At 37.6% G+C, this 72,089-nt stretch overlaps 1 long non-coding RNA gene across 4 annotated transcripts; it reads right to left on the bottom strand.

Annotated features, from left to right (window-relative positions):
- Nucleotides 1-19,233: 19,233 nt before the first annotated feature.
- Nucleotides 19,234-51,153, bottom strand: LOC140199153 (uncharacterized). 4 transcript variants are annotated; one of them, XR_011886358.1, is made up of 3 exons: nucleotides 44,834-44,989; nucleotides 23,156-23,243; nucleotides 19,234-21,592 (listed from the first exon to the last, which is right to left on the bottom strand). It is a non-coding gene; the product is annotated as an uncharacterized lncRNA (long non-coding RNA). The 4 variants fall into 4 exon arrangements; XR_011886360.1 differs by lacking the exons at nucleotides 19,234-21,592; nucleotides 44,834-44,989 and adding exons at nucleotides 48,847-48,933; nucleotides 50,955-51,062 and having other exon boundaries at nucleotides 22,603-23,243; XR_011886359.1 differs by lacking the exons at nucleotides 19,234-21,592; nucleotides 44,834-44,989 and adding an exon at nucleotides 51,069-51,153 and having other exon boundaries at nucleotides 22,603-23,243.
- Nucleotides 51,154-72,089: the final 20,936 nt, after the last annotated feature.

Genomic DNA, 72,089 nt, shown 5'->3' with positions numbered 1-72,089 from the left:
CCCCCAAATTTTAACCAGGACATCAGCAGGGCAAAACCTAGAAGTGTTAGAAATTGGCAAATGGCAGCTTCAACAGCAAGAGTTCTACAAGAATTTCATTGGCGTGGAAGACGTAGAAGTGAAAATATTTCACGTTTGGCATCCCTGCCAATGTCTGCTGTATGGAAAGCAAACAAAATCATCATTTGGCTTTAATAATTAACAACAATTAGTACTTTAATGGGCTGTAATATTGTGAAGTTTGGCTTCAGCTGCAATTACAACTTACTCCAATGAATGAAGATGTGCAAATCACACAATATCTCTCACACCACGCAAAGAGAAATTACTCATTATTGAAGGTTCTGAATTACGTAAACTACGTAATTCAGTTTTACGCAGTGAATGCGTGTAATGTAGTTGTCATTGATTTTTACCAGGTCCAAGATTCACACATGTAAGTATCACAATCTATTTCCTTCGAGTGACCTTGATCGGTGCAAAAGATGGAGGAAGTTTAATGGCACGCCGCTGGATAGTTAAAGAAAATTAGATACAACTCTTCGAACCGCCGACAAACCATATTCCTAATCCACGGGACAATCCAATGACCAAGTAACCTACCCAGTGCGTCTTTGGAATGTGGGAGGAAATCCATGCATTTTCACGGGGAGGACGAACGAGTAGGCTCCTTGGAAAACAGTGCCAGAATTGAACTCCGAGCTGTAATAGTATCGCGTTGGTATTGTCTTAATCTGCTTTAAAATGTAGGGAACACAGGAACCTTGATGGTGCATTTGTTAGAGGTAAAAAGGAAAGAAAGATATAAAACAGATTTGGTAAATGCATTTAACTGTCATGTGATGGAAAAGTATAGTGATTATACTCACATTTATACGGATGGTGCGAGGGAACCTGAAACAGGAGTGACAGGGTTTGGGGTGGTAATACCAGCAAAAGAAATTGGAATCAGCTGAAGAACATCTAATAAGTTAGGGGTGTTTACAGTGGAGATGCTGGCAGTGTTGGTTGCGTTGCAATGGGTGCAGAAAGCCAGACAAGCCAAAGCATTGATATGTTCAGATTCATCCTCAGTTCTAGCAAGTTTAAGGTCTTTTCACACAAACAGTCGGCAAGATGTACTTTATGAAGTCCTTCAGTTAGTTACAAGAATTGCAAATCAGGGAGGTCAGGTAAAATTTCTATGGGTTCCAGCACATGTAGGGGTGAAGGGGAATGAGAGGGTGGATGAGTTGGCAAAGAGGGCGTTAAAGAAAGAAAATGTGGAAATGCACATTAGTATCAGTAAAGCAGAGGTTAAGTGTGTAATCTGGGAAAAAGTCAACCGAATGTGGCAAGAAAGATGGGACAGGGAGGGGAAAGGGAGGCATTTATATCAAATACAAAAGAGTGTTGCAGTTACTAGGGTAGGTAATGGAAACAGAAGAGAGGAAATTGTGTGGACTAGGTTAAGGCTGGGGCATTGTGCATTAAACAAAACAGTGAAAATAATAGGGAAACACCAGACAGGATTGTGTGAGGAATGTCAGGAAGAGGAGTCAGTAAAACATGTAGTTCTGAGTTGCAGGAAGTATGGGATATAGAGAGAGATGATGAGAAATAAATTAAGGGAGTTGGGGATGCAGGAATTCACATTAAAAGGGTTGCTGGGCATGGGTGAGAGAGCACAAGTCCGGGTATTTTTAGCGTTTTTAAGGGGTACAGGGTTTTTTTATAGAATATAATGAATAAACAGGAATAGGATACTAGGATGGTCAAAGATGGGAGGTGAAGTGTAGGTTTGTGTGTGTGTATGTATATGAGATTGGGTGAAGGGATTTAGAACATATGTCTAGTGCACATTCTGGAGCAGAGGGTGGCGGTAATGCACCATTAAACTGGATGCCAACCACTGTAAAACAAGATACAGACAGACAGAACCTTGATGGTGTTCACATCATTAAATGGAACCACCGAAAGAGACGGTCAAATTAACTGATGAAAACAGCACGGGATGGTGATGCGTGGTGGTGATGGGAGTACCTAATACACATGGAATACTTCAAGGGAAGACGTATCGAGCCAACACAGTATGGGTTGTCCGTGTATGCGGTGCAAGCTGTAACACAGGCAAAGAATGGAAGATGTGGGCTGAGATGCTTGCACTTTGTCAGGCATATAACAGGTCTTTTAAGTTTCACCACGCAAATTACTGTGTAGAGCAGATTGTACTGCTGTTACCAATGCTTCTAGACTCTCGGAAGACACAGTCTGCTCCTAGCCGAGATAGTAAGATTTTGGACGCCCTGAATGGAAACAGAAAGAATGCATATTCGGTTCTTAAAACGCTTAGTCTCATCCATGCTCTTTCACAGCGGTCGGTCAGGCAGGCCGTCAATGTGTCGTGCATTTCCAAGTGTATCTAAATTAGTAATTTATATTTCCCGATGTGCAGAACTCTTTGTCATAACTTCAGCTTTAATAATTCTACGAATAGCAAGTAATTGGTGCTTCCAAAGTTTAGTGTTTTAACCATAGGGGAGAAATGTTTTACTCTTTTCAGTCCAACGGTGAACTCGGGCTCTTAATTTGTTCTATTCAGAACGGTGCCCAGCTGTTAGTTTTAATTATACAATGTATTTTTCCCACCACCCACCCCACCCAATTCCCTCGCAAAGGTGCTCCTAGATGGCTGGGTAATGCGTGTGCGGAGGTACAGCGAGGAGCTGAAACATTGGGGTCGAATTTTTTTTTTTTTTTTGCAGTAATGTAGGCAGTACATTACTCCATCTTTGGTCCGTTGGAAATCGCTGGTGTGTTTGTATGAAAAGGAGCTCCATCAAAATAAGTGTCCTATCCTATCCTTTCGATGTGAAGGTTTATTAGTGCTCAGCTGAGGTGAATTGTTTGATTCTTGTTAACTATCCTAGTGATAGCCCTGTACAAATCTGCTAGAATTCAACTATAATGTGAATAACAGCGATAGAGTATGTACTATTTAGATCAAATGGAGTGGGTTGCGTTATTTATAACATTAACAGGAGGCTGGTCTGCCATCCAATAATATCAGGGCTGGGGTAGTCTTGGGCACACCACTATTCTCACGCACTTGCTCCATACCGTTTGAATGCCTTAAGATTCAAGATTCTAAGTGTAATGCCTTGGTTAAGATTTCTACTGCTATGCTGTGAGGTATCTTATTTTTAGCAATTTTCTGCAAAAGCAGCATATCCTGCTAGTAAGTGTTTTGGTTTTGGCTAAAGATAAGGAGCCACGTTGTCCAACTTAGGAGTAATGTGTCTGCCAATCAGGATTGTCTTGGTACATGTTGTAACTTTCAGCCCAGTGTGATAGGATGGCATGGAACATTCAAGAGAGCTGGGCAGGATCAGGTTTCTGAAGGAGAGTATTTTGGTTTGGGGTCTTTTCATGGGAGTGGTGGAGCTGAGCACAAGGGAAGATGCCTGGAGAATGCTGTCTGAATGAGAGACCACATTGTAAGGAGGGCTTTGTGCTGCTGAGTGGTTCCAAAGAGGAAGTGTCAATACTCCCGTGTTAGCCAGTGCCCAGCTGTTAGTTTTAATTAAATGGTCTTTGAGGTAAGTTTGAACTGTGGCTGGTGTCATTCACACAGACCCTGGGTTCAGTGTGTGAGTACAGTGATACACTTGACTACTTCAGAAATGAGCTCCAGTGTTTAAGTGCACATTGGACTGGTTTAACTATAATGGGCCCCTTTTCCTGTTAACTGATAACATTGAAAATTGGTAACTATGCTTTCTTTATAATTTCATGCTGATGTATATGTCATTTTTTGGCTACTGATATTGCATGAGCAGTATTTACAAAGTATTTGCTACACTCAATGTTCTTTAATCCGAACATCCCAACTGTCCCATTTAGTTTAAACCCCAAATCATACCCACCCTAGATGTATATTGCTTATGAAAGGTGGCCTTCTCACTGAGTCACATGGCTGTTAGCAGAGTTAGCTAATGAGCTAAGTTTGTATGAGAAACAATGAGAGGGTTAAATCATAAAAATACATGGTGTCTTTAATGAAATCATGATTTTTTTTCCTCCATGATTCCTAGGTGCAGGGTGAATCACTGCAGACGTTTCCTGGCACTTGTTACCGCAGTTACTTCTGAGGGAGGTGCTGAGTCACTAATTACTGGATTACACAAAACTAAATCCTGCATACGCATTTCCGTAGTGATCGAGTTAAATGCCTCGACAGACCTGAACCATGAATTGAATTTATGGCACAGCGAAGGTTTAGTAACTCTGTTTTGGAATGAGCTGTTGGACAGGCAATTCTTATATAAAAAAAACAAATAAGCCATAATTATTAAAGGAAATATTCAAATCAAATACAAGAGTTCTGTGGATCAGTTAGAAATAATATCTTCATTCACAATCTAGAAGCTGCCTTCTTCCAGTATTATCCCCAAAAAGTACAAAAGTGTGAGGCCCACAACTCAAATACACTCAAATATAAAGTCAAAAATAATGCATGCCCCTCTCATTCAGCTACCATCATTGGTACTGTACAACAGTCAATCAATTAATATGCAAACAATACAACCTCAAATTCAAAAGATGCATCAAATGGGTGCCCCTTAAAAACTTGAATAGGCACTGCTTTGAAATCTATATATGATCACAAAATTATTCATGTTATCTAAGTGTTTGGGAATAGTAGATCATAATTTTGCTCTGGTCATGAATGTGGCCATTCTCATTATACTCTGATTAGAATTAAGTGGATGGCTACTAAACGAGGTTAAATAGAGATTCTATTCTCTAAATGTGTACAATAAAGCCTTTTCAGATTGATTCACTAATTTAAATTTATAATGGCTGCATTCATGTAAATATCACGGGTTACCAGTAATTTGAATGAATTATGTGTTTTATCATTGTGAATATCTATCAACTTAGTGTCTTCAGAGACAGCATATCATCCATCCCTGGATCTGTCCAGTGAGCAAAGTATCCATGGGATCAGGTTTTTCACCGCTGTCCATTACAGGATTTTGGCAGGGATGCCTGTTTTACTGTGCTGCAGATATTCTGTGATTCTGCAACTAGAACTTTTCAAAACTAGACATTAGTTCTTCAAATGTTATTGTGATAACTAACCCACGATATTTTCATAACGTCTTAAGAATTATATTCTTATTTTCATAAAAATATTAAACTATTTGATCTTAGGTTTCAATTGTGTTCTGAATTTATTATCTAAAAGAGAATTCAGCAAGGTTACATTTAATCAAGAGGCTATAAATAAATGGACATATTGGAATTACAGTGACAGTGGAAAAAGTCAAAGTGAAACTGCGGAGACATTTTAAAAATGGTCAATCAATAATGTAAAGAATGTCAATAATGTAGAGAATCCAACATCTTGGACACTACGGTAGCATAGTGATGAGCGTGATGCTGTTACAGCTCAGAGTTCAATTCCGGCATTATCTGTAAGGAGTATGTATGGCCTTCCCATGGAATGCATGGGACTTCTCTGGGAGCTCCATTTTCCTTCCATGTTTCAAAGATCTTCCGGATAGTAGGCTAATTGGTAATCGTAAACTGTCCCGAGATTAAGCTAGGATGGAGGATGCTGGATGACGTGGCTCGAAGGGCCTATTCCGCACTATATTTCAATAAATAAATCAATCTTTAAGTTCAGACCAGAAAAGAAAACTATCTTTCCGTCTCAGTTATGAGGTGCATTGACATCTGTTTAGACTTTGGAGAATCGAAGTTAAGTCTAAACTGCTCAGATTAGTTGAGCGCAACATACAACTATTCCGGCCAACTCAAATTTAGAACATAGAGCAGTACAGATCCTTCAGCCCTCGATGTTGTGCCAATCTTTTAACCTATTCTAAGATCAATCTACCCATTCCCTCCTACATAGCCCCTCATTTTCTATCATCCATGTGCCTAATAGTTTTGTAAATATACCTAATGTATCTGCTTCTACTACCACCCCTGGCAGCATGTTCCACACACCTACCACTCTGTGTAAAAATTACTTCTTAACATTTCCCCCTATACTTTTCTCCAATCACCCTAAAGTTATGCCCCCTTGTATTAGCCACTTCTGCCCAGGGAAAATGTCTCTGGCTGTCCACTCGATTGATGCCTGTATAGACATGTTTACATACACCATTCATAATTAAAGTTCTCTCATTCCAAAATGATGTATGGGATGTGCAGAGTGCAAATGTGCCTAATACACATAAAGAACGTAAACCCAGAAAAGACAGTAACAACATTGGGAAAAGTAGTCTTAAAGACAGGCAATATTTTGAAAACGGTAGCCATGAACGAATGGAGGGAGAAAATACAAATCACTAAGAGATATAAACAAGTTTTAAAAGATTCTATATAGAATGTAGAGATTAATATATTAAATGGGGGTTTCAGGCAATGACAGGAAATTTATAAGGGGAAGAGAGAAATGGAAAACAGAAATCAAATACATAGTTTGCTTTCACCATCAATACAAGACAGACATCTTGGAAAGAATTGCATGTTTTTTAAAAAAGTATTAAGACCATAATGAATGGAATTAAAAGTCAATAGCCTCAGATTATACAACAAAAGACTGGAGGATAGCAAGAGTTTCTTATTCAAAATGGGCATTGAGGATAAACCAGGAAACTACAGGCTAGTGAACCTTATATTAGGAGTAGGTAAATTATTGGAAACAAAAAGCAGGGAACATATAGTATATTTGGACTCTAGCAATGCTTTTGACCAGGTCACACAGTTGGCTGGTCTAGAAGGTTAAAACACTGGAGATTTCAGGAGCTTCGACATAGTGAATGTAAAATTGGCTTGAAGGTAGCTGGCAGAGGGTAGTGTAAGGTTGCTTATCTGATTGGAGGTCTGTAACCAGTTGTTAACACAAGGATCAGTTCTGAGATTTTTGTGTTTGGCTAGATAACAACACAGGTATTTAGCAAATTTCAACAGAAAAATTGAAGACATTGTCAGCAAGGAGGCTGTTTTAGAGTTTGGATCAGCTGGAATATTGGACAGAAAAGTTGCAGATAGAATTTAATCCAGACAGGTACGAGACCTGTGCAATCTGTAGGGATGACCTGAGTTTCAGGTCACCTGCCTATGCCCCTGTCTCACTCCCACTGGGATCCTTCAGCATTTTGGGCCCTCTCCGCCATTCCAACAAAACTTGACTTGAGCTACAGAAACAGCACCTAATCTTCCTACACAATACATTGCAGCTCTGGAGACTCAAAACTGAATTTAATAAACCTCAGTTAATCAGCCATAACAGTTTTATAAATGAAAGCTAATGAACAATTGTGGATGCTTAAAATTTAGAATAAAACTAGAAAATGCTGGGAATACTTAGTAGGCCGAGACTAATCTATGGGGTGAAACAAACTTCTCTCTTCTTCCCAGCTCTGCTGAAGGGTCTCCGGCCTGAGATATGAACTCTCTTCTCACAGATGCTGTCTGACCTACTAGGCATTTTCATTTCAGTTTTGCACTTACACTTCTAGCAGTTAATTTCCATCTTGTAATATTCAAAATTTTATCTCCTCTATACCAACTGCTGTGTATGCTTAATTATTCACTGTCTATACCTGCCAGCAACAGCACCACTTGCATTTTAAAAGCTGCCCTGTCCTCTATTCCAACACAGACCTACTCTTTTTATCCCTTCTCCTCTCCTCCTTCCTCTGCAACTCAGTGAGGAGATAATTGATCAGAGTTACAGGGAAGTAGTCACCCCGAAGTTGCAGGAGGTGAGTAGCTGGGTGACTGTCAGGGAAATGGAAATGTAAATAGGCAGTTAACAGCAGAGTACACCTGTGGCCATTCCCCATAAAAATAAGTATACCGCTTTCAATACTTTTGTGGGGAATGACCTCCTGGGGGAATGCCATGGCGACCAGGGTACAGGCACGGAGCATGGGTCCGTGGTGCAGAAGGGAAAGAGACAGAAGAAGGGAGCAGTAGTGATAGGAGACTCAACAGTGAGGGGAACAGCAGGAGATTCTATGGATGTGAAAGGGATGTCCGGATGGTAGGTTGCCTCCCAGGTGCCAGGGTGCCAGGGTCAGGGATGTCTCAGATCGAGTCCACAACATTTGGAGAGGGAGGGAGAGCATATCTTGGTACATATTGGTACCAATGACATAGGAAGGAAAAGCAAAGAGGTCCTGAAAAGAGATTTTAAGAGAGCTAGGTAGAAAGCTGAGAAGCAGGACCTCCAGGGTAGTAATTTCTGGATTGCTGCTTGTGCCAAGTGCCAGTGAGGGTAGAAACAGGATGAATTAGCAGATAAATGTGTGGCTGAGAAGCTGGTGCAGGGGGCAGGGCTTCATATTCTTGGATCATTGGGAACTCATCTGGGGGAAGTATGACCTGTTCAAAAGTGACGGGTTGCACCTGAACCCAAGGGGTCCAATATTCTTGTGAGCAGGTTTGTTAGAGTTATTGGGGAGGGTTTAAACTAATTTGGCAGGGGGGTGGGAACCAGAGTGATAGGACTCAGGATGGGATGAACAATAAAAAAGTAAAGATAGTGTGCAATTGGACTGTCAGGAAGGGCAGGCAGATGATGGGACATAGTCACAGTCAACAGGGTGAGTATCAGTACATTAGGGATGCAAAATCAAAAAGGGTAGCAAATACGCTACTTAAGGTGTTGTATCTCAATGCGCAGAGTATAAGAAATAAGGTGGATGATCTTGTTGCACTATTACAGATTGCCAGGTATGATGTTGTGGCCATCACTGAATCGTGGCTGAAGGATGATTGTAGTTAGGAGCTGAATGTCCAAGGTTACACATTGTATTAGAGGGATAGGAAGGTAGCAGCGGGGTAGGTGTGGCTCTACTGGTAAAGAAAGGCATCAAATCAGTAGAAAGATGTGACATAGGATTGGAAGATGTTGAATCCTTGTGGGTTGAGTCAAGAAACTGCAAGGATAAAAGGACCCTGATGGCAGTTATATATAGGCCTTCCAACAGTGGCTGAGAGGTGGACCAAAGATTACAACAAGAAATAGAAAAGGCATGTCAAAAGGGCAATGTTAGGATAGTCATGTGAGATTTTAACATGCAGGTCAATTGGGAAAATCAGGTTGGTAATGGATCTCAAGAGTGAGTTTATTGAATGCCAAAGAGATAGCTTTTTAGAACAGTTTGTCATTGAGCCTACTAGGGGATCAGCTATACTGGATTGGGTGTTATGTAATGAACCAGAGGCAATTAGGCAGCTTAAGGTAAAAGAACCTTTAGGAACCAGTGATCATAATATGATTGAGTTCAACTTGAAATATGATAGGGAGAAAGTAAAGTCTGACGTAGCAGTACTTCAGTGGAGTAAGAGAAATTACAGTGGTATGAGAGAGGAATTGGCCAAAGTAAATTGGAAGGAACTGCTGGAGGGATGTCAGCAGAGCAGCAATGGCGTGCATTTCTGGGAAAAATGAGGAAGGTGCAGGACATGTGTATTCCAAAAATGAAGAAATACTCAAATGGCAAATAGTACAACTGTGGCTGACAAGGGAAGTCAAAGCTAATGTAAAAACAAAGAAAGAAGGCATACAACAAAGCAAAAATGAGTGGGAAGATAGAGGATTGGGAAGTTTTTAAAAACCTATGGAGAGCAACTAAAAGAATTAGAAGGGAAAAGGTGAAATATGAAAGCAAACTAGCAAATAAATTAAAGTGGATAGTAAAAGCTTTTTCCAAGTATGTAAAAAATAAGAGAGAGATGAAAGTTGATATAGGACCTCTAGAAAGTGAGGCGGGAGAAATAATGGGGACAGATTAACTGAATGAATATTTTGCATCAGTCTCCACTGTGGAAGACACTAGCAGTGTGCCAGATGTTACAGTGCATGAAGGAACAGAAGTGGGTGCAGTTACTATTACAAGGGAGAAGGTGCTCAAAAAACTGAAAGACCTAAAAGTAGATAAGTCACATAAGATGAACTGCACCCTAGGGTTTTGAAAGAGGTAGCATTAGAGATTATCTTTCAAAAATCATTTGACTCTGGCATGGTGCCAGAGGACTGGAAAATTGCAAATGTCACTTCACTCTTAAAAAAGGAAGGCAGCAGAAAGGGAATTATAGACCAGTTAGTCTGACCTCAGTGGTTGGGAAGATGTTAACAGTCTATTGTTAAGGATAAGGTGATAAGAGTACTTGGTGACACAGGACAAGATAGGACAAGGTCAGCATGGTTTCATTAAGCGAAAATCCTGCCTGGAATTCTTTGAGGAGATTATAAGTAGGATAAAGGGGATGCAGTGGATGTTGTATATTCGACTTTCAGAAGGCCTTTGACAAGATGTCGTATATATGGTTGCTTACCAAGTTAACAGCCCATGGTGTTACAGGAAGGTTACTAACATGGTTAGAGTATTGGCTGATTAGAAGAAGGCAGTGAGGGGGAAATAGAAGGATCCTTGTCTGGTTGGCTGCCAGTGACTAGTGGTGTACTGCAGGGGTCGGTGTTGGGACCACTTCTTTTTATGCTGTATATAAATGATTTAGATGATGGAATAAATGGCTTTGTTGCCAAGTTTGCAGATGATACGAAGGTTGGCGGAGGGGGCAGGTAGTGTTGAGGAAACAGGTAGGATGCAGAAGGAACACACATCAAAGTTGCTGGTGAACGCAGCAGGCCAGGCAGCACCTCTTCCTAGAGATGCTGCCTGGCCTGCTGCGTTCACCAGCAACTTTGATGTGTGTTGCTTGAATTTCCAGCATCTGCAGAATTCCTGTAGGATGCAGAAGGATTTAGATTAGAAGAATAGGCAAGAAAGTGGCAAATGAATATAATGTTGGAAAATGTACTGTCATGCACTTTGGTAGTAGAAATAGATGTGTGGACTATTTTCTAAATGGGGAAAAATCCAGAAATCTGAGATGCAAAGGGACTTGAGAGTCCTTGGGCATAACATGCTAAAGGTTAACTTGCAGGCTGAGTCTGTGGCGAGGAAGGCAAATGCAATGTTAGCACTCATTTCAAGAGGTCTAGAATACAAGAACAGGGATGTGATGCTGATGCTTTATGAGGCACTGGTGAGGCCTCACCTTGAGTATTGTGAACAGTTTTGGGTTCCTTATCTTAGAAGAGATGTGCTGGCATTGGAGAGGGTCCAGAGAAGGTTCACAAGAATGATTCCAGGAATGAAAGGGTTATCATATGAGGAACATTTTGATGGCTCTGGATCTGTACTCACTGGAATTTAGAAGGATTGGGGGTGGGGAAGATATCATTGAAGCCTTTCAAATATAGAAAGGCCTATGGAAAGGATGTTTTCCATGGGGGGAGAGTCTAGGACAAGAGGGCACAGCCTCAGGATAAAGGGACATCTATTCAAAACAGAGATGCAGAGAAATTTCTTTAGCCAAAGTGTGGTGTGTGAATTTGTGGAATTTGTTGCCACATGCAGCTGTGGAGGCCAGGTCGTTGGGTGTATTTAAGGCGGAGATTGATAGGTTCTTGATTGGACATGGCATCAATGGTTATGGGGAGAAGTCTGGGAAATGGGGTTCATGGGCCAAATGTCCTAATTCTGCTCTTGTCTTATATTCTTTACTGGTTCTGTTCAAGGATCATTGACCTAGATTGTGACCTTAATTTGTCTCTCCAAAGACGCTGCCTGATCTGCTGAGTTTTCCAGTTGAAATTTCTAATACCAGTATCAGCAAAATTTTGCTTTTATATTATTGAGAATATGGAACAGCGGAGTACACTACAGGCTCTTCAGCCAAACTTTTAACCTACTCTATGATCAACTTAACCCTTACTTGTTTCTCCGCGGCTTGGAATGCTCTCCTTGAAGCAGCTTTGGGTTCCTTTCCTTGATCTGTCAACCACCTTTACTCTTGTTGGTTTCTATTTCATAGTCATAGAAAGATAGTGCAGAAATAGACCCGTCCGTCCACCAAGCCCACACTGACAATCAACCTACATTAATTCTACATCCCAGTTTTAATTTTTTTTAAAATTTGCTTTCTCTGCTTTTGTTAAGGTGTTGACCAAAGCCTGGTTCTGCAGCCACATCTTTCCTCATGAATGTCTAGAACACTGATTAGTTTCTGTGGATTCAAACTGAAACCCTACCCTTCAGATAGATTCAAAGAGATACACAACAGAAACAGGCCCTTCAGCCCAGGGTCCATACCAACCACATTTCAGCTTGATGTATAATTAGATATGTTATAGTTCCCTCCAATCTCTCACAGTTGCTTTAAAATCCTCTTCAAGATCCATACGCAAGACTATTCTGAAATATCTTTCAATTGTTTCACCTTTTTTTTGTCCTGATGTAGGATCTTGCCTGAAATGCGACTATTTCTCTCCATAGATGCTGCCTGATCTGCTGAGTTTCTCCGTTTTGTGTATGTTACTCTTGTCCCAGGGAACATTATTCCATCTGCTTTTGTCCAGGCTTTCCCACTTACAGATATCTTCCCTTGTCATCCTCAGATTCACATGTAACACTATGCATTGCTGCATGCAGGATTTGAACATCTCACTCCAAAAGTGTTATCTCTCAAGGATGTCCTAGTTCACACTTCCACCACACTCTCCAGTGCAATTGTTGCTTTTGTAAAAGAGCTACTTATTTCCCTATAAACATCAAAATTAATAGATTTTAACAACCTCTGAATTCTAATAACTCTTTGACCCTTTCATTACTTATCAGCCCACTGGATTGATTCATGCTGGCTTCTGGGTGAGCAATCCCATAAGTCCCACTCCCCAACTTTATTTCTTTCCCGCAACTTGTTCTCATGGCCAAGTCTCCTTTGGTTATTTTGCAACTTACTTGTCTTGGTGGGCAGAAGGGTCTATTTCTGCACTATATAACTTTCAATGACTATGAAATGGAAACCAACAAAAAGTAAAAGTGAGTAGACTGAGTCTGCATCTCTGGGAACCTATATTTACATGCTGTCGTTCGTACTTAATATCGTTAAGTATTTCCAGGTTTCTTCCTCTTCCCATAAATTTTGAGCTTTTATTTATAGAGGAATTCTATCAATGACTTGCCTATGGGATAACAGAGGCAATAAAGCACACTCTTCACTCAAAGGCATCACATACAATTTTTGAAGATGTGTGCTTGATTCTCTTTTTGCTGAGTAACCTAGTGTAGGTTATTTTGCTGGGTATCATTCCTCATGCAAAAAAAACCCAGCAGCTTGTGTGTGGGCCAACTGGAGCAGTACTCTTCTAGGACTTCCCTGAGTGGGGTACCAGATGAATACTGATCACTTCCTTTTCCCAGCTTTGTGCAATATGTCTTGCCTGGTTGGTGAGCCAAATCACATGGCTGTATGCCTATGGAATTTCCCTTCACCATCTTCCTCTCATAGTAGATTTAGATTGCTTTGCAGTCCAACCAGAGTGTAAATGCTGTATCTACACAACAGTTCCCCCACCTTAATTCAAGAGTTTGAACAATTAATCCAGGAAAACAGAAGGGCATGATGGCATCTATTCCACTGGATTGAATAGCAAACCCAGAAGGTGGGGGCTCTGTTGACATTGCAGGCAGGCTTGCAGTGGCTGCTGGCAGCCAACCACCAAGATCGTAGAGTTCAAATTTTTGATTCACATTCACTTGGCTGTTGGATGCCTTTAGCAGATATTTTAATGATTTCTCCACTGCAACTTCAATTTTAGACATTTTATAAGTTTAAGGTCAAGGCATGGTGTTTCCCTTTAGGATGCTCGAAGCTCCTTGAACGGGTGTCTTCAATGTCCCTGCCAATGCCCTTCCAGGATCATGCATAAGTTGCCATCTTCAGCAGTTTCAGAGGAACCATTTCCTTCTTCGTAAAGTTAGGACATGGGACAATCACTGATTGCAAAGTTGTTGGTTATTAAAGATTGTTTAATGTAATTAAACACTAAAGAGTTGTTGCTTGTTCACATGCAATGGAAAGTTGAATAATTTTCATGCTGGACGTTAAATTATTTACTCCTGGTATATAGGTGGCTGGGTGGAGTATTGGAAGATTGTTTGAGGGAGGTAGGTATTTTTTTTTTAAAAACAGAGAATGGTTGCTGCTTGGAATGCAGTGCTGGGAGCAGTGGTTAAGCCTGATACATTATGGACAATCTTAAGATAGACACATAGATGAAAGAAAAATGGAAGGTTATAGGCTATGTTGGAGGGAAAGGTTAGATTAAGTGTGGAGTAGGTTTATACAGGTTGGCACAACATAGGCCAAAGGGCTTGTACCATTCCATAACATATTTTGGGATGTCGAATACTGCCAGAATACATTAGTTGATGGTAGGCACCTTAGGAGTGTTGATGAGACACTCCTAAGTTACAAGACACTTTGCTGAAAACCATGATGGAGAGAATACTCCAACACAAGAAAATTTGCAGATGCTAGAATTTCAAGCAACACACATAAAAGTTGCTGGTAAACACAGCAGGTCAGGCAGCATCTCAAGGAAGAGGTACAGTCAACGTTTCGGGCCGAGACCCTTCGTCAGGATGAAGGGTCTCGGCCCAAAACGTCAACTGTACCTCTTCCTAGAGATGCTGCCTGGCCTGCTGTGTTCACCAGCAACTTATATGCAGAGAATACTGTAGACATTCAGCATGCTTGCCTTCATAGGTGTGGCAATGAACATGAGAATTGCAATGTCATGTTGTGAACCTATTGGCAGCAATAGAAAGTGAAAGAAGAGATTCAGCAGGATGGGAATTGGAACAGAAGGCTTTAATTACTAAGGAGAGACTGGATACACTGGGTTTGTTCACACTGGAGGCTGAGATGATCTCATAAGGTTTATAAGATGTTTGAGGGGCATAATTCTTAAAATATTGCAAAATAATGAGCAAGGTTGTGGTTGGTACAAGTTTTTGAAAGCATTGTCATTTAACAAAGTATAAAAAAAAACTGTAGAATTATGGATTAGAAAGGGCTTGGCTTAAAAGAAACTGCTTATTTGGAAAAAATACTCCCGATTGTACAGTTGCCTCTCAACTGTCAAATACATTGTTCTCCATCTTATACTTTGAATCTTACAGGAAATTTCCCATAATTGTTTAAATTTAACTCAAAAATTATTACCGAGTAGGAAACATAACCTCAGAATTAGCAAGTTTATGACATAAAAGGCAGTTAATTGGTCAATGTCAGCTGGGTGAAAGAATGCTGCCCAGCCAATTCTTATTACTACTCCTTGCCTTTTAGGACTCAGTCTGCAGCACTGATCTTCAATTCCACATCAACATGTGGAACATCAAGTGTGTTTTGTCTCTGCCATCCTTTCAGGTCTACCACCCTCAGTGATGATATTCTCTCCTCCCCTCTAATCTTTTTATTAATTACTTGAGATTTATGTCATCTCTTCTTCCAGCACCACAGCCCCATCTACAACTTTTCCTGGTTTTGATCCAAGGCTAAAGGGAAATATATCCTTCTTAACTGCTCCATCTAGAAAGCTTTTAAATTTAGTATACCTCAACTTCCTCCTGTTTCAAAGAAAAAATTCACTTTAGTTTATCCAATCTTACAGCTATAAATTTTGTCACAACCTCAACTCCTTTGTAGTCTCTTCACTGTTTTGCTGCAATGTGACCAGAACTGGATGCATAGTCTCATTGTTAGTCATAGAATTATACACGACAAAAACAGGCCCATTGGCCAAACTCATCCATAGTAATCAAAATACCCAAGGTTAGTCCCATATGTCTGTATTTAGTCATATCCCTTTAAACATTTCCTATCCATGACATTGTCCAGATGTTCTTTATGTTGTAATTGTACCTGTCCCCACCACTTCCTCTGGCAGTACATTGAGCAAGTGAGTGTAATCCCCTTTAAATCTTTCCCCTTCACATGCTACTGCCCTCTACAGTGCCTATAAAAAGTATTCACCCTCCTTGGAAGTTTTCATGTTTTATTGTTTTACAACATTGAATCAGCGGATTTAACTTGGCTCCTTTTGACGCTGATCAACAGAAAAAGACTTGTGTCAAAGTAAAAGATCTCAACAAATTGGTCTGAATTAATTACAAAATAAAAAACACAAGATAATTGATTGCATAAGTATTCACACCCTTCAAGTCAGTATTTAGTAGATGCACCTTTGGCAGCAGTTACAGCCTTGAGTCTGTAAATAGGTTTCTATCAGCTTTGCACATCTGGACACTGCAATTTTCCCCATTCTTCTTTACAAGACTGCTCAAGCTCTGTCCGATTGCATGGGGATCATGAGTGAACAGTCCTTTTCAAATCCAGGCACTAATTATCAATTGGATTGCAATCTGAACTCTGACTTGGCCACTCCAAGACATTAACTTTGTTGTTTTTAAGCCATTCCTATGTAGCTTTGACTTTATGCTTGGGGTCATTGACTTGCTGGAAAACAAATCTTCTCCCAAGTAGCAATCTGCAAGAGAACTGCATCAAGTTTTCCCTGTATTTTGCTGCATTCACTTTACCTTCTACCTTCACAAGCCTTTCAGAGCCTGCTGCAGTGAAGCATCCCCATAGCATGATGCAACCACCACGTATCATGGTAGGGATGGTGTGTTTTTGATGATGTGCAGCGTTTGGCTTATGCCAAACAGTATCTAGTCTGATGGCCAAAAAGTCCAATTTCAGTTTCATCAGACCATAGACCTTATTCCAGCTGAATTCAGAGTCTCCCACATGCCTTCTGGTAAACTCTAGCCCAGATTTCATGAGTCGTCTTCCGCACCCCCCACCCCCACTCCTCGACAGTGGCTTTCTCTTTGCCACTCTCACATAAAGCTGCACCTGGTAAAGCATCTGGGCAACAGTTTCTGTATGCGCAGTCTCTTCCATCTCAGCCACTGAAGCTTGTAACTCACCCAGAGTTGCCATTGGTCTCTTTGTGGCCTCCCACACAAGTCCCCTTCTGGCATGGTCACTCAGTTTTTGAGGACTGCTTGCTCTAGGCAGGTTTACAGCTGTGCCATATTATTTCCATTTCTTGATGATTGACATAACTGTACCCCGAAGGATATTCAGTGACTTGGAAATTTCATCTCCTGACTTGTGCTTTTCAATAACCTTTTCATGGAGTTGCTTGGAGTGTTCTTTTGTCCTCATGACGTAGTTTTTGCCAGGATACTGACTCACCAGCAGTTGGATTTTCAATCAATTGAAACACCTTGACTGCACTTAGGTCTCCAAAATCAGATCTCCATTTAACTAATTTTTTGACTTCTAAAACCAATTGGCAGCACCAGTGATGATTTGGTGTGTCATATTAAAGGGGGATGAATACTTATGCAATCAATTATTTTGCATTTTATACTTTTAATTAATTTAGATCACTTTATAGAGATCTGTTTTCATTTTGACATGACAAGAGTTTTTCCTGTTGATCAAAGTCAAAAAAATCAAATTAAACACACTGTGATTCAATGTTGTAAAACAATAAAACAACAAAACTTCTGGGGGGGGGCGGGGAATACTTTATATAGCCACTGTAGTCTGGGAATTCACAAATATAAATATAAACCCTCCTGGAGGTCAAGGGAACACACACAGCTGAGTAAACAGAAAGATGAAAATCTTATTACAGTTGGCCCTCCTTATCCGCAAGGGATTGGTTCCGAGCCCCCTCACGGATACCAAAAAATGCGGATGCTCAAGTCCCTTATTCAACCTGTCTCAATACGGTGGACCTTAGGACCCAGCGGAACCCTGGACCTTATTTAACCTGTCCCAGTGCGGTGAACATTAGGACCCGGTGACGGAGCTCTGAATCAGAAGTGTTTCTGTTCACGAAAATAATCACGATTGAAAATAAATTGGAAATAATAAAGCGATCGGAAAGAGGTGAAACGCCATCGGTCATTGGAAAAGCATTAGGCTACAGTTGGTCAACGATCGGAACAACTTTAAAGGATAAAGTGAGAAAGGTCCTGCCCCGATGAAAGCTACAATTATTACTAAGCAATGCAGTGGTTTAATTATTGGGTTTTGGGTTTAAGATCCTCTACATCAACCCGGCACGGATGGAGAGCGCGCTCGGGAGTGGTCTGTCACTGGATCGGAGCCCGGCTCTGAAACATATGTTTCTTAAGTGTTTTATATGCATAGAAAGGTAAAATATATACTAAGACAAGCATTTGACTAACTGACGCTAAATAATACCGGATGTACCTGTTCCACTTACTTAGTAAGGGAACTTCCATTTTTTCCCCCCGATCCCATGATAACCTACGCACATCCTCCCGTATACTTTAAATCATCTCTACATTACTTATAATACCTAATACAATGTAAATACCACGTAAAATATTTGTTATACTGCATTGTTTAGGGAATAATGACAAGAAAAAAAGTCTGTACATGCTGGAACAACAAGTGCTGGAACAGCACTTCTGGGTTTTCTCGATTCGTGGTTGGTTGAATTCGCACTTGCGGATAAGGAGGGCCAACTGTATTCATCATTCCCAGTTTCTTTTATTTCTAAATTTTTTTTCAATGTCACAAATTTGGAACCAGTAGTTACAATTGACATTAACTTAAAGAACCAAAAGTCATAAATAAAAAAGCAAACAAACCAAAAATGCCCCTCTACCTCCTGTCAACTTGTGGTCTGGGACAACAGACAAACTGCCATTTAGTCTTGAAGGTTTGGGTATCCCAATTACGGAAACACCAAATTGAACATTGTTTTGGGACAACAATAGAGGCAGCCTAGTCAGACTTAGATCCTGATATTTAGTCCAAAATGTCAACATTACATTTTGCAGTAGTGTAGTTATTGTCTATAAACATCAAACTATAAATCAGCACATTTTCTTTTACACAGGTATTTCTGTTGTTATATACTATTTTGCATGTACTAAGACTGTGGGTTGAGCCCCATTCAGGACTTTGGCTTGCAAATAAACTAGGCATTACTAGTAGAGTTGTTATCTTTTGGATGGAGCATCAAATCAAAGTAATCAATGTGAAAGATCTCATGCCACTGTTTGAAAAAGATCAAGGGAGATGATATGCAGGTCAATTTTAATCTCTCAACCTATGACCTCTAAAACAAATTAACCGATTATTAGTTCTGTTTGTCAAACTGGTGGACATGTTTAAATTACCATAGTGACTAGCATCAGAATCAGGTTTATTATCACGGGCATGTGACATGAAATTTGTTAACTTTAGAAATAAAGCAATTTTGGATATCTAAAAACCATTAAAAGCCTTTTTAAAAAAAACTAAGATAGATAACCATAAGATAACAGCTTTATTAGCAACAGACACATACATATTAAAATCTGCATGAAGTACAAACAGTTTGTATTTAAAGTGTTTTAATTGCATTAAATATACACAACCTATGAAAAGTATCAAATACTTGACTATTTTTGTGAAATGCAGTTTTAACAATATAAATAACATTGTCCAGCATTATATTCAGAAGTATCTCAACATTAAAACATGGTTCTCAACAACAAACTATTTTCAAGGACAAAGTTGCAGCAATTTCAGTTGCCTGCTTAAGGTGGAGTCAGATGTTTAAAGTTTGTAGTACCTAACCACATCATGCTTAATGGTTTTAAAAACTTGGCAAGGTGGTTGTATTTTTCTTCATTAGGTTTTTGAAAATATGCAGGTGTGAAAATGAGGGCAGAATTATTGTGCAAGACTGCCAATCTAATACATCCACAATACCCAAGCCCACACATTCAGGATTCCCATCTAAGCAGGTCATGAGCTTCCGGAGGCATCTGGTTTTATGTACTAAAATTTTTGCATTTGTAATACAGAATTCATAAAATAATGTTTTATATAGTATATATTTACATGGAAATAATAGCATTACATGAAAAGCATTTCAAAATTTTGTACACAAACTTAAAGATTAAAAACAATGATATACTGTAACTCAAATATCTCTACTTTAAATATGGCTGGAAGCAAGGAATTCAGAATGGAGGTCTTGAAAGGCAGTAAATTAAGAATTCCTTGTGCTCTTTAAGACTGCATCATGAACCGTATTTGAAATCATGTAGCTCAATGACTTACTCAGATATACCAACAGTCAAGCTTGAACAGATTACTAAGTGGTTATTCAGTAAAATGACTATTAGATGAGAATATGGACATTTCCTTTGGGATGCCTGGCACAAGTTGAAGTAGTCAGCCTTGCTCCAGCAGCACAATTAATATTGGGGACCTTCAAAGAATTTAACTCCAATATTTACGTGCTGCTAAGGCATTACTGACATCAGAAAGTTACAGTTGATTTCAATGGATAGTATATGAAGAGATCAAGACGATACTCTAATGAATTTATTGGATTATGCTCCCATGTTCATGTGGCAGCACAATATGGCCTGCATCTCCGTACAACTCAAACCATTATGTGCTGCTATATCACCACAGGATCCCTGAAGTTATGAACTAAATCTTAAGAACTACAGGCCACCCCTGAGCTAAAAAGGCCTGCCTTATGGACACCCTTACATATGAATGAGCTCCCATAATATTATATTCAAAAGCTTTACATAGATATATTCCCATGAAAGAACTAGTTTCCCCCTTCTTTCCACTTCTACTGATTGTTCTTTAAGAGTCTTGCATGCTTTTGACACTGTTCATTACATACTCCAGAGGTATTGTTACCATAATCAAGTGATTAGCAGATTTTCTGACTTAAGGGTAAAATAAACTTGGATGTCTGTAAAAATGGAACCCATTTGTACCCAGGGAAGGCCTGTATTAAATATAGTTGGAAATAGGATCCATTGAAATATTTGCAATCATTCAAATTAAAAGTCTTAATAGGTCATACACATTTAATTACAAAGATCCATTTATAAAACATAGGGATACAAAACTAGCAATGATTAGAATACATTTCCTCATGAAGTTAAATTACATCACTTATTCATTAGGCCTACTGCCATCAGCCTGCAAAATTCCACATGCAATGTGTAGTTTATTGAAATATTGTTCAGCTTAATAAAAGAGTCATATACCTTAAATTTATCACAATTCTGAAAATTAAATTTGAGAATAAAAGGCAAAATGATGCATAATATCTAAGCTAGTTAACATCAAAAACAGGTTAACTGATCCCAGCAGAAACTGTCTTTTTCAGGATTTGTTTTATTACCAATTGCTTTGCATCTTGAACAAAACAGCAGAGAAAAAATTACCTTACACAAAGGAAATCACTTTCAAACAGGAAATATTTCACATACAAATCAACAGAAGCAGAGTGATATAATGTAGTACCTTCACTTCAAATTAATGGACTGATTCAATCCAGACAAGTTGCTTGCTGTTTCATGTTTAGAAAGCCTCAAGCCAAATTTTAGTGGTCAGAACTAAAGCAGGGAAATCCTCGAATTAGTACAAAGTTCATAAATACACTCAGACCAAAACAGCACACTGCTTTGAGGAATGATAAATTCACAAGATTGCAATGTGATACTATTCCATCATGGTTTAAGTTGGTGAACAACACACGAGGATGCTAGAAATAAAAGCAGAAGCATGGCTCCTCATGTCGATGTTACCATCCAGTGTCCTGATCAGCTGCATCATCGTCTGATATGGGAATTGTAAGGCATCTGACCACAAGTCCCTACAAAGGATTGAAAGGAATGCTGAGAGAATCATCGGGGTCTCTTCCATCTATCAGAGATGTTTATCAGGAACGCTGCATTGTCAATGATCCCACTCATCTGTTACACAATCTTTGACCCCTATCATCAGGCAGGAGGTACCACTGCATTAGGTCAAGAACTGTTGGGTTGGGAAACAGATTTTCCCCCAGACTGTAAGGCTACTGAACTCCTTGCCAACCCCAGGTCTCATCACGCATGAAGGACCAATTATATTGTTTACTTTTTAAAGTTGTGTCATGTGCATCTGATTATTTGTTAATTTTCTAGTGATTATATTACTTTATACATTGTGTGAGAGTCAAATGTACTGTGTTGTGCAGCTCGGTCCGGAGGAACATTGTTTCATTTGGTGGTATACATGTATGGTTGAATGGCAATAAACCAAACTTGAATGTCTACTGTCTTTTTGATGAGATCACAGTGGATCCTTCAGCCAAGTCCTATTTTCCTGCACTAAATGTACATCTCTTGGTCCTCAATATTTAAAAATCTACTGATTTTAGTCTTAAGCATACAAAACAATTAATCCACCATAGCCCTCTTGGCAAGTTAATTCCCCCCCCCCCCAAAAAAAATCACTACCATCTGGATGAAGATTATTCAAATTTTTGTTCTGAATGGTTAACCAATTATTTTAAATTACAACACCTAGCTCTGAACAGACAATGGAAGGATCAAATTTTCACCTATACTGTTAAAACTCCACACAAAAGTAATCCATTTCATTACAATCACTTTTTGTTCCAAGCTGTGGAAAACAAAGGCCCAGTTGCTTAATATCTTCTCCAATGACAAACATGCCACTCAAAAATCAACTCCTACTGCCAGTATATTTTTCTTACATTACAAGAGACCTATACTTAACACTCCAGATACAGTCCCACGCTACACAATTGAGACATCTCTACTTTTGTATTAGGTCCTCTTGCGAAAGGTTGAATATATCAATTGTCTTTCTAAATGTTAGCTGTACTTACATGTTACCCTTTGGCTGTTCAAGTCAAAGTACTTCCAAGTTTTTCTGAGCAAAGTGTTTCAATCTCTCATCACTGAAAAATTACTCTGCCTTTCTATACAATAGTGGATGTCCTACATTTTTCCCCACATTGTGTTGCATCTGAAATATTTAATTCAAGGGTACTCCAGTAAAAACAGAAAGTACACATTAGAAGGGTATTTCATTATTCATATTTCACTTAAAATGCACCAAACAGTCCACTCACACAAGCAATTTTGATTGTAAACTATTATTGTAATTACATTTTAAAGATAATGTTGCATTGGTCTTTACTGATGGGCATTCATGACAGACAGGTGTACAAATGGAACAGAATCTCTCCAGGTCAGAATATCAGGAACTCAAAATAGTGGTCATTAGGTTTTAGCAGTTAATACTCATGGGGAGAGGATGAGAGAGCAAAACCGCATCCAGTTAATGCAGCAATTTTAGTTTATATTTTATTAAGCTGATGTGGTCACATCGAATCCATTCCTTATTTTTGATCCCTGGTTCAACTTACTGTAGCAGTTGTCATTATGTAGCTATGATGGCGAAGTTGTATTTTCCAACACTCCTGGGGTCATTTTTACACTTAAAACTGGCTGTCCCTGCAAACCAAGGAGAGAAAGCAGAATCAGTAGAGTTTTTGACTAAAGTGCCAACTAAAGTGAACATTTTGCAAAAAAAAAATGCAACATGCATATTTCATTACATTTTCTGCACCCCTAATCCCAAACCAAGAACCGCAAAACAGAAACACCACTACATTATTACGGGCTTTACAATCCATATACCAGCACTAGTAGCACCACCAGCATGATAGTGTAGTAGTTAGTACAACACTCTTACAGAGCCAGTATATCAATCCTCACTGCTGCCTCCCCATGATCAGTGTTTCACCCAGGTGCTCCAGTTTTCTCCACCATTCCTGGCTGGTTAGCAAGTTAATGGGTCATTGTAAATTGCCTCGTGATTAGGTCAGGGTCAAGTAAGTGGGTTTCTGGGTGGCACCGCTCTTTGGGCTGCAAGGGGCTGTTCGGTATCTCTAAAATAAAAAGTATCAGATTTTTGGGAACATCCAACCCCTTAAGCAGGAATCATCACAAGCTGATCCAGAGTACGATAGCATTATAATTTATGTTACTGAAGAAATGCAGCAAATTAAAATATATGCATACTTAAGTTTTCTATGAACATAACATCTTTATTTTTGATATGAAAATCACATGCTTAGACTAATGGCAAAGGGGGAAAAGGGACAGAGATAAAATAAAAGGGATAGAGATGAAATAAAAGGCTGACGATAAATAATTGCAAGACCCAGCAAACCAAACCAAGCTTTTCTACAATGAACCTGGCAATTAAGATGCTGCAACTTTTCCAGAGGCAGTTTTGAGAAAGCAAATCATTACAGCAGTGGGGATACAATTCTCACCACCTAATTTTAAAGCAATTTACAAGTTAAAACTTTAAACACATATCCAATCCAAGCATTGATATCAAATTACTTGTTACCTTAAAGGGGAACAGCAAGAGAATGTTTAAAAATCACTGTTTTGCATTAACAAAATGTTACAAATTTTTAAAGTTGCAGAAATTAAACAGTTGCATAATCTTAATTATCCTACTCAATGTTGGATATTGATATTATTGAATGTAGTTTAGAAGTTTTGAGCCAAACATAGTTGAATACTTGTTCATAAACCAACTACACAGATTGAAAATACACAGCGTCTGCACAACTTTGGAAATACACAAGTCAGATAGCAACAATGCTGAGAGAAAGAGTTGTTTCAGGATGAAGATATTTGGTCAGATCTGAGTAAATTAAGAAACATTAATGCTTAAAGTTGCATAAAAGCAGAGTAAGGAAAAACAGGGTGCAGTCCAGAAGGTGCATGACACAGACCAACAATGTCAGAGAGAGTGAAGATGGTTCATTAGTGGCAGCTAATCTCTATAAAAGTGGAATTAGAACAAAACATGAGAAATAAACAACCAAATGCTAGAACAGAGATACCAAACATCAGCTGCAGAAAATATGAAATAAAGAGGAATGCAGGTAAACCTCAGAAAGTCAGATAGCATCTGTCGAGAAAGAAAAACCAAGTTATATCAGAATTGGCCAAAGATTTAAAGAAAAAGCAAATAACTGCAGATACGAGGTCTAAACTATAAACATAAACCAGTGAGGTAGAATACAGAACTTTTATGAACTACATTGCACATGATTAAATCCAGATACAATCTATCCCTGCAATCTGGGGAAATGCAGTCCTTATTGACCTAAAAATTCAGATAAGATATTGGGAACAAGTACTGTTCAAAGCAAAATATTTGATTTCAACTATTTTTTTGAAATATTAAATGTCCTGCAATGACAACCTGTACACCTGCTCTTTAATGCAAATATCTAATCAACCATGTGGCAGCAACTTAATGTACAAAATCATGCAGACACAATCAAGAAATGTGATATAAGTGACTTTGACCATTGGTGCCAGATGGGGTGATTTGAGTATCCAGAAACTGCTGATCTCCTGGGATTTCAGTACACAACAGTCTCTGGTTTACAGAGAATGGTGCGAAAAACAAAAAACAAACAAACATCCAGTGAGCAACAGTTCTGTGGGTGAAAATGCCTTATAATGAAGGAGGGGGGGTGGTTGGCGGCACGTACATATATACACACAAAATCCTCCTACATGCTACTTCGTTACCACCTTCCATTTGGCCAACAGGCGGTGTCACCAGTACACTTAAGGCATGGGAGCTGTACTTCGCGACGCAATCTTAAGTATAAGTGAGTAGGGCAGAGGCCAAGTACACAGCCCTGTGCTGATGGTGAGTGGGGAGATGTTGTTGTCTATTTGTACTAACTGCGGAGTGGGGGGGGGGGGTCTGCCAGTGAGGAAATTGAGGATCCGTTGCATAGTGAAGTACTAAGGCACAGGTCTTTGATCTTAATTATAAATTGAGGAGATGGTAGTGTTGAAATGTTCAACTATAGTTAATGAAGAGATTCTTGATATATGCATCTTCATTATCCAGGTGTTCCCGAGTAGTGAAGAGCCAATGAAATGGCATCTGCTGTTGCCCTATTGTGATCAATTTTTACCTGCTCTTATTTTTTTCCAGGACAATCCCTTTTTCACTGCAATTCATTCTGATCAATAACACCACTCATGCTCTTCATCTTTCCTAAACACAACCTTTAAAGTTGCATCATATTGTGGGTACTATGGTAATGTACAGTTAGTGAAATGCAATTACAGCTTGGGGGAGGGTTCAATTAAGTCATCTTAAAGTAGTTTGTATGTTCCTCCCCATGAGTGTGAGTGTTTCCTCCAGGTGCTCCAGTATCCTCCCACATTCCAAAGACATACTGGTTAGTAGGTTCACTGATCATTGTAAATTGGCCTGCGATTAGGCTAGGGTTAAATAGGTGGGTTGCTGGGTGGTGCAGTTCATTGAGCCAGAACAGCCTGTTCCATGCTGTATCCCTAAAATAAATAAAAAGAACCTAACATGGTTAATTGCATTTGCAGCTCACCAACCTCATTTAGTACATTTACAGGCAAACGGAAGTGTGCTTCTTGTACTTTGCATTCTATTGGTCTGGTTCTCTGTTCTGGCTGCTATTTCTCTTTAATCCAAGCACAATGCCTAATTTTAATGAGCAAATTCAACAGATCTTCTTGTGCCAAAATACAGACAGATACTGTATGGATGAATGTGGCGGGTAACGTCAGCTAATACAACCCTGATATTGGAAAAAAGGGCAAACATGTCAATAAAACATGAAAATGCAATTTTTCAGGCAGTTTCTCCCACCTGATTTACACTGGGTAAAATTAAATTGGAACACATAGCACCTAAAAACAGGCACATTATCTAATTTTTAGACTAGAATCCTTCCTTTAGATATTTTTGATACAGTGGTGCGACACATTCCTGTAGCAGCCTGACCACATTGTTTATAAGTGTCTCCTGCTATACATTATTGCAAAGAAATGTAATATCAGTACTCCCATGAGGTTAAAGATGGCTATATTAGGATTGTTTACTGGTTTTTCTAGTTTACTTTTTGGGCAGGGAGATAAAGTAAACAGTAAAAATAGCATCTTGATAAAATTGGGCTTTAATGCTGTATTGAAGTCAAAAAATCCTGAAATGCAAAACATAATGTAAACATCCTGGTTTGTGGGTACTTTCACATTTTATATTAAACAAAATGAATATAAAGACAAAAATCTGCAGTATGATTTTAAGTATGAGTTCTGTACTTATACCATTTTTCCTCTCAAACACTGTATCAAGAAATAATTGAAATCATCCTTCATTGGTTTGCTATTTGTGAAGTAAAGCTAGTTGCCAAGTTTATCTACATTACAGTGGTCTGTCTAAAAATAATTTAGCAAAATAATTGGGAAATTACTCTAAAGAAATACTAACTTGCATTACTGCACAATGAGTACAAAATACTTTGCTAATTATAGTTTTATGACTGAAGAATCATAAGAATTCAACCAAATTTAAAATCCCTGCTCAGCTTTATTCTTCTTAACTAGGATTCATTTTTGCTTTATCCATCTTGTATAATTGATTAGTACAAATGATCTAATATCACTGCAAGGTCCGTTTCAAGAAAAACAGTTCCTACTGCTACAAGTAACCTAGAACTTGAATCTTGCATCATGTAGTTAGCCAATACCTGCAGTACTATCTAACCACATTTTGTGCATACAAGGTTTAGCTCTTGTTGTCAAGAGTGATTCAGTGATTAGTAGTTCCCTATTAATCACAATAGCACATTTACTGGCCATTTGTTTTAAATGTAGGGCTCTAGCTCTTAAAAGGTCACCTGTTCACTAAACCATAGATAACTGGAACTAGAAAGTATAAAGCAGCACTACTGGAAGCTTTCTCTGCTGAAATGGATAATTAAATGCAAGGAAGAGAGAAGCTCCTTCGTACACATTTTCCTTATTACATAGAAGGGCTTTTTCCTACAAACAGAAATCCCACGAATCCTATTTCCTTTCTTATTTCCCATCTCATGCTCAATTCATCTCAATTCTCCTACCATGTACCTATACTAGGTCTAATTTACAGCATCAATTAATCCCCCAACTAGCGTGGCTACACCTGCACATCATTGCGAACCCAGTAGAAAGGAGAAGATAACCTGAAGTGTCTCAGCCAAAACACTGACTGCACTCTTTTCCACAGATGCTGCCTGGCCTGCTGAGTTCCTCCAGCATTTTGAGTGTGTTGCTTGAATTTCCAGCACCTTCAGATTTTCTCTTGTTTGTAATAGAAGATATTCTTTATTGTTTCGAGAATCACACATTTGTCACCAGTGTTAAAAAAACTTTCATCTCCAGATATACCGATACTCTCTCCTGGGTGTCTGTGTAGGGAAGAATCCTACATTGACATGTTTCTCAGAGAGCCATTAATGAAGTTTCTAAAACAAAAAGATGCAAGTAGATTTCAATAGTAAAACGTTGAATGAATGATAAGGAACAAATTACATCAGTCCAGATTTGCCCTACACAATAAAATGTCTGATGCATGCCTGCAATGCAAGAAATTACTAGGCTTTCCCAAATTGTGCAAATAATGAAAAAAAATGCCTGAAGACATCAAAATTCACTCACACCTGCAAATGTAACATGCAATCTAATTTTTAGGCACGTGGATCTGTACTACCACAGTTGAAATTAATACAATAAGCATCACCTCTAATTTATCCACTGATTATCAAAATTTAATATTGTCTTCAACTGAAAACTGTTACACATTCCCCAAAGAAAAATTATAGGAGTGCTTAAGCAGCTATTCAGCAGAGAGTTAGAGTTAACACATATTTAACTCTAACTTTCTACTGAATAGCTACTTAAGCCAACTATCACCTGTAATTTTTCATTGAGGATTGTTACAGACTACACACACACACACACACACACAGTGTTGTGCTGGATTAGTATCCAAATGTCTGTTCTTTTAACTGAAACAAATTCAAACTGCATTATGAAAGCAGGAATATTTAAATAGTTAAATAATCTGAGGCAAGCAACTAGCACTAGTTACAGACTACAAAACTACAGAATTGTCATAAAGTGCTATCTGTCCCACTAAGGAGCCTCAGGAAAGAAATCTGCTATCCATACACAGCCTGGGTTTATGTGACTCTACACATACGATAATATGATTGATTCTTAATTGTCTTATAAAATGACCCAACACACAATTCAGTTCTGAGGTTATGAGAAGTGGTATAAATTTAAAATTTACACACAGCATTATAAACATCCTGCAGATTTACCTAAAAAGGCACATTTTCAGCATAGTTCTTTTTAAAATTTCAGATTTCCAGCAACTGCAGGTTTTTAAATTTGCTTTTTAATCCCCTTGACCTTGCAATGGAATTAAAAATAAACCAAATTGTATCCTGAATCATTCTTTAGTGACAAGTTTATTATCAAGCTTCTTTGCATATATTTAAGTTGAACACATAGTCATGAGGAAAATCTCTATTCCAAAAAGGTACTATATTCAATCATTTTACTATACACCCATTCCAAAGGCACTAGATCCAATTCATTTTACTATCCTCCCATTGCAGTGTATCATTATTTCTTAAACTTGTGATTTGTCTCAACTACTCCTCTGTTCATGATTGACTATAGTTGTTCTTATTCTTGTGGCTGGTTTCCATTCCACCATGGCTGACATGTCAGTCTCCACATCTAATGGACAATCCGCCACAATTTCCTCCATTTCCAACACCATGTCACCGCCAGGCTCCTCGTCACTACAGCTCTCAGGATTCCAAAGGGACTATTCAGTTTTGATTCATATCTAGTAACACTTACTTTCCTCCTCCCAGAACCTTCACATACAATACCATCCTTTTACTACTACTATTCTCACAAAACGGACACAAATAATCCATCCAGAAGAGGCAATTTCCAATTTATGAGATTCCAGATTGAAATTCATTTTAAAGGATATGGCTGATAATTTTAGGTAGTTACAGATTAATATTTCAACTGTAGAAAAATGTATTTTAGAAAAAAGTTGCACTTGCACAGCACTAAATTTTGTACTCAAACACTACAAGAGAATTTAAACAGGCTTTAACATTTTATTTTAATATGCACATTGCTGACAACATCTCAAAGAGCATAATTCTGGTATTCTTTCAATCATGGAAAAAAGTCATAGCTCATTTCCAACTGTGTGGTTATAATGGGATTACCAGTCTCGTTCTCAATAATATCTGCAGAACCTTGCACTACGCAGGAGTCTACACATTCAGGGTACTTTCTTTCAACACTAACATGTCCCATAGCTCAATGACATATTCAGACACAATTAATAATGTACAACTTGCAGATTTAGTTCTAATATTAAATTAAATTCAGTAGCAAATTTATTTGCAAATCGTTTTGAAATGGGTAGCTAAATTGAGAAACGTACGCACCTTAATTTCAACTATTATCATTCTCAGCATAAAGGCACAGCAGTGTCTACATTTTGAGGAGATTGAGGCATGCAATGCTACCCACCCCTATTCCAATAACTTCCTATAGGAGCACCATCAAGAGTATCCTGTCTAGCTGCATCACTGTGTATATGGAAGCTGCATGGCACCGGACCGCAAGACCCCACAGAGGATAGTAAAAAATGTTGAGAGGATTACTGGGGTCTCCCTCCCAACTATTTTTGACATTTACTGGGAGTGTTGTATACGAAGGGCCTGAAGCATTATTGAGGATCCCTACCACACACCCCACAATCTCTTTGGCCCACTACTGTTAAAGGAAACAGAGCAGCATCAGGACTACAACTGCCAGACTAGGTAACAGCTTCTTCCCTCAGTCTGAGACACTAATGAATACCCTGCCACCACTGAGATCTCATCACTATGACAGTGAGCTGTTTACCTGTGCTGTACACTACATGCATTTTGCATCAAATTTTATGCACTTATTTGTGGTAATATTTTATTTTATGTGCAGTGTGATACATGTTTTATGGGTGAAGCATGGTTGGGAGGAATATTGTTTTGTTTGGTCTCACACAGTCAGATGACAATAAGCTTGAAATTTTTGTATGTCAGTACTGCATACCTTAATGAAAATCTTCAGATGCACAGAGGCCAATGTTAATGGCTCTTCTTTAACTAAAGGCATTTTGCCATGCATATTAAGCAAACAAAAAGTTGCAAGTTGAAGTTTCTCAAAAGCAACAACCACTAATACAGTAAATGGGTTTCAATCAGGTGAGATTAATTACCACGTAATCTTCATTTTCAAATAACAAGGAAAACTAAAAGAATGAAATGAGATTAAGTCAAAGCAATTATACCAAATTCATTAGAATTTTAATATTAAACTGTAAAGCTAGAAACTCAATAAGCTTTGTATTCAGGTTCTGAAACTTGATAGGGAAATTGGTCATCAATAAAACCAAATTATTCATACATATTAAATGTTTAGAAAAAAAGTGACAATGATAGTTCAAAGTATTGAATACTGTTTACTTTCAATTCTGAATACAGAAAATGTTATACACAAACTGTTCTGTAAAATTAGCAATTTTTCAACTTAAGGCAAATTTAGCGAAGCTGTGTAAATAAAAATCTAGCAAGTCCAGTCTGTTCCAAATATCCAAAAACAAAAGCCCAGACAGCTTATAGATTACATTTCAAACAGTATTCTAAAATTTGCTAATGGTGTTATAGGTAAATGGAGAAACAGACCAATGGGAAGGAAGAAATCCAGGTACCTCAAACGAATTAGCTTTCATGCCTTAATATTAATTTCTTATGTATTCCCAACAAGAGGATTTAGATAAATAGCTGCCATTTCACCTTTCTTTAATAAAACACAAATGGATTGGTTGCCAAGCCTATCTGACCTGGCAATGCCAACTGCCTACTGACACATTCTTAATTCATACTTTCTTTGATTCTTTAAAATAGCCGACACTACCATCATAAAATGATGAAAAACCCCTTTGCTTTCTGACAAAACTTGTAAAATCAAAGTTTGAATAAGATTATCTTACGGCTGCTTGCCAAAACACATCTTTCTTATTACTAATGCTGTATGAGTGTGAGCACTTTCATACTTCACATATGTTCAGGGCAATAAAATCTCACATTTTTACTGATTGAAATGCCAATATTTACTCAATGCATCTGAATAACTACAATGTAATACTGTTGGTTAGAAATTAGAATTTTAAATGTCACTGTCACAATATTTATCCTTTGAAGGTGGTCGTTAGTCTACACCACCACCCCTCAAAAAACTGCATTTAAAGCAAGCAATTCTATAAAAATATACTTTCACTCTGTGCACTAAAACAGCAAGTTGCATCTTTGCAAATGACAACATAATACTTAATTTTGAACAACTTAAACCTAGAGTATGGAGTTAATAATTTATTAAAAATGATCCCTATCATAAATACAAGTACTCAAGCGTTTTGTACATGCATCCAGTCAATTTATTCAAAGATGTCCAAAAACATTCAACAGGACTTGACTTAATTTTAAATTTCTGAAGCTTCTACGAACACCAATAATGCTCAATAACTACACGTAAAAAGCATCATTGATGTAAATCTGCCCAACTTTGAGTAATGATTAAGGTTACAGTAAACTGAAGACAATTAAATTCTTTAAATTGTTACTCCATAATTTTAAACTGACTTTTGTTAGCTACATTAGCTTCCATTTTAAAAATCCACAATTCTAATTTATATTTACCATAACTGTACCTTTAATTTCATATCTTGAGACCAAAGCAAAACAATAGTAAAACTGCTGCTGCCATTTTCATGACTAGATTTCTTTCAGTTGAAACACCTTGCAAGTTTTTTTAAAAAAAAGATGCACATGATATTAAATATAGATAAGCTTCATTTATTGTGATATGAAACCAGACAGAGGTCATGTGTGAATTAAAAAAAACTCCAACCAAGTAACTAATACACATCTGAAATAATGATCAGTATAACTGGTATTTCAAAGAAAGCGATCAAAGAGCTTAAAATTTCTTTCAGTAAAAGTGATGTGCAAGAAAACATTGAACTAGTTTGGGAGTTTTAAAACTGCATTTAAAACAATAACTACTAAACATTCTGCTTAAATATGAATAACTGACATTCAGATATTGAGCTTGTGCAGATAAAGAAACAATTTTTCTTTCTAGTACTAGAATCAGTTAATTTAAAAAAAAATAACATTGAGACAGACAGAAATCTTTATTTCAGGTTACTCTGGAAACAATTCCAAAATCCACTCAAAATGGAGAGGGTCATGGTGGGTGTCAGGAATTGTTTCAGTTTAATTGATACATTGGGACATCAAAGTGAATTATTTATTTTTAAAAAAGCAAATCAAAAGAAACAGCAATAATACTTCTGTACATTTCATTCCTAATTAGAGGGTTAACTAAAAACATATGGAAAAGGTTAGTGCCAAAACATGTAATGATTAATATTCCATCAGTATTTTAATGTCTCCTTTACCACACACAAAAAAATCAAGTTTTTATTCTCATTAAGATCATTTAAAAACAAAATGTGATATCCATAAGATTTCCATTGTATGATGAAAAAATGTCAATGAACTACTCTTAAATTAAAAAGCAAAACTTATTTATCATACAAGACGTACGTTCATTATTTTTGGCTAAGGGCACAACTCCAGCTGAAAGCTATCCTTCAACAGTCTGAATACTAGTGCTCTCATAAAAGTTTAAAAAAATTAAGATACCTGTAATTCAAAAAACTGCATTTAAAAACCCTTCTATTCAGGCAAGTTTGCAAAAAACAATTACATACACTTGCAAGTTTTCTCCAGCAAAAACTAAAACAATATTTCACCTGCCTAAAAGCACTAAATTTTATAAGATTACTAACTATTCATTCCAACAAAACAGGAACGTCTCTAAGTGAACTGACTGACAAAAGCCACAATAAAAATAAAAGGCCTGTAAAGGCAGCTTTGGGATGCGAAGGGTTTGAAATTTTAACTGTCTTAATCTTAAACAGTAATTTCTAAGGCTTTGACATATTGTTTACTTCACTTATTCAGTTCGCTACCACACAAGCTAAATAAGATGCTAAAAATAGTTCTCATGAAAACTTGAATAGATAATTCCAATTGATTGACACCAAAACTACTCAATTTGAACTTTCACAAATATGCCCATCCATTGAAATAATTTAGCATTAAACATGTAACATAGCATGCTACTTTCAATAATTTTAGACTTTAGTCTGTTTTAAAAATGTTTCAGGTGTGTCTTTTTACAGTGTTTCCCTATTGCTAATTAATTTTTTTTTACGTGCTCAATTAAGTCTCTAGTGGATAGGTTTAAAATATTCCTTACAAACAACAGATTTGCAGAATGCAAAATGCTGATAAGGCCTCCCTCCAGCATTAAATATAAAATATGAAAAGTTTCTACAATCCAGTCTGTGATGGACAGTACAACCACTAGGAAGTACTGTAGTGAGCTCATTGTGATCCTAGAAGTTTTAGTGTTGCATCAAGTCTACAATTTCACAATTTCTAAATTGAACTCATTAAATTAGAAAATTATTGAAATAATCAATTCTCAATCCATGTTTACTCCTATTACTTCAATAGTAGTTTGGATTAAAAATAGACAAAAGTGACTATAAATCAAGAGTATACAAATTCTTGGAATGAGTCAGCAGGCATTTGTACTCTACATATAGCCTATTCATTCAATACTCAGTGAAACGTTTTACTAAATTCATGTTATACAGAATTTTAAAATAATTTTTTAATTCAAATATTCCTATCAGGCAGAACCTTTGAAATTCTAATGTAATACCTATCCAAAAGAAATAATTAATTTTAGGTAGCCTAATTTAAAGAAATATTTATTCCACAAAAAATATCTTCCTTGGCCACTCAACTTAAGCTATGTGGTCCTGGAAGTGAATTAAAACTCAAACAAATATTATTATTCCATGTAATCAAGTCTGAAAATTCAATAAAAAATTATTAAAAAACTCAAAACACAATTAAGTGACAAAATTAAGGACTTAAAAATAAAAAGTACTGCTAAATGGAGCTTTATAAATTGGTTACACCTGAATGTTATATTCATAACTAATAAGCTGTATGTAACCAGCTTAATATTTTAAAAAATAACATACAAACTGAATCCTCAAACATGTTTGGATACATTATAAATTTATACTAGAGCTTTTAAAAAAAAATCACAAAATAGACAATAAAGAGCTAAAGAATAGATGCAAGTCTGTTTCATATCTTTTGCACAACTATGTAGTGTCACTAATATTGAAAATTCAGAAGCTAAACTATTCTATCCCACCTTCATCAGATGCACACTGTACCACATAACTCTTTGTAAAGGGGTGTGGTGGAAAATAAAATGGTTTCCTAGAATAGCATACAATTAGCTTTGTAAATGAAATAGTTCTTCAATTTACAGAAATTTTCAAACCTTTGATCAAATATCAGCCACTTTTTGTCAAGCTATTTTTCACTGATATAACTGGCCCACTAGTTATTACTAGTCTTCATCCAACTGCATTTCACACATCCTTTGAGGCAATCATTTTGTCAGAAAGATCACAATCTTTTGCTCATTATGGTTTATTTTGAGCCTCATTCAAAACTCCCCAGTAGTTTTAAAGAATACAATTCTGCTAAGAAAACATAGCAAGCTATACTCATTAATACCAACAAAAGTGAATAACAGATGCTTGATGATTAGTTGTTCATTAGTTCTTGCAGCTTCAACAGGGTAATTGCTTAACGATGCTGACAAAATAAAACATGGTGCCAATTTATTACACAAGAGTGTATTACATATAATGAAGGGCAAATATGTTAGAATGGAAAGAGTGAAGAAAAGATCAGAATCAATGGCATATGCCCCTGAAATTGATGGTGATCCAAGAAAAGGCAAGATTATTATGACAAGACTTGAAAGAATACGAGGGTAATGGATCTTCTGAAAATATTGACACATTCATTATCATAAATGGCCAGTTTAAAATGTTCCAAGCATGCAAATTTGAATATTAATCCTATGACGGGGGCAGCAAGTGCATGCCAAGTAATTGAAATCAGAGGAAGATAACTGCTTTAAAAAAAAACAGGTGTTTAACAAGGATCTCTTTTGGAAGAGGATGCCCTCTTCAGAGGGATACAAAAACTACTCAAAGCTTGAAGGCAGTAAAAGATTCCTTCCAAAGAGAAGAACAAAGCAATGCCATGGGTGACTATACTTAAGCCTCTCAGTTTACCATACAAATAGAGGACTCCAAAGCAATATTCAAAAGACCAATTGAATAGTAGTGAAGCAATCTAACACAAAAGACTAGTGACAGCACTGCTCTCCCAAATTTAACAATAAATAAATTGAACAAAGCCTCACTAATCATCAACAATGCCCCAAACATCCAATGAGGACATGGCTGACATCATGCAGGTTGTACACCAGTTCTCTAACACCTCATTACTACAACACATAGGCTAGGGTAGGCCTTTCAAGGGATTTTTTTTTACCTGTAGGGGTCAATGAAGCTTACCATCCAGGAATTAGTACATCAAGGTAGCCACAGAATGCATTTCTACTTCTCAGGATTATGTAACTCATGCAACAACAAATGGTGAAGAAAGGAAATTCTAGCCAAAAAATTATTGCAAAGTGAAACCTAAAAAAGTGCAAAAAGATACTGCACAGCTGACAAATGAAGCTGGGTTTGATGAAGTAGCTGAGTATGAAATGCAAGAGTTAATGAAATCTTATGGCACAAGAACTGGAGGATTCGCTACAGCTCAAGCAACATTGATCTATTACATGGAGCAGAACAGGCCCTTCTGACCACCCAGCAATCCCGATAACCTTGATATAACCCCAACCTAATCATGCGACAATTTACAATGTTCAATTAACCCACTCCCTGGTATGTCTTTGGATTGTGGGAGGAAACTGGAGCACCCAGAGAAAACCCAAGTATTCCACAGTGAGGACGTACACATTCCTTACAGATGTCAGAACTGAACTCCAACACTCCGAGCTGTAATAGCATCACTGAAGCACAAGAAACAAGAAGTCACCAAAACAACACCATCTCAAAGGTATTCCTCAATGTGACAGCTGTTTTTCAAGACACCAATGCCAATATGGGGAGCAGGATTAAAGGTGGCTTTATCAAAAAGCTGCTCAGATTAATCAACCACCTAGGAAGTCACATGAACCTCATCAACAACATCACAAATCACATCATTAAGTCTTGACTCATCACTAACAGCCAAAGAGGATTCAAACTGAGAAAAGGAGAAAGCCAATTAGTCTAGGAACTCACTGGACAAAAATTAATCAAGTTCTTAATTTACAAAACTATAAATCATTAATCCAAGTTTTAAAATTAATAATTTTGTCAATTAACTTCTTTCAATGAATAAGCACTACAACTGAATACCTAGTCATGTTAAACTACATTTTAGTTTGTCTGCTGTTCATTAATAGATTTCAAATTAATGTTTGGGTTATAGTTTAAAATATGGATCTTAATGTAACAATTCATTAAAAGTATTGTACACACAATGGTGTTTTTCTATTTCCCCAAATAATATTCTATGGAAGAATCTATTTTGAGCATTTTCCCAAGAAAATAATTTAATAAAAATTTGTCTAAAAATGCACTTCACCATTTTGTGCTCTAAGGAAAAGAAGTTGTTTTTGACACTGTTACTGATTTTCTGAACAGTGAAGATCAATTTCATAAGCAGGACATCAAGCAAATGTTATGTCAAAAACACAAATTTTATGCCATTTGTTTTACCTTTGAGACTTACATTAATGATAGTCTGCCAAACTGAAGAGACCAACATATGCATTGTAACTGTCTAAATGATAAGCATAACACCCAACTCTCGTTTTTGCAAGCTTCACCTGCAGGGAGTTTATACAGTTTTGCACCAATTGACAGCTAAATATCAGAATGCTGTTCTAATATTTCTATTCAGTTAAGATAAAAAATACACAGCAATTAGTGCAATTCTAAAAAGGTGAATTAATTGGATCATCTAACCTATTAAAACTTTGATCAGATTTAGAGTTACCTCCTAACCCCCAAAGAATTAAAAAGTGGTTAAGATGGCATTCTAAACTTGCCGGTTTTGCTCTTTTTAAAATACAAATCAACAGCCGTTCCATATTTTACCAGCAACGTACAACTATATACCAAATTTATTTCTTATAAAATATCATAGTAAAATACCTAGCTTTGTTGAGGAAAAGCACATTTTCGTATGAATATTCAAGAACAGCCTGGAAGAAATTTGCTTTTGCCATTTCAGAAATTTTGTAAGCAGTGTTGTAAATAGCTAGAACTAGACAAATGTCTGAATTCAGCCGTAAGTTTTTTTTCCCCATAGCAACTAATTTTTCAGTTGCTAAATTACTTGGGGCGAATCTAAATGTCCCCCCCCCATTAAATTTTAAAACAGTACCAATTTTAAATTCTCAGATGACCAAAAGAAACATCCTAACCAGGAACTGGCATCACTTGTCTCTGCAATGACTTGTGAAAGAGTGCACATCAGTAACATGGAAAATAAACCCCAAAAATTAAAAATCCAAAAAAGGGCAATAAAACATAAATATGACTACATTATGCAGGCAATGTGCGTAATATTCTAATTTACACCATTCACCCCAGATATATTGTCAAAGGTGCAAGATAAATTTAAAGCATGCACAAAAGATTTCACTGCAGTAGTGATAGGGCCGGCTGGTGGTGTAGTGGCATCACCACTGGACATCAAGGCAGATGGTTCTGAGTTTAAACCCAGCCAGGTCCCAACCTGGGTCTACTTCTGTATCTTGCCATGAAAGCCCTATGGTCCATGAGGTCATGAAGAGTAGGACTCAACTGAACAACAAGTGGTAGTACCACGATCCACTATAGCCAAGTTTAGAAGAGGGAAGATTTAAATGAACTAGCCATAGTTAATGTATCACAAATGTAAGTTCTGCACTTGCTTACAAAAACAGATAAGAAAACGATTGCCAAGCTATAACCCAGCACAACTTAAAGTCTTAGAAAAATAGAGGAAAACACCAAAATGTTCCACCTCAATTATACAGTATTTCAATGCATTTTCCATTTTACATGCTTATAGCTCACAGAATAAGTTTTTTGGTGTTTCATCAGGATATGCAACCATAAATTTCCAAGGTTGAGTCATACAGCACTGAAAGGTTTTGAGAATGGAAAGAAAGGCAAGAAAGTCTTCTCCTTGACCACCATTAGGAAAATCGAAAGAATAAATTGCCAAAGATTCCACACTAACTTCTTTAAGTAACAATTAAGATCTGCCTATTTGATTTAATGAAAATATTGATTCATTCATCGAGATGACTAACTGAATATTAGGCAATTCTATCACTGCCAGGTGCATCTTAAAATGAGTAACAGTATAAACTCAATCCAGCTGGTGCTACTTTTTCCTCAGTCATTTCAAGATCAGATGCAATGGCAAATTATCAGTTCAGCTGTCAGATGTATTGCATAGGATATGAAGTTACGTTGCAGGTAAAGGATAATTGTTCAGGTATTAACATTACGATATTATACTTATAAATTTCTAAAATAACCCAATTAATGCCACATGTAGTGGGAAATATCAAGTTATCAATTTCATTCATTCTCTGCCATATTGCTACCACGAAAAGTCAAACTGGTTCTTTTATTTCAGTCATGCTTGCCTTCATTTGGTAGCAAATGAAATTCCTTGTGATAAAATGACAGAGATAATCATTAAATTTCTGCAGCTTAACCCATGTATCCCTGACGAAGGGTCTCGGCCCGAAATGTCGACTGTATCTCTTCCTAGAGATGCTGCCTGGCCTGCTGCGTTCACCAGCAACTTTGATGTGTGTTCCATGTATCCCTTTGTCTAATTTAACTGAATAAGAAACCGAACTCATTGATGACTACCTAACACCAAGACAGGTAATTTGGCAATGTCAGATCTTATCCTGACTGAGGAATTTAAGAACTATAACACAGGAATAACTAACAAGCTAATTCACAACAAAGAATGCACACCTTTGTAGCCAAGGAGCACACAAAATAGTTGTGAATAAATTTACTCTACAATTAACTATTGAGAGATTTTGGGAATATTTTAATATTAACAGCAATAATAAAACTGATCTTGTTCAAATCATGAGTGGAAGCCTGTTTGCACACCTTCAGAAACAAAATAAAAAAACCACCGTTGGTTTCTAAAACTCAAATTTAGTAACTACTTTTTAAAGGTGCCTAAAAATAAATTCATGAAAATATATTGACATATAAAAAAATAGACTTGAAAGCAGTCTGTCTGTATAACTAGAAAGGAAAAGTCTTTTGGTGCTTGAAGGGTTAAGGATCTATTTTCCATGGCTCCTTCTAAAGAAAGCTATACAAATTCTCAATTTGTATTCCATTTGTCTCTTCCATTATTGACCTACAGATATTTCACTTTTTGTCATTTACCAATGGCGTGCAAAACCTCCTGTTTCTTAGAGGGCAAGGTAAAAGGAATGTACAATAGAACAGTAGAAGTATCGGCTTGATTTAGGCCTAACTAGAAAATCATGACAATCCAGGGAAAGTTTTCTCCATGGCCCCAGTGCTTTTCTTTTCCTGCAATTTGTTATAGAAGCAACAAAACTTGTACCAAAAAAATTATTAGCCACTGCACATGAAGTAACAGAAAATTTCCAAAATAAATTTGTACACAAGGAAACACTAATCACTAATACTAAATTCTCACTAAATTGAGACATGTTTAACCACCACATGATCAACAATAATTTTGAAGCTATTTAAAAACTAAATGTAATAGTAAACATTCCAATCTCAAAATTTCATTTCATCTGCTGTTTTGCAGCATTAACAGCCAAAGCAGAACTAAACAAAAATACTCATCACCAACCTTCACAGTAGTTAGTTTCAATCTGTTCTCTTACTTATTTCAAACCAATTTGTCTTTCATCTGTGAACTTTAAAATGTAATGAGTATATCTCAGTTAAGAAATACAATCTGATGCAGATCCATAATCCAAGAAACTGTACAGTTAATAAAATACAGTGGATTCCAGTTAATTGGGCCATCAGTAATTAGAGCAGCCACTTATTTGGGACAACTCTTAAAGAACAAAAACAAGTTGAGAAAACAGCCGGGATTCCCTGAGTTTATTTAAGAACACTATGCCACTTAATTGGGACAGGAGCCTGTGGCTGAACAGTTTTTTAAAAAACTAGTGTCAGTTGCATGCACGTCATGTGGCCGTTAAACACAGTGTCTTAGAGCGAACAATTTTTTAAAATAGCATCACTTATGTATGTTCAAAAAGCAGTGATTTTTATCACTGATAGCTGGTGAGTAATAAGCAGCAAGACAATTCAGAACTGTTCTGCTCACTGTGGTTTCAAGATTTCAGGCTTGGAGATGCTAGAAACGGCAGGGCGGGTGTAAAAATGAAAATTTCACTACTTCAACAAGATAGAAACTATGAAGAATTTGAAGGTATCGACAATCATTTTGAATGTTACAATCAAAATGAAGATCCGGAGGATGCAATCATCGAAAGCATTGTTTGAAGTCAGTCCATTATCTGCACTGGGTTTCATCTGCGCTGATTTTGTTCATTTACAGTCAAAAGAACATGGCAGCATACACTGGATTAATTCCTTCATCAATGACTATCAGGAACTAGTTCACATTTGTAATACTGTAGTAGTTTAGGTAGCATTCTTAAATGTATTTCATTTAAATACATAATTTGTTACTCAGTTAAATAGTAGTTTGCCTTTTAAAAAAATACCTTTTTAACAATTTCCATGAAACTCCAGCTAATTGGAGCAGTCTTTTAATTGGGCCAAAAAGTACTGGTCCCAATGAACCCTAATTAACCAGAATCTAATATATTCCAAAAGCTACGCATTGTTATTAGTATCCATAAAATAGTGTTCCTCAGGTTTATGTAACTTAAATGTATATTTAGATATTTTGTTTTTTTAAAAAACATTTTTATATTTCCCTGAACAAATTTCTCATCTAAGTGTTCTCTCCACTCACAATACACCACTTAAACAGCTAGTTATGAAGCCAACACAATGTAAAAACAAGAAAGCAGACAGTTGTGATAATACTTGAAAAAGAATGAACAATGGGATTTTATATTTTTGTTCAAGTACTATCATTCTCATCTTCTCAAATAATTCAACAGTAACATTAAATATCATTTTCCTGAAGATAGTTTTCTTTCATTTTCTCTTGCTAAAGCATTCTCCTGTGGGAAGAATATAGTGCAGAGATAAGGGAAGTAGAAACACTGACTGTTTCAGACTACCTGAAATTAAAAGATCATTTAAGAAATTATGGAAATCTGTATATCTATTTCAGAAGCAAGACAACATAGTATTGCTCCATGTCCCTGGACTAATTAATAAATTAAATATTTCTATGTTTAATGAAAACTTGATACAGCATTTTTTTTTATACACAATTACACTTTTAATATAAATTGCATCCAAATCTGGGCTGTCATAAATAACACAGCATGCCTATGAACTTTTCTTCATTACTTTGTAACTTAAGATCATTTTGGTAAACTATATGCAATGCAATTCAACCATCGTTCTGCATCGTGATAAGTTACACTTTAATTCAAATGTAAAAGTAATAGTACAGCATTAATATACAAAGGATATATCTAATCATGATTATATGACAAAATAGATTTTTAAAGATTTAAATTAACTATATGTAGTCTAAACACCTTTCAAAAGCCATCCTATTTGCAAACTTGAGAACTTGTGAACTTGAAGCATACTGTATGCCGTGTCATGTAGACAAAATACAATATGCAGTTTAATTATCTTGAAATCTTGACAATTTTCTACTTTCAGAATATTTAAAAATGCAAAATATCAAGAAAATCTAATATACATCAAAACCAAACTTAGTTTTGATATGACTAGGGAATGACCTTTCCAGATTGATCTATTATTTTGAAATTTAATTTCAAGGCTACCCTCAATCCATCTCCAACATCAGTCAATATTTTATTTAAAATGAAAAGGTGTCACTTATATACATTCTCACTTGTGTGTGGAAGGGTGTGTGTGTGTGTGTGTGTGTATAAAAAAAAGGCTTAATGAAATTCCATTGAACAATGAAGCCAGTAACATCAAAAATATTGTTATTGCCAAAACAAAATTATTTGTGATAAAAGTGTTCATTAAAAGCTCCAGTTTTCTATTAACAACATAGAAATGTTTCAAAAATGTCTAAAACTCTGCAGCATGTTGAATCTTCAACCAAATTCTAGAACTGGAAGTGGGTGGGGTGACAGAAGAAAGGAGAAACACTTTATTTTTATGGTTTTAAGATCAGATTGATATTTCTGAGGATTTTCATTAGAAATTCAGCATACGGTACAGAATTAAAATGCATTGGCCCCATCTGTCTGAAAACAAGTGTAATTCCAACCAAATGCACTCGGGGTTATTCCAATACTTCCCATCAAAACTAAATCACAAGATCATAAGTAATAATTGTATCAACAAACTTAAATATTGAGGTATATAATAAATGATTAACATCTGGAATTTTATACTGGTTAAGTTTAGAATCCCACCCAGTTTTATTCACTAAATTTTGCACTTTAACACATTTCTGCTTTACACCTACAATTTCCATAATTTGGAATGAAAATCAAGAATGGTTTCCAAGCGTCCCATCCACAGAACAAAATTATGCTTTGCAAATTCAATATAATTAGCATATAATTTAAGATAAATTTGCAATTTTAATACGACTGAGGCATCAGGTTTCAATATTAGTTCGTTCTTTCACAAGCTACATTTCTTTCCCCTGAATTTAATTTCCTTAAACATACCCTAAATCTATCTCCGACATCAGCCAATAACTTCAAATAAAAGATTCAAAGATTTGATACGTAGAAATACTTATTTGCGCCAACGATACCGGGGTGCTGGTGGTGGGAGAAGTTTAATCAAATCTCATCACTCACTCAATCTTAATGTCTCAAAAAAAGTTCGAAATTCAATTTAAAAAGGAAGCTTCTAACTGCCCGTTTTAAAAAAAAATCCGCCAAGATAGTTGTGAGAAATGTAGGTTGCAAGAAGAGAGGGGAAAAAAAACTGCCATTTTTACACGGAGTCGATTGTGTAATTGGTAGGGATGGGGGGTATCACAGATATCTCAGATTGGGCCACGGCACTGACATTTACAGTAATATTGAAAATAAATGCGTGGGTCAACTGAGTAGGCATCTCGAACCGTGAGCGTCCCCCCTCCGTGAGACACGCAGCCTCTACCGGGGCTGGGAAAAGATTCACTGTGAAACATGTAGTTTCAATTCTCGGAATGATTCGTTGATAAATTAAAGTAGAACAAGTGTCCCGAATAGCAGCACGATTTGCCTGGCCTTATACTGTAGCCGGGTGATAGCAAAATTACAGTCAAAATTAATTACAGTTCAGTTATAACTTGTCCAAACTGAGATGGAGGAAGAGAGATGCGCTGATGCCTTAAACTTACGCTAATTTAAAACTTGTCATGATGGGGCTACCGACCGAAACCAGGGAGGGGGCTTGACGACATCGGAGAGTAGTGGATGTCAGTGAAAGTCAATTAAACAACCCTTCCAACCTTCGGGCTGTTTGTCTCTGCTCTCCCATAGATTTCATCTTGTCTTCACCAACAACCTCCTCCCCCTTGAAAATCGGCTCCAATATTCTACCGCAAGAAACCGTCACTCAAACCGTTCCAAACTTTAACCTTACTTCACCGCTTTTTTGAGGGGAAATTGAGAAGGTTCAGTAGACAAATGCCAACTTAAAGCACGGGACAGCGAGAAGAGAAAAAAAGCCCCCTCCCGCGCAAAATTATTTAAAACTTTGTAAAACTAGTAGTATCAGCAGAAAAAAGGGGGTGGGAAAGAGAGACTCAAACCTACTTCTTCCGCACTGATCTGTCTCTTTCCTTGCTCTTATTCGGGTGAATTATTTGGGGAGAGCCAGCTCTGGAGCAACGGGCGAGTCAGCTGGGTAACAACTCCGACTAAAACCAATTTACCTGTCAAGCCTACTACTTCGCTTTCCCCGTCCCTGAGCGTCCGATCTCTCTGCTCCAGCCTGCAGCTCCTTCTCCGACGTGCGCTCTGCTCCTGACGCGCCAGGTTATTTCTTGCTCTAAGTCGAAAATGGCGCCGAAAGCTGAGATTCGACTCAAATTCGTTAGTGGCGGGGGGGGGGGGGGAGGAGGGAGGGGGAGGGGAGCGGGAGGAGGGGCGCGCGCGGCATGCTGGGCGGGCAGCAGACTCCGCGCGAACAGTTTGAAATTGGGCTCCAACGGTAGCGGCGCGAACCGCCCGGCCCGCCCGCCCGCGGGGGAGGGGTTCTCTGCGGCGAACGGCCGGCACCGCACCGCAACGACGCCTACTCTCTCACGGCTCCCGCTTCTTGAAGTCCTCCCTTCGCTTCGACAACACCACCCGGATGCTGGGGGCTCGCAGTTTGCGTACCCGACCCACTATTTTACAGGTCTGTTGGCATTTGTCTATTATTTTAGTTGCTTTAAAGCTTTGCTTCCTTCCCCCCCCCATACATTGAATTATCAGTTCTTGCACCTTAGTTAAGGATCACAGCTTAAAAAAAGATCAAAGATCTCCCTGAATTTGAACTTTTGTTTGATGTTAGACGACTTGTTCTGGTAAGATCAACAAGTCTCCATGTAGTTCCAGTAATGTTTACTTGTGTTTTGTGTAAAGTTGCAATCAACGGTACCGCAAAATTTTCAATCCTAGACATTTGTTGGGGGGGGGCATTGAAGTGCCTGCAGTTCTTGTACCAGGGTTGTGGGTGTGAATGAAGAGAGGAGAGACTACAGAGCTAATAGAAAACCCCCGCTAACAATTTGAATTTGACCGTCCGGCTCTCATGCCAATGGGGTGTCACAGTTGGGTAATTAGAGAAGACCTGGTCTGATAAAGACATCTATGGTGTTCATAGCTAAATGGATAACTAGACTCCAGACAAAATCCTGAATTTCAGAATGGCAAGATATGGGTTGCGTGTCCTAACCATATAACAATTACAGCACGGAAACAGGCCATCTCGGCCCCTCTAGTCCGTGCCGAACTCTTACCCTATCCTATTCTCACCGACCTGCACTCAGCCCATAACCCTCCATTCCTTTCCTGTCCATATATCTATCCAATTTAACTTTAAACGACAACATCGAACCTGCCTCAACCACTTCTGCTGGAAGCTCATTCCACACAGCTACCACTCTCTGAGTAAAGAAGTTCCCCCTCATGTTACCTCTAATTCTCAACCCATGCTCCCATGTTTTAATCTTCCCCACTCTCAATGGAAAAAGTCTAACCACGTCAACTCTATCAATCCCCCTCATAATTTTAAACACCTCTATCAAGTCTCCCCTCAACCTTCTACGCTCCAAAGAATAAAGACCTAACTTGTTCAACCTTTCTCTGTAACTTAGGAGCTGAAACCCGGGCAACATTTTAGTAAATCTCCTCTGTACACTCTCAATTTTATTGACATCCTTCCTATAATTCGGTGACCAGAACTGTACATAATACTCCAGATTTGGCCTTACCAATGCCTTATACAAATTCAACATTACATCCCAACTTCTATACTCAATGCTCTGATTAATAAAGGCCAGCAAACCAAAAGCTTTATTCACCACCCTATTCACATGAGATTCCACCTTCAGGGAACTATGCACCATTATTCCTAGATCCCTCTGTTCTACTGCATTCTTCAATGTCCTACCATTTACCATGTATGTCCTATTTTGATTAGTTCTACCAAAATGCAGCACCTCACATTTTTCAGCATTAAATTCCATCTGCCATCTTTCAGCCCACTTTTCTGTCCTAAATCTCTCTGCAAGTTTTGAAAACAGTTTCCAGAAACTTGTAAAATCAAGCTCTCCCTTTTAATCTCTCTATCACATGATAGATTCAGTGTCTTTGAGTCCAGAGAGAAATGTAACATTACTGTAAAAGGTTTGGCTAGTTATATCCTTTTCCTTGCATTAGGCCACTTAGATATAGACCGTAAAGCATAGGAGAGCATAGAAGATTTTAAAAAAAAGTGTTGTTAATTTTCATTATCAGGTTTGAAATGGATTTTGGTGTGCAGCCTTTGGACAACCTGCCTAAGAATACTTCTTTACAATCATTTTCCTCAGATGCAGATAGAACAGACTAAAGACGAATACATAACTGCATTCAATTGCCTGAGCATGCATCAGAATGGTCAAGGCTCTGATTGTACATCATTCACAAGATGATTTGACCTTGAGCAGAGTACCACATCACCCAAATCAAACCACAAGTGCAGGAAATTTGAAATTTAAAAAAAACCAGAAGATGCAAGAAACTTGGTAGATCAGACAGTTTCTGTGGAAAGAGAAAGTTAACATTTCAAGTCTAAAACTGAAACATTAATTCTCTTGATTCATTCAGGATTGAAGACTCTTCATTTATTTAATTTTACGCTATTAACTTGATATTGCAACAATTATGGAGCTGTTTTTAGGATGAGATTACAAATCCATTCATCTCTGCTGTGAACTAGATCGTGGGATTAAATTAAAAGGCAACTTTTTTAGGATTTGGGGAGAGTCTTAGAGCAGTATAGTTGGCCAACAATGCTGTGCTGAACCAGCTAAAAAGTAAATTAAAAAAAACCTCAAAAACTAATGCCTCCTACCTACACAATATCCCTCCATCTTCCTCATAAGAGGAATTTATAATTGTCTATCAGATGCAACTTAGTTGACTATGACAACTTTGCCCTTAAAAGGCTAACACTCACTGGTGACTGCAGAGTAAAATCCGTTTTAGAAAAATGTAGTTTTCACCTAATTTATAGAAAGTTTTCAAATTAATACATTCGTCAATTTATTATACACTGATTAAATCAAAGTAAGATGTTTTAAGTTGCCGTATCATATGATTACTATAATAATCACTTTAAATACATTGTACTTTTTATCAAGTTAATGTTAGCAGTTTTGTTTATGTACTTCACAGGTCTTTCATGGAAAGGAACATGAAGCATTGAAATATTTTCAGGCTTGTTTACAATTATACAGTACACAAAAAGTATTCTTTCTACTCTGAAAGACAGAATGTTTAATCCTATGCACAAGGCAATGGTAGGATTTGGCGAATGGCTACAAGCTCCCACAATACACTAGATATAAAGAGCTAACTATACCCAAAAGTGGACAAGAGCACGTTGCTAGATGCAGAGTAGAATTCAGAGCAACGGTATCTACTTGACTGGATTACTTGGGCAGAGTACATATAACCTGTAATTTTTGATTTAAGTGTGAATGCTACCACTGGGGTAAAGGCACACTATTAGCAGTGATGACATACCATTTAAAAATTATTCATTATCTAATTGCTATGTTACTCTTGGAGTACAGGTAGCTGATTCGATTATATTAAAACTATAGACTCAACTTATTCACTAAATAATTTAAAATATGGCACATCCAATATTTCTGAAACATTTACAGATTTCAGTGGTAAAAGCAGTAAGACCAGCAAAGGACATTAAAAAGCAAAGCAGAATAAACACACTAAACAGAGTCCTTATTAATTTCCAAAAATACCCAATTGCTGGTGCCTACCAAATCTAGTTAATAGTATGTTAAACATTCAATGCAAGAGACAGCAGACAGGGGTAGGAGTGGGGTGTGACCCACTCTGTCCAATAACTGAAGTTTCAATGTATTCCCTTCTAATAAGATGTTATGCAGTACCAAGCACACCTCTTTCACCAATAAGATGAGTTAAAGCTGTTAATAACACCAGAAATTCTCTAGAATAAACTATTTAAAGTTTCTAAATAAAGAACTATTAAAATGCAAGTCAATTTTTAAAGTGTATAATACTGTTCTAAATTAAACCATATTTTCATTTCAAGGAAACAAATATAGCATGATAAAAGCAAATTTAAACAGAATAAGAGTTTTTAATACAATTTATGAACAATATTGTCAGATTAGTTCTAGTGGCAAAAAATGAGGGAATCGTAACTTACTGTTGAAAGAGTGAATTCTGCAGATCAAATATCAATCTAGATGAGTTTGGTGTTCTCACTTATCTTCATTAATCTTTGAATGTAACACTTATACAGGAGCAAAGGCAAGAAAAATTAATATTGAACTGACATTAACTTACACCAAAAAATCTGAACTGATTAAGGAAAAGGTGTAGTTTGTTTTAAAGACGCTCAATTTATTTGATGGCATGCACACTTTTTTTCCAAAGCATACCATTAATTTCCTAACCCAAATTTGAGTATAATGTTGGCAATAATGTTAAACAAAAGTTTATCAATATTGCCTCAGATGAGGCATCTCTGCAATACTTATTGGTTGCATATTTGGAACGCTTGTTAACTAGAACGGTGCACCAATGGCTCAGATATTAACACTAATTATTCTATCCCTGTAAATTTGGGGGGGAAAAACTACGACCCAAGATTAGAAAAGTAAAGAATACGTCGGGCACTGTCGTATTTGAATCTACAGCTCAAAATATCTGAGCTTGAGCTGAGAAGTTGTCTATTTTAAACAGACCAATAGGAGGTGGGATTCCAGTTCCAAACAACGATCAATAGTGCAGACAGCGTAAATATTACTGAGTCCACATCGTGTGTGTGTCTGTGTGTTAAAGTGGGCTCTTGGGATACTTAAATACTGTATTGACTATCCAAGTTAGATAATCAGCGTTGCATTGTTCCTGTCAATCAAGATGCTGCACGCTATCGAAAAATGCCCGTAAATCTGGACAAGCAGAACTGCAGAAGACGGTCGCACGCACTTCTCCAGTATACTCTACAGATTAAAGATTATGTACTTATTAATACAAGATTGTCATCGTTAACTAACTAGGTAAACTTAAACTCCGAAAGGTATTCCAATGCTACAGATGACATTTTACAATCTCCGCAAAAGTTATGTTGTGCTCGTTGTATTAAACTTCTATCCGGAATCATACTAGCCTGGCATTCTTACACTTGCTCCTCTGTAATGTTTTTAAGTTGAAACGTGTATCTCATGCTACGATAACGATTATCTTAATTTAGCGTGCCGGTTTTGAGGGGCATTGTATGATTGGTGTAATATACAATATTGTAAAGACAATTGTCACTTTAATTTAAATAGACAAAATAAAAAGGCTAAGATGTCATTTCTGATTTCAAGGGATTCTGTTCACTTCCCCTTGTCCAGGCCTATTTGGCCCAGGTTTACTTGTGATTCCATTAGGGTAGAAGACAACTGCCTTTCGCTCTAATCCGCAATATTGTAAACGGCTTATTGTTTGTAACAAAGTACTACGCTACAGCGGAAGTACCGCCCTCTTTACTATTCCATACGTCAATTGGCTGTGTGACGCTGTCACTGGTCTAATTTGGCATTTTCCTGATAGATGGTCAACTATTGTTTGGTAGTCACAGCCGTCAATCTGCTTATGCCGGAAGATCACTGTGTATCAATGTAAATAGTGTAGTAGTAGTATTATTATTTCTATGCAAGGTTGTTAGGAGTTGCTTTATATTACCTTAGTCAAGGTGTGCTGCCTCGTTTATACAGTAGCATAATTCATGATGGCAGATCATAAGTAAACGGAGAAAGGGTTGGCTTCTATTCTCCCCTTTATTATTGTGTTAAGTTATAACGCAACCTCCAACACATAATCGAAAATAAACAACGTTCCTTTCTCCATTATTTACGGAGATTTTACATAAAATGCCCAGTTTTCTCGTCGAACAAGAATAAACAAAATATCTAGAGTAAAATAAACAAAACCGTCGTATCATATGGCACTACCTTATTTTCACATCAACAGTTTTATAGTTTAAATCTGGAATTGCGTCATCCCATATTTGAGCATTGGTACAATTAGCATTAGTTAAGTTGATGTCCGCTAAGGTACAATGTAATATACTCCCAAACGTCTTCCATCATGCACTATTTAGTTAGACGATCCATACAAGCCGCATAAGTTTAAAGACTCCATGAGCTATGTTAAATAACACGGCGAACAAAAGAAGCAGTAACTGTGCTTGATAAAATTAACGCAGGTACATTACGGAACACTTTTATGTAGTCTTAACAGAAGAAAACGATATGGGACACTTACGGATTCGCGAAAATCGGTACTTCAGTACTCCGACAGTTACAAGATGCATGCTTTTTTAGTGTAAGGAATCACTACAAAACTCGCTGTTATGTTTAACCCAACTACAAAGCTTACCCTTTTATGCAGTTTCAGCAAGCTTCAAGGAAGTTGTTCTTTTGTTCTACTATTTATAGATTGCGTCAACGTTGCGAAAAGGGTGGGCGGAGCGGTGCCTGCAGGAAAGCGCGCAATACACGCGACCTACCATCCAGTCGTAGTAAACTAGCAGGTCGAATTATCCCACGTGCCTGCAATTGGAATCTATATTTAAGAACTGATCAAGTTGTATAATGCTTTACAATGGGGACATTTTCTAAATATCTGTGACTTGCGTTGGTGGACTAGAAGTGAAAAGGCGGACGAAATACTTTGAATACACTCGTTTATTTAATCTTGTGTTTTGACACTCATGAGTTATGCTACTTGCTGATTCAAACATTATATACTGATGTTCATTTGTCTTAGAGATGTTGAATATCGGTTTACAAATCCACGGGGGAAATAACACACGGAATGTTTATATTTAGTACCAGAGTGTCGTAGCTTTGCATTGGCATAAATTAAAATTCAGAAGTCACGAATTTCTCCTACTTTACTAAAAATATCTTTGTAGTGTTCTGAACTAAGACAATCTAGATGATAAACCATTATGCAGTCATTGAGAGCATGTCCATTCGGTGTCTCCTATTAAATGTGCAGAAAAGATGAAGTGAAATTAGACTAAATTGCAATTTTGTTGATGCAGTTCACAAGTGTGCTTCAGATGTCTGGTAGAGAACTTAGCAAGCAGCCATATACAAGACCTTGCCGTAGTGACTACGTTGGTGTCCACCTTGAGAATCAAAATTTAGCCCTCATTTTCTCTTTAATCTGCATGAATCTCAGCACGTGAGAAATCTTAGTCAAGATACTTATTTTCCTAGTGCTCATATAAAAATGGTTCAGCACAGTCCTGGGGCAAAAAAGCAAAATGTGTACCAGTTGAAGAGATTAGAGAGATTATCTTTGTTTGTCACATGTACGGTGAAATCTGTCATTTGCATCAACAACTGACACCACTGGAAAATATGGGGGCATTCCTCAAGTGTCGTCATGCTTCTTATGCTAGCATAGCATGCCCACAACTTGCTTAACCCCACCCATATGTCTTGGAGCACCTGGAGGAAAAGCACGCGGCCAAGGGGAGAACATACAAACTTGCAGGCAGTGGCGGGAATTGAACCGTCATCTTCTGATGGATGGTATTGTAAAATGTGATGTTAACTACAGTGCTACTGCGCTGGTTCTCATAGGGCTACTGGCAAAATTAGACCTCTGACATGTTGTCTCAATTTTTGTTAGCACTATATAGAGTCGTAGAACAGTATAGCACAGAAGCAGGCCCTTTGGCTTATCTAGTCCATGCTGAGCCATTTAAAATGCCTAGTCCCATCAAACTGCACCTGGACCATAGGCCTCCGTATCCCTACCATCCGTGCATCTATCCAAACTTTCCTTAAATGTTGATATTGAGCTTGCATGCACCACTTGTGCTTATAGCTCATTCCACAGTCTTGTGACCCTCTGAGTGAAGAAGTTTCCCCTCATGTTCCCTTTAAACTTTTTACCCTTCACTCTTAAGTCATCACCTCTAATTGTAATCCCACCCAACCTCAGTGGAAAAAACCTGCTTGCACTTACTCTATCTATACCCCTCATAATTTTGTATATCTCTAACAAGTCTCTCCTCAATCTTCTGCATTCCAAGGAATAAAGTCCTAACCTCTTCAATCTTCCCTTATAACTCAGGTTCTCAAGTCCCGGCAACGTCCTTGTAAATTTTCTCTGTACTCTTTCAACCTTATTTACATCTTTCCCGTACATAGGTGAACAAAACTGCACACAATACTGCAAATTAGGCCTCACTAATGTCTTGTACAACTTCAGCATAACATCCCATCTCCTGTACTCAGATATATAGTTTTAATGTGAAACTTGAACCAATAACTTCAAATATACCAAAATGATTTTAATTCTCATTGGTGTAAAATGAATAAGTTGGTTCTTCACAGCAACTAACTTTTATGAAAGCTCTTTCCTATGAAAACAAACTATTTAAAGGGCCGATGATACTCAAATTCCTCCAAGAGGATCACAACCTTGTCGTGGTTTGGAGGCTTGCGTGCCTCAATGACCCAGTGAGCTGTGTTGGCTGTGGTCAGGGCTTTATTCTTATGCCTCTCGGTCACCCATGCCAAGCAGGTCAAAGGGTAGAGGCCATACTAAGAGTGGTCCACCAGTCCTTCAGGTTCGTGGTTTCAGTTCAGGGCTAACAACCCTAACTGGTAACGCAAAATTGTAATGGAAACAGCAATGAAGAACCCTTCTACATCTGAGTGCGATGCTATTCCTGGGTCTCCACTCACGACTTGCATGATTGACAGTAGTGAAAACCAAGAGGAATTACAACATGATGAAGAACACCACAAGAGACCTTTATTGCTGTCCTCAATGCTAGCAGCATAATGTGCAAGTAAGTAAGTGATACTCAAATTACATTCTTTGTCAGTTTGCATTGTATTGATTGGTTACAATGCCTTATTGTAGACACAGTTCACAATTACTGAAGAGTATTCCTTGGGCCACCATTTGCACTTTTGAACTCAAATTTATTGAAAATGACTTTTTTTTACACACCAAACAATTTACCTTGTTGTATTACATGAAAATCGAAAATAGACATTAATGGCTCTGCAGTCAGCCATAGGGATCATGCTTAAAGTGGCATGCAATATAACATTAACTAAGACCTTATCCACTCAGATTACAAGGGCCCAACATCTGAGTTTGCAATTTTTTCCAATCCTTTACTGTGGTCCACCATAGCAGATGGTGATATAAGCAGAATGCTCTCCATGGTACTTCTGTAGAAATTTGTGAGAGTCTTTGGTGACGTACTAAGTCTCCTGAAACTCCTAATGAAATACAGCCACTGAAGTGCTTTCTTTGTAATTGTTTCAATATGTTGGGCCCATGATAGGCCTTTAGAGATGTTGACACCCAGGAACTTGAAACTGCTTACCCTTTCCACTGCTAATCCCTTTCTACTTCTCCCTCGATGAGGACTGATGTGTGTTTCATTGACTTTCCCCTTTCTGAAGTCCACAATCAATTCCTTGGTCTTACTGATGTTAAATCAAATATTGTTGTTACAACACCACTCAACCAGCTGATCTATCTCACTCCTGTATGTCTCCTTGTCACTATCTGTAATTCTACCAATAATGGTTGTGTCATTGGCAAATTTATAGGTGGTGTTTGAGGTGTGCCAGCATTAGCAAGGAGGAGATGTTATTTCTGATATGTATTGACTGGTCTGCTGATAAGGAAGTCAAGGATCCATTTGCAGAGGGATGTACTGTGGCCCAGATTTTGGAGCTTGTTGATTAGTACTGAGGGTTGAACGCTGACCTGTAGTCAATAAACCGTAGCCTGACGTAGGTTTTTGCTATTGTCCTGGTGACCAAAGGCCAAGTGGAGAGCCAGTGAAATTGCAAACACTGTAGACTTATTGTGGTGATAGGAAAATTGCTGCAGGTATAGGTTGTTGCTTGGGCAGGATTCTGACAATGACCCACTTCTTAAAGCACTTCATCACAGTAGATGTGAGTGCAACTGGACGATGGTCATTAAGGCAGCTCATCCTGCTCTTGGGCACTAGTATGAATGTCGCCTTTTTGAAGCAGGTGTGAACCTCCGACTGCAGCAGTGAAATATTGAAGATGTTCTTGAACATTCACACCAGTTGGTTGGCACAGGTTTTTAGTGCCCTACGAGGTACACCATCACCATCCCGACACCTTGCTAGGATCCACCCTCTTGAAAGATGTTTCTGATGTCGGCCTCTGAGACAGAGATCACTGGGTCATCAGGTACTGCAGGGATTTGCACGGGTGTAGTTTTATTCTCCATTTCAAAGCATGCATAAAGGGTGTTCAGCTCATCTGGGGTCCTGCATCACTGCATGTAGGAACTAATGGCATGCAAACCCTGCCAGAGCTGATGTGCATTGGATTCTGTCTCTGACTTCAATCGGAATTGTTTTCTCACTCTTAAAGTAGGCTTTCATAGGTTGTATTTGGACCTTGTATTGTTCTGGATGTGTCCCTTTAAGGGCTGACTCCCAAGATTGGAGCTGTGCAGCCAATGTCAGCAGCTACATAATACTGAAACACATCAGTTTGAAACAGTGTGCCATTACATGAGGGAATTTGATAACACAACTTAATAAAGATTGCACTTGAAAATTGCAAACACAAAGGCATTTATAGCACACCTTAAAAAAGGGAATTTCAAGGGACAGGTATTGAAAATTGTAAACCTATAAAATACAAAAAAAAACAAGCATCAATGTGAACTGAGTTGGCTGAGCTTTACAGGTACTAGCATCACCTGTTGGACCTGCTATGCCATAACTATTCAGTATAAACAAAGAACTGAGAAAGAGAATTGACAGAGTTAAGAACTCTGATATATTAACAAATGCAAAATGGCTTAGTGTATGGTTTTAAAATATTCCACCACTTAACAGAGCTTTGAGTCAACAATATAAGATTTTAAATCTAGATTGCTGATTATCAGATGATCAGTGTAATATCATATATAGCATCATATTTGCACACTGTGGTGCTACAATATCACATGCCCAGATGCTGAGCATGGAGAAAATTATTGGTGATATATGCTTGAAAATGCTTCTGTGGCAATACATTTTGAAAGCATACTGCTTTCCTGTGGGAACTGCTTTTTATCCATTGGGCCAATTTTTCTTTTCTTTCGAAGTTCTGAATTGTAAAATAAACCTCAATGTATTTGTCTATAATTCACTGCTGTACTAGTTCAATATAAGGTTTAATTTATGTGAAATAAGCATAGGAAAGTGGCACTGTTTGTTTAGTATATACAGGATGCACAGCAGTTTTCAAAATACAGGCTTGTGACCTACATTAGCCTAATTCACTGGTGGCTTTTTTTTATTATGAAAACCACTGAATTCTGTAATTTTCATACCATTCATTTTGTGCTGCTAAGGTACATTTCAAACATTTATTATTTTAAATAGCATTTTGTTTATGTGTGACTGCTTATTTTTTGAGCAGAATAGGCTTTAACATTCATGATTAAGAATTGGTAATGTGGTTGTTTAAAGTATGTTCTGTAGCCAATATACAAAATATGATGTGAATCAGGGGCAAGAGAATATCTAATTGAAGAGTTGGAATAATTTGAAAAAAACTGGAGAAAGGAGACCACAGAAATAATGAGTAACGTAAAATTATCTTCGAGAAGAATGAATGCAAGACAAAAGTATAGGACACAGGTAATGTAGCAGGGCCATAAGGGAGGAAAGGCACTGAGGAAAAATAAGATGAGGGTGAAAGGGAATACAGAATTTATAAGATGTACAGCACTTTATTTTGCAATTATGATTGGTGTATAATTTTAATGAGATTGGAGAAATGCAATGACTTAACACCCACCAGCTTCCTCTCAAATGAATGCCATTATTTTAAAATTTAAGCCAAATTGACTTTCTATTATTTCTCTTGGATCCTCACTTCCTTTATTTGTAAATAAACTAACTGATAATTTAATAGTTAAACATATTCTGAGGATCTGGATACAATTTAGAAAACATTTTGGTTTATTGAGATTTTCCCTTTCTAGTCCTATTTGTTCTAATTTTTTTTAAACCCTCCATGACTGATTTAGTTTTTAAAGAATGGGACAGGTTGGGTATTAAATGTTTTTGGGATCTGTTTGTTGGGGGAAATCTTTTTTTCATTTGAGCAATTGTCAGCTAAATATAGCCTACCCAAAACTCACTTTTTTTAGGTATCTACAAATTAGAGACTTTCTAAGATCTCAATTATGTATATTTCCTATAAGCTCAGATAAGAACTTACTAGATGTAATTATTAATTTGACACCCTTTTTATAATGGTTCAATATCTAATATTTATGGTATGTTACTGGAGATGCATGTTCTCTTAGACAAAATTAAGAATCTCTGGGAACATGACTTAAAGACATCAATATCTGAGGAAACTTTGAATAAAATTTTTAAACTGGTTAATACGTCATTGCTATGTGCTTGCCATTCCTTCATACAATTTAAGGTGGTACATAGAGTCCATATGACTAAAGATAAGCTATCTCGTTTTTATTCGGATGTATCTCCCTACTGTGACAGATGCAATAATGGAGAAGCTTCATTAATTCATATGTTTTGGTCTTGAAAAATATTGGAAGGAGGTTTTTCAATTTTAAGCCTAATCCTCTGACGGCCATATTCAGTATTGTTGCTGGACAAGATATCAACTTGAAGACATCAGATTTACATATTTTGGCCTTTAGCTCTCTTATAGCTAGGAGGGTGCTTTTGTTTAAATGGAAAGATATTTCTCCTCCTACTCATGCTCAATTATGCGATATTATGTCATGCTTAGACTTGGAGAAGGTTCATTGTTCAATTTCTGAATCTCGTCAAGACTTTCAAACATTGTGGGGACCTTTCTGAATTATTTTCAAAACTTTCAAAACCCTCAATTCATTGTTTAAATTTAGATGTTGGCTATTATTAATTTTTATTATGCGAGAAGGTATTTTACCTTTTTTTCCTTAATAAACAGCTTCGGTCTTGGTAGGGGTTAGATTTTTTTGTAATAAATTAGTATATTTCAATACTGTACAACTTTGACTAACCTACATGAATACGGGGTAATGAGATTTCTATTGTGAATAGATATAATTGGTAGTTTTTTTTTGACCTTTATATATACTTTCTTGTACTCTGTATTCTTTTATGTAGAAAGTAATAAAAATATTGAAAGAAAAAAAAATTCAAGCCAACTTGACTTTTGCAGAAAATAGCTCACTAAATTTTGAGTAGGTCCAGTTTCAGAAATGAATTCCCAGTTGTAAACTTTATAAATCTGATATAATTCATTGCATGTTTTTATTAACTATCCAAATGAGTAATCAACAATAGAAAATAATTTTCTAAATGATTAGCAAGTTTTCAGTTCCACAGCCTAGAATTTTGATTACATCGAAATTCACCAAAGTGGCAATATATGGGTCCATGTCATTATTATCCTGATGATAACTATATTTGAAGTTTGTGCGTGCAGTTTGTACTTTGAAAGAGTTTGAATTGTACTAAACAATTCAACAGTAGAGGGTAATTTCAGGAGCTCCCAGCGCCACCTGAATGTAACTGAGGTTGATTGAAGTCACATTTGTACCTCTTAAAGGAGGTAGCCCTCCAGGTGTGCGATGAAGACCTTTTGGAAGGTATTGTCAGGGTAGTTAATGCCAAGAATAATGGTTCAAGAATCTGGTTGTGAGATTTTTAATGATCTTGAATGCGTGATCAACTTGAGTGCATGTATCATCAAATCCCATAACAAAATATCTATGAATGTAGACTTGTATGCAACTTCTGGGATTATAACACCAACAACTAGTTTGTAACAATCTGTATCAATTACCCAATATTTGTCTCATCCTACATTCATAATTTTATCCCTGTTCAACAGTCATGCACATTTCAAAGCTGCAGCGTATGTTCTGGATAGAGATTGATTTTTGACTATTGGCGAATCAAGGTATGTGCAATTTGTATGAAGTAGTAGTGTGAAAAGATCAGCTGTATTATTAAATGGTGGAGAGGGCATGAGGGACTAATATGCCTATTCTATTTCTTGTGTTCTTGCACACATTCCCAGCTATTTAATCGTGGCACATTAGAGAGTGCATACTGCTTACTGATACTTGTACCTCTCTCTTTTACAGGAGAAACTACACACAACCTATGAAAGCAGAAGCAAACTGTCAGGCTGTACTGTGGAGCACTATGTTTGAATAAGAAGCTTTGGGGTTACATGGAATTGACTGCTGCAGTTGCAAATAGAGGTTGTGGAAAATGACAAAATGCTTATATCTGTAGTTATTATATTCCTTGAGCTATTTCATTTGGTTTATCAATCACATGTCTTAAGCGTGTCTCTCCTACATGCTATCTTCTCTCAGTATGACTATGCCAGTATATCTTTTTCCTTACAGATACTCAAGAGCTCCCACTTGTACAGATCCCAATAGCTGAGGAAAAATCATTGGAAGAATAAAATCTTTCAGTTCATTTGACACTTAGTCTCGAGTTGAGATACTGGCACCTCATGATCTAAAGGATAGTTTTGAGCCAACACTTGTACATTAGATGGCATTACTGCCCTGCTGATGTTCCAGACAGAGTTGTGTCCCAGCCCATATGGAGGGTGAGATGACATGAATTCCCCAGAGGATTTGGGTGAGGACTTTCACGGGACTGCCTGTGAATAAAACCATGTTCACATTGAAATGCACAGACCATTGGTAGGCCTACAAAGAAAATGGCTGAAATTTAAGAATTTGGAACACCATTTTCTTCTTTAGGAGTTGGTTCCTATGAGGATTTTGAAGCCATTTTTCAGTATGGTAGTAGTGGCCAGATCCACGTAAATGCTAAAAACCCAACTATGCTGTTTTTAGCTTCCAGACAGAATCCATCTATCTTATGAACTCCATAGTGAAGGTTCAAACTTATGGCATGGAAGCTCAGGCTATTAACCTTGCCCTGAATTTAAGTGATGCCACAATACTCCAGAAATTGTCATTCAGTTTAATAGCATGTTGACATCCTGCTCTGAGGAGGTTGTGGTTCAGTATATGGTGACTTTGCTGTCTTAATTCAGGAATACGACATTTATGCTTTCATTACTGTCACTTCAAGATTGCCCTCTCCACTGCCCATCAACTAGTTAGTCCAAATTGCTGTAATTCATAAAGAGATGGTAACATCTGAAGCAAGCCAAACTGAGCTAGATTTGGTGAAGATCTTCATAGCATCTCTGCTGTAAAGGAGCAGCCATTTGTTAACATGACAGAAGCCATTAAGAGATGGGGCAGGTATAGGCATACTGAAAGCAGGTAGTAGGGACATCTTAACAGTGAGCAAGTAATGATGGCTTGGTTTTTATTACTAATTGGAGGTATACTTTTTTCGGCTATAGAATGACTTAGTTGGTTCTGGTGTTCATGGTTTGTATTTAAATCAATACTCAGTTGATAAACAACAGATAGGGTGTTAACCTGGGAACTGTGCCAATGGAAGAATCATAAAATGAGATCTGTGAAAGCATCGCCTTTCAATTTCCTAACCTATTACTGACTATGCCTCGGTACTATTTGGTGGACAGTTACAACATTGTGAACAAGCATATAAGAATGATCAAAAATAATAACTATTTAGGGTGGGTTGTGAAGTTGTGGTTCACTCATAGATTGTAGAGTGCTGCCATCATTTTGCAGACAACTTGTATGCTACCCAAATAGTGTCAACAATGTGGATGAGTGCAGCAATCAATGGAGTTGTTTTGCTGTTAGTTAATTAAACTTTCTCTCTGTCTTTCTGGATGCTCAAAGGGAGGTAATAATGGAAATGCTTTGCAACAGTGTTTCTATAGAATTGGAAACTTAAGTGCTTTTGCAGGCATTTTGTTTGTTTTAGGTTAATTTTTCTTCAGTGTTGGTTCCTAGAATGTTTAAGGTGGAGAACTGGTCAATAATGACATTAAATGTTAAGGAGAAATGACTAGATGACTCTTGTTGGAAGTTGTTAGTACTAGGGACATGAAGGCTGATGATATTAATCACCAACACGAGACTCTGCAGATGCTGGATATCCAGAGCATAATGCACAAAATGTTGGAGGAACTCAGCAAGTCAGACAGCTTCTGGAAATCAATAAACAGTTGGTATTTCAGACTGAGATTCTTCATCAGGACTGATAAACTGTATGGAATATTCTGTAGCGTTCCAGCCCTCCCATTCTAGATAATAAAATGTTTCTGACAACTGATTATGGTTGTTATTTTTTGTCTCTTTTGCAGTAATAATAATTGCCCACATGTAGTATTTCGTACAGCCTGGATAGAACCATCAGTTTGTCCGATGTGGCAGCTGAAATGTGTATGCAGCAACATGATTCAGCAGGAATGAGTATTATGGGGCTCCCATACATTGTATCTTGACCATTTAGATCATTAATACTTGATAAACACTATGTGAACATAAGAATTCACATGCAGTATGAAATGCCATGTCTGTACAATCTTTCATTTCCTGATCCTTTTAGGAGGTCCATAGTACAAATCAGCAGGTGCAGACTGGCTATCTGCTCTATCTGAGGAAAAAGAGGTGAATTCCTTTGTCTATGATTATGGAACATTCATTATGCCAAAAATGCAGAAGTAAGCAATTAAATTATCTATCAAACCACCTCTTTATGAAAGAAAGGTTCTTATGAGGAAAAAGAAAAGATCTCTTCAGTATAAATGCCAGACTTTCTACAGTTCAGCTCTGGTTCCCTGTATATGTCTTTCACTGAGGTTTAGGTACAAACATACAGAATGCATGGCCTAATGTGCCACAGCAGATACTGAATAAGCGTCATCAGTATATCCTTTGCGTAGCTTTGTGAAACATGCATGGTACTGCAAGATTCAATGCTGCTGGTATTTGGGTTGCATTCATGACTTGCAAAAAGAATTATCTACAAATGATATATATTGCCAAAGAAATGTTGCTCTGCAATGGTATTTCTATTCTTATGTTTTTTTAATAATAATAGTAGCTACAATAAAGATGAGCCTTCAGACTTTAATTTTGTCATTGTGAACAGAGGACAGTTGTATCACATTTCCAAATTGTATTTTTCTATTAAAAGGATTTAGGATAATAGGATTTATAATGTTTATTTTTGAACCATGTGAGTTTATTTTGTTTGCACCAGGAATTTTATGTTCTCTGTTGCTGCAGAAGCTGGGAGAACTGTTTGGTTTGGATGGTCCTGATTCATATTTATTCTTTTTCGGTATTGTTCTGATGTACAGGAATAATTGCTTTGGATTGGTTGGATGAACTGAAATAGAAATATCAAACAATTTGCTTGTCAATTAAGGTTTGTATGTTTAGCATTAATCTGTTTGTGAAGATAATTTGACAACAAGACGATATGCCAGTAAAGATCCTTTCATTATCTGTTTTGAAAACCAGAAAATTCACAAACTTTAGTTAATATTTTACATTGAGGTCATATTAATATATTTTACATGTGTTATACAATATATTGCTCATATGGTATATCCTGAACTTAAATGAACCTTCAGTGAGGATGTGCAATATTTCCATAAATGGAAAGAAGAAAAATGGATTTTGATGTGATTAACACTTCTGATGAAAATACATATTCTCTCTTTTTCCCCGCCGCTTTTTATGTAAAGAAATACATATTGAATGTCTGAGCTTCAACAAAATGGTAATTAGAAAGTCATTCCTGTTTAGAAGCACAAAATGGTAATTAGAAAGTTATTCCTGTTTGGAAGTACAGATTGTGGCAGCAGTGTTATATTCTGTCTCCTGAAGTTAATCCCTTAGATTATTAAGTTCAGAAAGTTGGGCCAGTTTGTTGTATGCCTTGTTATGAAGGGGGTTCAGCTTCAGTTGATGCTTAAGTAGCTGTGGAACAGGAGGAGAAGGAAGTGGAGAAAGAATGGCAAGAGGAAATGGAAACCCTCTTTCTGAATGGGCTTCCTGTCATCAACAAATTAGACTACAATACCGTTGAAGGTGATTGCAATTCACACTGACCTACCTTCCCATTGGAGACCTGGTCAGCATTGTCTGGCCATAATGAAAAAATATAAACTACCAAAAATATATATTTAAAACAAATTTTTGGAAATTTGCATTATTTGTTGTACACAAATCCCATTCACTTTTTCATGTTACTTTTAAGTTTTGTCATTCAAATGTTTGTGCCTGTCCAAATAATCGAAGGCATTTCTTTCCCAGTGGTGCAGCATGGTTGGTAAAAGAGGATTGACTTGTATTGGTATTGTTAGCATATGGTTTTGTGGGATGATGTGAAACACTTCTGAGTATAGAAGGAGCAGCTTCAGCCTACCAGTTGTCATGTGCAGCAGCAGTCATAGCTGTCTGTCTAGTCAATGGCAAGGGCATTAGCTGAATGTTTATGATGGAATCATGACTGTTAACATTTTCAGAGAGGGCACCAATTTCATCTTCCATAGGTTCATTGCCACTCCCCTGAGACAGTGCTTCATCAATCATTGTGACTTATTGGAGCTGAGATGCTGATTAATATCACCACATTATAGATGGCTTCATCATGTTCTAATGAAGTGCCCATCCTTGCCATAGAGAGAGTACAAAGAATGTTTACCAGATTGATTCCTGGGATGGCAGGACTTTCATATGATGAAAGACTGGATGAACTAGTCTTATATTCGTTGGAATTTAGAAGATTGAGGGGTGATCTGATTGAAATGTATAAAATCCTAAAGGGATTGGACAGGCTAGATGCAGGAAGATTGTTCCTGATGTTGGGGAAGTCCAGAACGAGGGGTCACACTTTGAGGATAAAGGGGAAGCCTTTTAGGACCGAGATTAGGAAAAACTTCTTCACACAGAGAGTGATGAATCTGTGGAATTCTCTGCCACAGGAAACAGTTGAGGCCAGTTCATTGGCTATATTTAAGAGGGAGTTAGATATGGCCCTTGTGGCTAAAGGGATCAGGGGGTATGGAGGGAAGGCTGGTACAGGGTTCTGAGTTGGATGATCAGCCATGATCATACTGAATAGTAGTGCAGGCTCGAAGGGTTGAATGGCCTAATCCTGCACCTATTTTCTATGTTTCTATTTCTATGCTGGGCAGAATTGGAGATTGTGCACAATGTCAATACTAGACCCCTCCTTTCTTTGAATATTGCACTTGGACTTGCTGGCAATATGCAAATTATTTCACTATAAATAACCACAGGCTCTCTTCTAGCTCATTGAATTTGGATTGATTTATTACTGGGAACTAGTGGAAAGCCTGACTTGCTTACTATCTATATATTACACAGTGCACTGATGTAGTACAAGATAAATCAATAGCTGAATGCAGATTAAAATAACAGCAACAGAGAAAGTGCAGTGTAGGTGGGCAATAAAGTGAGATCATAATGAGGTAGATTGAGGTGAAGAGTCCATTTATTGTACTAAGGAACCATTCAATAGTCTTTTAACAGTGGAGTAGAAGCTGTCCTTGAGCCTGGTGATATGTGCTTTCAGGCTTTTGTATCTTCTGCCCATGGGAGGGAGTTGAAGAGAGAATGTCCTGTGTTGGTGGGGTGTTTGATTATGCTGGCTGTTTTACAGAGACAATAGGAAGTATAGACAGAGTCCATGAAAGACACTGTGATTGCTGAATCACAAGTTTCTGTGATTGCTGAATTGTGTCCATAATGCCGCAATTTATTGTGTTCATGGGCAGAGCACTTGCCAGACCAAGTTGTCGTTTCTTTGGTGACAGGGACATGCCAAATTTCTTATGCATCCTGAGGAAGCAGAGGTATTACTCAACTTTCTCAGCCTTAACGTCTACTTGGTTGGACCAAGACAGATTATGGTGATGTTCACTTCTATGAACTTGAAGCTCTCAACTCTCTCAACGCCTCTGCTGATGTAGAGAGGAGCATGTGCATGACCTCCCCTTCCTTAACTTAATAACCAGGTCTTTTGCTGACATTGAGGGAAGAGTTGTAATAATGACACCATGTTAGCTTCTTACTGTAGTCCGACTCATTGTTACTTGAGATTTGGCCCAAGGCAGTAATATCATGTGCAAGCCTGTCATAGAGTCATAGGGCACTACAGCACAAAAACAAGCCTTCCAGCCCATCTAGAATGTGCTGAACTATCCTGCATAGTCCCATTTATCTGCAAGTGGCCCATCCATGTACTTATCAAAGTTTCTCTTAAATATTGCAATTGAAGCCACATCCACCACTTCCACTAGCAGCTCGTTGCACACTCACACCACTGAGTGAAGAGGTTCTCCCATTTATTTCACCTTTCACCCTTAACCTAGTTCTTGTCTCTCCCAATCTTGATGGGGAAAAAACCCTCTTGTATGTAACCACTCTATACCACTCATAATTTTGGGTACCTTTATTAAATTCCGTTATTCTCCTATGCTCCAGGGAGTAAAGTCCCTTTTCAAACTTTCCCTATAACTCAGATCCTCCAGTCCCCAGTCCCAGCAACATTCTAGTAATTTTTTCTGTACTATTTCATTCTTACTGATATCTTTCCAGTATGTAGGTGATCAGAACTGAACAAAATACTCCAAATTAGACTTCATCAACATCTTATACAACTTCAACATAACATCCCAACTCTTGTACTCAGTACTCTGATTTATGAAGGTCAATGTGCCAAAAGGTCACTTTACGACTCTATCTACTGTGACCCCACTTTCAAGGAATTATGGATCTGTATTCCTAGATCCATCTGTTCTACTACAGTCCGATGTCCTACTGTTCACAGTGTATGTCCAACCATGGTTTGTCCTCTTAAGGTGCAACACCTTACACTTATTTGCATTTAATTCTACCTGCCATTTTTCAGCCCATTTTCCCAGTTGGTTCAGATCCTACTGCAAAGTTTTATAGCCTTCCTCACTGCCCAATCTTGGTGTCATCCACAAATTTGCTAATCCAGTTTACCACATAATCATCCAGATCATTGATACAGATGAAAAACAACAATGAACCCAGCACCAATTCCTGGGTACACCACTAGTCATAGGCTTCTAGTCAGAGGCAACTATCTACTATCAGTCTCTGGCTTCTCCCAGTAAGCCAATGTTGAATCCAATTTACTACTTAATCCTGAATGACAAGCGACTGAACCTTCACCAGATTCCCATGTGAGACTTTGTCAAAGGCCTTGCTAAGGTCCATGTAGGCAGTATCCACTGGCTTTCCTTCATTAACTTTTCTGATACTCTCCTCGAAAAACGCTTGTAAGATCAGTTAGCCATGACCTACCACAACAAAGCCATGTTGACTATCCCTAATCAGATACTGTCTATCCAAATATTTATATATCCTGTCCCTTATTGATGTTGGGTTCACTGGCCTATAATTTCCCAGCATATATTTAGAGCCTTTCTTGAACAGCCATTAGCACCTCACCCATGGTTAAGGATGTTTCGAATGCCTCTGCCAGGGTCCTTGAAATTTCTGCATTGGCCTCCCACAAGATCCAAGGAGACACCTTGTTAGGTCCTAGGGACTTATACACCCTAATTTGCTTCAAGACAGCCTTCTGTATTTATGCACATGGTCGATGACCTCACTGCTTTTTTGCCTCAGTTCTATAGATGCTGCATCTCAGTCCTGAGTAAATACAGGTGCAAAAAATCCATTTGACGTCTTCCCCATCTCTTTCAGCTCCATGCATAGATGACCACGCTGATCTTCAAGTGATCCAATTTTACCGCTTCCTATCCTTTTCCTCTGAATATATCTGTAGAAGTCCTTGGGATTTTCCTTCATCTAGTCTGCCAGAGCAATCTCATGTCTTTTAGCTCTCCTGATTTACCTCTAAAGTGTTCCCTTGCATTCCTTACACCCCCTCAAGCACATCATTTGTTCCTAACAACCTATATCTAATTGGTCTCTCCCTTTCCTTTCTTCATTAGCCCTCAAACAGGATTCCTAAAATGGTTGGTGTTGATTTTTATTCTGAAAGGAACGTACAAACTCTGCTCTCAATATTTCACTTTTCAAGGCCTCCCATTTATCAAGCATCACTTTGCCAGAAAACAACCTATCCTAATACACACCCATCAGATCTTTTCTGACGCCATCAAAATTGGCCTTTCTTCAATTTACCACCTCAACTTGAGGAACAGTCCTATTTTTCCAATAAAATCTTGAAACCAATGGAATTATGATCACCTGATCTAAAGTGTTCCCTTACACACACTATTATGACGTATCTTTATAAGATTATAGAAATTGTGAATTTTCAGTTACAAGGTTCCCAGAACTGCATTGTTAGGTTTCTCGCAGTCATTTTCAGCACATACCACTATATTGATACATATTGCAAGATCTCTCAGCTGCTAACTTTAGCCTCAACAGCTACAACATAAACAACCTTTAAAGGGGAAACCACAGTATAAAGCAGTATTCTTCTGATTGTTAGATATTCACTGTTGAAAGAATTAAAGCATCGGTGATGGGAGGGAGAGTGATCCGAGGGATTCCAGGAGCACAGAAAGGTACCATAGAATATGTGTACTATCAAAGGAGGCTACAGAAACCTTTCAGGGCTACCATCAGGGGCTCCTGCCATGGTGGTCTTTGTAAGTACATAAGTACGTTTAAAGAATGCCTGCACTTGGAAGCATACACTGCAGGAAAATCCCTGTATCCATTCTTTGGTCTGGTGGAAAAGTCGATGATGCCTTTTATGCTTGGTATAGGTAACATTAATTCTGGAATGAAGAAAACTTGCTGAATGTGACAGATCTGTGGAAATCGCTGAGATTGATCCTGAGACTAGGAAGCTGAGAATGGAACTTCTAGGCCAAGATGGCAACTTTTAGGCCAAATACTTAAAGAGCAAGATGATAACAAAGTAAAGTAGATGTTCCCAACAGAAGCCTTGGCTTCTTCTATGGGCAAAACAGCTGAGGTACAAATGAAGGTCAATGGTAATGGTAACAAATAATGTAATTTTAGAGTTGTCCTGCACAGTTTAAGGATAAAGGCGTTAGTAAAGTTAAACAATAGTTATTTCTTCCTCCTTTCTCTGCGGCTTGTACGATGATCTTTTCTCCTCTTGTAGGTGCTAAACTGCTCTTCAGACTGAGGAAAGAGTTCTGCATCAATCTCGCAAGAGTTGTGTACTTTAACAGATGCAAATAGTGATATCTGGAATCGGATCTTGTGTAATGTTTCTGTGCACTATACGTTTCAATTTTGAAGAAAAATCAATTGTAAAGGAAAGTTTGCATTAAGTGCACAGTACAATTGTTATTCTGGAACCATGCGTTCTTTATGCCAAAAAACAAAAGATTGCATATAGATCAAGTGAAATCCAATAATGTAACAAAACAGGAAAGGTGTGCTGTGTCTATGTTAAAGAAGCTGAAAGATGTTTTGGCACTTCACAGATTATGATATATTCAAGGATATTAAACAGTCTTTTATAATAGGTGAATGTGGAGAAATACGAGGTGATGAATTTTGACAAAATGAAGAGAGACAATAGACAATACTGTTCTACAGGGAGTACAGGAGCAGTACAACTTGAATATGTGTATACAAATAATTAAAAGTACTGGAGCAGTTTAGGAATAAGGCATACACAATTCTGGGATTTATCAGTAGAGGGATAAGAGAACAAAAGCGGAGAAATTACACAGGCAATTTTGTTTTCTTTGGTTACCATGTTTTAGGAAAATATGAAGACATTTGAAAAGGTCCAAAAAAGTTTTATGAGAATGGCTGTTGGTGTGAGGGACCACAGGTACAAGTTTAGATTAGAGAAGTTTGAGCTTTTTTATTTTAAAGAAAGATCTGTGGGGAGATTGGGTAGTATTCCAGGAAATGATCAACAGTTTAGGCAGAATGAATGTTAGGAGACTGTTTCCTTTGGAAAATTTGAGGACTAGAGGTCATAGAGACAAAATAGACAGATATAACTAGATTAGAACTAAAGAGTGATTTGAATTATTTCATGCAGGTTTTGTTGTGACCTTTAAGAGGGAAGTAGATAAGTAGGGTGGAGAAAAATTTGCGAGGCTATGGAGATCGATCCAGTGCAAGAATGTTGAGAGATTTTATGGAGAGCTGGTGTGGAAATGATGGAACAAATGATCTTTCTGTGCTGTAATTGTTCTATGATTCTATAAGATTGTAGTTCCCCTTCTAGTGAGTCAACAAGTCTGGCTATCTAAGGTTATTTATCTTAAGAAATGGCCTCTATTTTGCAGAAGATTGTAAATAATTTGGGATCTGAATTTTGTCTCAAGAAGCTTTTTAAAAACATTGATTTCAGGTGTTGAGCCAAGACCAGCTGAGAAGGTCATTCACAGGAAGCCATTTTCAATGGGATCATTTGTAGATTTATAACTGGAGTCATTGTGAGTACACTACAGAGTTTAGCTCATACAGCAAGAGATCATGGTCAAGAAGGGTATCATGTCAGTTGTTACACCATTTTTTAAAATTTTGACTTTTTAAATTGCTGCTGTTTCAACCTTGAATAAAAGCATTCACTATGGAAGAAGAAATTCTGGTCTGTTAACATCTGCAAAACCAAAATCCCCAGTCAGAATTTCTGCACTGCCATCAGTGATCACATTACCAGCCGATTGTATATACAGAGGGCAGAAGAACAGTGTGCATCGTGTGATTGAACCTTGTTTTTCAGCATCTCAACCAATAGCAACCACTCTGCCAACTCTCAACCCCCCCCCCCCCATATTACAATCCTATGATTTTCAAAGCTCATTCCTACTCTCAATAACTATTCTGGATTACTTTGTGTAATCTTTATGACATTTTCTCTTCTGTGGTGCTTCTCCTGTCCCCAGCTCCCCATCCACCTCCACTACCATGATGCATACTCAGACTTGTAATTACCTGATTAATTTTGTTCTTTGGAATGGCAGCCCACATAAAGAAGGCCTGTTTAATACTGCTCGACATCTTGGGTTATAAGAATATACAAAGCAGGAGTAGATAGTTGGTCACCCAAGCTCAATCCACAGTTAAATATGATTGTGCCTGATTTGATATTGATCTCAACATTATTTTCTTGCTTTTTTCCACACACACTGTGACTGGGTTGTCCTTGAAATATCTATCATGCTCTGCTCTGAAAATATTGAATGACTGTCTTCATGTGTGTAGAGTAAATTCCAAAATGTGATTCTTTGAGGGAATAAATTTCTCCTTAAATGCTGACCCCCATAGTCTTTAACTATATCCCCAAGATCTAGAGATTTCCACTAAGGGAAATATTCTCTTGGCATCTATCCTTTGAATATTTTAAATTCCACGTTCATCAAAAGCTTTTCTGTCTATAACTAGTCAAGTCTAACCTTGTTGGTTCAAGTCTTGCTCTGACTATAATTATAAATTCAATTTGTTTAAATCCCCTTGTAGTCTTACATACCCTAATTTTTGTAATCTCCTCCAGCCCTAGGATTTCTCAGAGCTCTGTGTTTCTTCATCTCTTCATATACATTCAGATTCTGTTTATACCCATGGTAGCCGTGACTGTCTGGTACAATGAGGCTGTTGTAAACTGTGGAAACTGCAGTTAAATGAAATGAATGAATTCCAATCCTTCACTCATCTCTGGAAAACCTGGATAATAAAGACGCATAGGTCAGGATGTGTTTCATTGATTACAGCTCTGCATTCAGCACTATCATCCCCTCAAATCATCATTAAGCTCCAAGACCTGGCCTCATTATCTCCCTGTGCAATTGTATCCTCGATTTCCTCACTGGCAGACTCCAGCCAGTACAGACTGGCAACAACATCAATACACCCATCATCAGCACAGGGCTACATGCTTAGCCCCTGCTCTACTCATTTTACATTTATGATTTCGTGGGTAAGTACAGCTCCAATGCTGTATTTTAAGTTTCCTGATGACACCACAGTTGTTGGCCGAATCAAAGGTCGTGACAAATCACCATATAGGAGAGAGACTGAAAATCTTGTTGAGTGGTGCCACAACAACAACCTCTCACCCAAACATCACAAAACAAAAGAGCTGAGTATTGACTACAGGAGGAAGAAGCTGGAGATTCATGAGCCAGTCCTCATCAGGGAAACAGGTGTCAGTGATAATAAACCTGATTCTGATTACGAAAGAACTGTGGAAGCCCTAATATTTTGATGCTGGACTACTAATCACGTGGTTTTGGAAAATATTTGCCTTTTTTCCTTGTAGAAAATTCTGGTGATATTAAAAGAGGAAACTGAGAAGCATGCAAACATGGCAAATGTGAAATAGAGGAAAAAATTAGCAGGTCAAGGTTGAGTTCATTGTCACATGCACATGAATATTGTGCACAGGTGCAATGAAAAACTTGCAGCATCACCATAGGCGAGTACCTTGTGTAAGCAGCATTCACAATTAAATCATTCTTTTGAAAGAAAGAACATAATTAGAACAAAAGAAACAAAGTCTATTTTAATTGAAAGTGATCAAAGTTCTCATTGTTATTAAACTGTAGTGATTAGGATTGTGCAGGTTGGTTAAAGAACTGAGTGTTTGAAGGACAGTAGCCTGAACGGTGGGGAACCTTGATGAATACTGCCCTGAGCCAGCATCTCCTATAGATATTACCAATGCTGGGGTGGAGGGGTGTGTGGGGAGATGTGCTTTAATGTATTGGGCTGAATCCACTGGTCTCTGCAGCTTCTTGCATTCCTGTGCATTGGAATTGCCATACCAGACTATGCTGCAACTAATCAGGATAATATTAACAGTACATCTGTAGAGCTGTTAGTGTTCAGTGACAAACCAAACCTCCTAAGAAAGTAAAGATACTGCTGTACCTTTTACCTTTTACTGTACCTTATTATCACTGACACCTGTTTCCCTGATGAGGACTGGCTCATGGATTTTCAGCTTCCTCCTCCTGAAGTCAATAATCAGTTCTTTTGTTTTGTGATGTTTGGGTGAGAGGTTGTTGTTGTGTCACCACTCAACAAGATTTTCAGTCTCTCTCCTATGTGATGATTTGTCACGACCTTTGATTCGGCCAACAACTGTGGTGTCATCAGGAAACTTAAAATACAGCATTGGAGCTGTACTTACCCACGAAATCATAAATGTAAAATGTAATACTGCATCTATGTGACAGGTTATCCAATATGTTAGCACTCATGAATTTAAAGCTGCTGACTCTCCACCACTGATTCCTAGACTGGGGCATGTTTGCACTCTGCTTCACCTTCCTGAGGTCAACAGTCAACTCTGGTTTTACAGATATTGAGTTTACATCTGTGCACCACCACTCAACTAAGTATCCTCACTCACTCCACTGAGGAAACTAGAAAGAAAAAGAATATAAGGAAATAGATTAAACTGAATATTTCTCATTTATAAATAAGAGACAAAAGTGC

The sequence above is a fragment of the Mobula birostris genome, chromosome 6 (assembly GCF_030028105.1).
Source record: "Mobula birostris isolate sMobBir1 chromosome 6, sMobBir1.hap1, whole genome shotgun sequence".
NCBI lineage: Eukaryota > Metazoa > Chordata > Chondrichthyes > Myliobatiformes > Myliobatidae > Mobula > Mobula birostris.
The sequence above is the reverse complement of the archived record's forward strand: the minus strand, read 5'-3'. Positions and strand labels throughout refer to the sequence as shown.